The 66,835-nt window shown below is 40.7% G+C and overlaps 3 protein-coding genes across 8 annotated transcripts; 2 read left to right on the forward strand and 1 right to left on the reverse strand.

The window, feature by feature from the left end:
* The first annotated feature begins 667 nt into the window (after window positions 1-667).
* Window positions 668-34,322, forward strand: mcph1 (microcephalin 1). 4 transcript variants are annotated; one of them, XM_067236142.1, is made up of 14 exons: window positions 668-738; window positions 967-1,058; window positions 2,731-2,849; window positions 3,110-3,194; window positions 3,388-3,499; window positions 3,591-3,722; window positions 4,003-4,089; window positions 4,180-5,292; window positions 6,473-6,588; window positions 10,454-10,491; window positions 10,611-10,773; window positions 11,144-11,221; window positions 33,570-33,807; window positions 34,050-34,322. In XM_067236142.1, the coding sequence occupies exons 1-14, from the start codon at window positions 696-698 to the stop codon at window positions 34,100-34,102; spliced, it is 2,469 nt and encodes an 822-aa protein (XP_067092243.1). In that variant the 5' UTR covers window positions 668-695; the 3' UTR covers window positions 34,103-34,322. The 4 variants fall into 4 exon arrangements, with proteins under 4 accessions (XP_067092243.1, XP_067092242.1, XP_067092245.1 ...); XM_067236141.1 differs by having other exon boundaries at window positions 4,003-5,292; XM_067236144.1 differs by lacking the exon at window positions 4,180-5,292.
* Window positions 16,773-27,349, reverse strand: angpt2a (angiopoietin 2a). Its single transcript, XM_067236145.1, has 9 exons — window positions 26,914-27,349; window positions 23,618-23,773; window positions 22,258-22,379; window positions 21,839-22,077; window positions 21,027-21,154; window positions 20,449-20,550; window positions 20,149-20,315; window positions 19,148-19,278; window positions 16,773-17,742 (listed from the first exon to the last, which is right to left on the reverse strand). Exons 1-9 carry the CDS (start codon window positions 27,190-27,192, stop codon window positions 17,582-17,584), a joined length of 1,485 nt encoding a protein of 494 aa, XP_067092246.1. The 5' UTR covers window positions 27,193-27,349; the 3' UTR covers window positions 16,773-17,581.
* A 2,687-nt stretch (window positions 34,323-37,009) lies between the features above and the next one.
* agpat5 (1-acylglycerol-3-phosphate O-acyltransferase 5 (lysophosphatidic acid acyltransferase, epsilon)) lies at window positions 37,010-53,733 on the forward strand. Of its 3 annotated transcripts, XM_067236361.1 has the most exons (9): window positions 37,010-37,049; window positions 37,438-37,779; window positions 39,043-39,112; window positions 39,234-39,349; window positions 39,773-39,862; window positions 40,139-40,229; window positions 46,275-46,436; window positions 51,218-51,341; window positions 51,644-53,733. In XM_067236361.1, exons 2-9 carry the CDS (start codon window positions 37,561-37,563, stop codon window positions 51,867-51,869), a joined length of 1,098 nt encoding a protein of 365 aa, XP_067092462.1. In that variant the 5' UTR covers window positions 37,010-37,049; window positions 37,438-37,560; the 3' UTR covers window positions 51,870-53,733. The 3 variants fall into 3 exon arrangements, with proteins under 3 accessions (XP_067092462.1, XP_067092461.1, XP_067092463.1); XM_067236360.1 differs by having other exon boundaries at window positions 37,011-37,779; XM_067236362.1 differs by lacking the exons at window positions 51,218-51,341; window positions 51,644-53,733 and adding an exon at window positions 46,579-46,777 and having other exon boundaries at window positions 37,011-37,779.
* Window positions 53,734-66,835: the final 13,102 nt, after the last annotated feature.

Raw genomic sequence — 66,835 nt, forward strand, 5'->3', positions numbered from 1 at the left:
TACTCTGCTGCTATCAGCCTAGATAGCTTGGAAGTTCATAACGTCAGTCTGAAGTTTAGATTAAGTTTAGACTAACTTTGTTGATGAATTTAGTTAGCCATAGCCCAGCTACCTAGCATCACCAGTAGAGCCTGCCCAAACAAATATATCAATCTAGCTGTTGCTAGCTAGCCATTTGCAATGTTTATGCTAATATGCTACTACTAGACTACATATATCGGGTACGCCACAGATGGACAGTAACTTTTAAAAATACAATTGACAAGTAAGCAGTCATAGATCAGATTAGTTATAACGTTATTCATCCTCGAATAGTTCTTAAAGCAATAACAAGAACAATATATTTCGTTCGAATTGAAATTGATATTTTGTAAAATAAGAATATATTTTGTTATTACTGAGACCACATGATTAGTCTAGTGCTATAAATTATTGTAGTAGTTAGACTAGATATGTCTAGTAAAGACAAGAAAGCAACCAGTCAAATGGTTATACAGTACTGGTTTTAGATTCTGTCATAACAGGATAGTTATTAGGTAGCTAGTAGTAGAGAAGCAAAGCTTGTCGAGTTAGCTTGTGTTGATAACCAGTGTGCCACATGCTGAACATTTTCTACGGACTAGCTTACTAATGGGTCTAATACTTGCTTTGTTTGGAGTGTAGGTGACGTCCAGAGAAACAACAAGTGGCTAATCATGACCACTAACGTTGACTGTATCCCTACTGCTATATTGAAAGGTAATTGCTGGCTAGCTATCTAACAATGAGTGATTCTGTTTGCAGTTGTATAAGGATTGTAGAGGGTTGGGTGAGCTTCTGGCAGTCATGTTTGTGTACAAAATTATATATCTAGATCTCAGTCCAAGGTTTGGCCACCAGCAGGAATTTACATATCAAAGATAAATATGGTTTTAGTAGATGGAAATTACAGACTTGGGTTAACCAGAGATTTACTTTTGCCTACAGATGTTGTCGCCTATGTTGATGTGTGGTCATCCAGTAAAACGGAGAACTACTCTAAACCATTTATCGAGCTGTTGCAGGAAATGGGAGCTGAAGTGAGACTAGAGCATGCACACACGTGTGCATACACACACATGCACACATACTCTTATTCACACACTCCCTCTACCGTTTTCCTTCCTTCATATACAGTTAGGTCCATAAGTATTTGGACATTGACACAATTTTCATCATTTTGGCTCTGTATACCACCACAATGGATTTGAAATGAAACAATCAAGATGTGCTTTAAGTGCAGACTTTCAGCTTTAATTTCAGGGTATTTACAAATAATTGGACAAACTAACAATCATAAATCTAATTGTCACTTCTAATACTTGGTTGCAAATCCTTTGCAGTCAATGACAGCCTGAAGTCTGGAACCCATAGACATCACCAGACGCTGGGTTTCGTCCCTGGTGATGCTTCAGTTTTGTCTTTAGCAAGTGAAATGCATGCTCAATTGGATTTAGGTCAGGTGATTGACTTGGCCATTGCAGAACATTCCACTTCTTTGCCTTAAAAAAAACTCTTTGGTTGCTTTCGCAGCATGCTTCGGGTCATTGTCCATCTGCACTGTGAAGCGCCGTCCTATGAGTTCTGAAGCATTTGGCTGAATCTGAGCAGATAATATTGCCCGAAACACTTCAGAATTCATCCTACTGCTTTTGTCAGCAGTCACATCATCGATAAATACAAGGGAACCAGTTCCATTGGCAGCCATACATGCCCACGCCATAACACTACCTCCACCATGCTTCACTGATGAGGTGGTATGCTTTGGATCATGAGCAGTTCCTTCCCTTCTCCATACTCTTCTCTTCCCATCATTCTGGTACAAGTTGATCTTGGTCTCATCTGTCCATAGGATGTTGTTCCAGAACTGTACAAGCTCTTTTAGATGTTTTTTTGGCAAACTCTAATCTGGTCTTCCTGTTTTTGAGACTCACCAATGGTTTACATCTTGTGGTGAACCCTCTGTATTTACTCTGGTGAAGTCTTCTCTTAATTGTTGACTTTGACACAGATACGCCTACATCCTGGAGAGTGTTCTTGATCTGGCCAACTGTTGTGAAGGGGTTTTTCTTCACCAGGGAAAGAATTCTTCTGTCATCCACCACAGTTGTTTTCCGTGGTCTTCCGGGTCTTTTGGTGTTGCTGAGCTCACCAGTGCGTTCTTTCTTTTTAAGAATGTACCAAACAGTTGATTTGGCCACACCTAATGTTTTTGCTATCTCTCTGATAGGTTTGTTTTGATTTTTCAGCCTAATGATGGCTTGCTTCACTGATGGTGACAGCTCTTTGGACTTCATATTGAGAGTTGACAGCAACAGATTCCAAACACAAATACCATACTTGAAATGAACTCTAGACCTTTTATCTGCTCCTTGTCAATGAAATAACGAATTCCCTTTATGAGGGAATAACATACACCTGGCCATGGAACAGCTGAGCAGCCAATTGTCCAATTACTTTTGGTCCCTTAAAAAGGGGGAGGCCACATAAAATGTATTGTAATTCCTACACCGTTCACCTGATTTGGATGCAAATACCCTGAAATTAAAGCTGAAAGTCTGCACTTAAAGCACATCTTGATTGTTTCATTTCAAATCCATTGTGGTGGTATACAGAGCGAAAATGATGAAAATTGTGTCAATGTCCAAATACTTATGGACCTAACTGTACATGCTTACTCACAAAATCACTCTCCTTGTGTGATGATAACAGGTCACAAAAAGGTTCAACAAACAAGTTACCCACGTAGTTTTTAAAAATGGCCATCAAGCCACATGGAACAGAGCCAAGAAAACTGGTGTAAGACTGGTGTCCGTGCTCTGGGTGGAAAGGTAAAGTTATTATCCAAAAATAATGATCTACAAATTATTACACTTACAATTTACCATTTACAAGTAGACACTTATACACTAGCTAAATTAAGTGTGGCTGGTTTATTAATTTAACCTTTCTGTTAATCATTTCTACATCAGCAGAAGTAAGTTTCTGCTCAGTTTAATTGCTTACAATTATTGTGTCTGCCACAAGATGGCACTGTTAGTCTAACAGATTGTGACTCACTGGTTTGCGTATCTGGAATCAATTGTGTAAGGTGTAAAGATGAAGGTGAACAGGTGGATGAAGAGTTGTGCCCTGCATTAAATGAGGAAGGCAATCCTGCCTTCAAGAAAAGAACCGTAAGTATTTAACTAAGACTATTGCAACGTTAAGGAGATGCTGTTTAGATAATATTATTGATCAGGGATTGTGTTGCCCAAAAATACACATTTTTTTTATGTCTGTTATTTCAAACGCATACGTTATCTGTAATTAATATGTTGATTCTAAAGCCAAAATTGTTCAACAGTATTTCTTTTTTTTTTTATGTAGCATCGTTGCATGCAGCCTAGAGAGACACCCGAGAAGACCCCTGATGGTGACAAACGCATGAAGAAAAAGCTAGACAAGATGATGAAAGACCTGGTGCCTGCCAAACCTCTCAGTAAGAAACCTTTTTTTACTTTAGGTGACTCCTTCACATAAACATTGTCATGCATTCGTGTTACCTAAATTCAGATGGTCTTTGTCCTTAGTTACAGACGTGTCTCCTTTCATCATTGATGAAGATAATGGGATAGTTTACAGCCCCACTTTAAAAAGGTCGGACTCAATGGCTAAGCGTCTGAAAGTAATGAAAGAGAAGAGGGAAAAACTTTCACCCACAGGTTTGTGTTATAACTAAACTGCATGATGTACAGTATCCAGATTGATCTATGACTATAAACCAATACAATAGCTGAACATGACACAGTAAGTTGAACATGCCACAGAATTATATATTATTTATTTGATTTATATGTTCTACAGGATTAGATATTTTACATATTGAAACATAGATTAATATTAACACATTTCACTACACCACTATCAGTGCATGAACAGCTATTCTAAAGCTTGAAGTACTGTGTTACTGGCCTTATTGTAACTTTATTTCATTTCTTTCAGCTTCACAGTTGGTAGAGTCAGAATTATCCTCTGACTGGAAACCTTCTCTTGGTAGTACACCCACATGTACTTTCCTTCAGGTGCTTGGTACGGAATTACTGGTCAAATCAAAACAAAATTACTTATACTACTTACATTTATTTTGTTCTCATAACAGTATATTGTCACTGCCTGCAGATAATGAATCATATGATGACTTCAGATCATCTTCTGGTGATCTGGTGCGATCTGGCAAGAAACATAAGACACAACAGAAACGCTGGCAGTCGCCTTGCAGTGACGTGCCACCAAAACAGAAATCGTCCATTTATTCTGTTCCTGGTTTGTCAGATGAAGCCAAAGAGTCTAAAGAAAGTAGAAAGCCAAGGAAAACATCCGTCAAAATTGTTCCCGTCAAGGTAGACATGATTTTTAGTTCCCCTGTGAATTGCAGTCCAAAGGGGAGGCATAATGGACAATCAGTGTTAGAATCTGACAGCCTGGGCAACAGAAAACATGGATGTTCATCTAGCGCATCTAAAGAATTGAAAAGTACTTTTTCAAATAGTAGAAGAACAAAGTCCAATGCAAACAAAGAACTTGAGATTGAAAGTATTCCTAGTTGCTCAGCAACATCCACATTCACACCGGAGAGTGGATTGCCTCAAAACATGTCTGGGGACATTTTCCTTCCGTTACTAAAAGAGGGTGAACAAAGATCCAAGCGTACCCGACCTTCTGTTTCTGCCATAGCACAATCCTCTGCAGATCTTGTTGACTCTCCAAGTACTGTTAACACCTCTACCGAGGAGGAGCAGGATGTTTTTGATGATTTCTTCTCTCCAGCTAACCACCCCCAGAGGCAATGTAAAGAACCCCTTTCACGCTGCTTGTCCTTAGGGACCATGGTCCAGATCCCCTTTAAACTTGAGTCTAGCCCTCGGAAGAGGAAGAAACGTAGGAGTGTATCTGCCGGGTCTGCATTGACCCAGGTGAAAAGGAGGAAACAAGATGAGAAGCTGGATACAAACAAACACTCCTGTCAGCCTGCTAATGTCAGCAGTGTCTTAGATCAACAAGTGCCTCTTAGCAAGGCTGCAAAGTGGATTCCAACCTCTACAGACCATAATAATATAACAACGTTGGCTAAAAAACAAATTAGACAGAGCTCATTATCATTCGCTCAGATTAATGAATCATCTACTGGATCTGTTACGACTAAGCCTTCATTGTGTCCTGCTACTTCAAAACCCTGTGTAACTGTGGCTGGAGAAGACTTGGAAGAGCACAGAAGTCCAGACCATCTGGGAAGTATGTGAAAACCAAGCCTGTTGTCATATTTGTTTAATCACAATTGTTACTAATTCATCTTAATTAATAAAGGCCCATTCTTTCAATCTGGGTTTTTATCTTTAAATAACTGTAAGACCAGGGACTATTGGGTTTGACTGGAGTACTGTTTGATATGATAGCTGGGATTACATTTGTTTATGCCCCCAGGAACTACAGTGACATGCATGTTTTATAATAATTGTATGGTAATCTCGATCTGACCTAGGTCAGTGTATTCAGGGTGTGAAAGATATGTACGACGAGAGCCAGTAACTTTAAAAGCTAGATGATACAGTACATTTATAAAAATAGTTCAAAAAAATCTAGCATAAGAACGAAAGAAATCAATACGAAATACGCCTTCATTGTAGCAAATTGTAAAGTTAGTTAAAGTGATGGACAGTAGGCTTACAAGCGCATGGAAGCTTGTATATTACACAAAACTCCAAGTGACTGGTTTATTTAACAACCAACCATAAACACTCAACTATTGTGACCACCCCTCAGAGGTTGTGGGCCAGACATTTTGAAGATATAGAAATGTAGAGCTATATTATTAAAACAGGAGAAGGGATTCCCTCCCCCCATGTTAGCATTATGAATGAAGATGCAATGTCTGGTAGTACATGGCCAGTGAATTGGATACACCCTAACTCAGTCCTACATAAGGAATGCAACTCAGCATTTGTTTAATCTCTGTTTATCTACCATGTACACTTATGGCATATTTAAAGTGAATTGAGGTCATCAGCATGTTACTTTAAATTGATTTGGGGTTGCTTTTAAGTCTTAATTGTATGCCATGTGACTGCCACTGTTGATCTCATGGTTTCACAAACCACATGAATGAGGATTTGATTCTACTTGTGTCCCAATATGTGAAGATATTTCCATAACACTTTTATTAGAGTACCTGGGGGGTGCCTGGAGTAGCAGGGAAAGTTAATTTTGAGTAAAAACCAATTGTTTTAAGAACATATTTCAAAGCAGAATTTATGTTTTTCATTGTAGTGTATGGCATATCGAACACTTAATAAATATAATGTATTATATTCCTTGTAGACCATTTCATTGTCTTATTTGACGCTCAAGTGTTATTGAAGAAAGCTGCACCTGCTGCCGGAGTGGATGGTTGATGTGTTTTTTTTTATGTTTTCAGCTGTTGGCAGAGGAACTGAGTGTGATGCGGCTGATACTGCTGCCATGTCAGAGAGAATATGTGAGCAGAAAAGACAAGTTAATGAGAAGGCCAAGAGAATGGACACAAAAACTAAGGTAAACATGGCCTCACTGAATTATAGTGTGTACATAATGTATTGGGTTTTAGCTACCTCATTTAAGGTTGTGATGCAGACAGTCTGCCAATTTAGTTTTATAATTATGAATTCCTTGAGTTGGTTGTGAAGGAATCTGAAAAGAGAAACTGGTCAACTTTGGTTCCAAGAACCCTTGGTATTAAACAAACTGAACATGTGTAGTGTTTAAATTCCCGATAATCCAGGTGCTCAGAAACTGCTCTTACTCAGGTTGAGGTAGACTCAGCTGCCTACCACAGGGTCTCGGTATACTCCAAGGTTTTCTGTCTCTTACCTCCATGTTGGCAGCACGCAGCTTTGCAGGCCTGTGACATGCATCTGGCTCTCTGTTGTCTTGGTGGTCTCAACCCTGACAGAACCCCAGCTCTTAAGAGTTTATGATGAAAACCCTTTCATCTTTCTGAGGAATCTTGTTAGTGTTGGTTTCTTGTAACCTGTATCATAGAGGGAATGTTTTGTTTCATTCCCTCAGCCCTAGTAGGATGAGATTTGATATTTGAGGTTGTCCTATCAAGAGGTTAGGTTATTGTAAACTGATGCTTTTCATTGAGGTTACAGAGGTAAATTCTCCGGATTGTTCATAGAATACCCTTTGTTCCCTGACCACCAAGTCTTTCTGGTAACTTATCTTCACTTGGTTTAGTGTTTTGAGTTGGAGCATCACAATCTCCTTTGACATGTTGTCCCTGACACACATTAGGGGAGCATCACAATCTCCTTTGACATGTTGTCCCTGACACACATTAGGGGAGGTTAGAGAAGGCACTGTTTGGATTAACCTCCCTCCACACACACACCGCATCTGGACAAAGGTTGTCATACCCAGAGCAAAATTAAGTAATGTGCAAGTGGGCCACAACATGACTGTAAGAGCTGCTTATATTCTCCCTGTTTGTCTACGCTGATAATTACAATAACGTTCTATCATGTGATTTAACAAATCAAGAACCCTAAGAATAAAGACTGAAAGAGTCTTAAGAAGACACTTGTGTAGAGAGTTTTTTTGATGAAGCATGCCATCTGATGTGCCTTGTACCTTAGTTGCAGTAATGTTATTGTTTGTGTACCATTTGATGTTTGTATGTACTCCCTTGATGCTATAAAGATATGTATTTTATATCTGGTTGCGGATTTGAGAGAAAGTCAAGCCAAGTAAGCAGGAGCAGATCCTCTGAAAATGTGATTCTGACTGTATCCAACCGAGGTCTGTGTTTACAGTAGACTAGTGCCTGTGATAAAATATAACAATTTGGATTAGCATTACTACATAAAAAAAAAACAATCCCCATCTTTCATGTGCCTCCACGGGCATCATGGGAACTCATCCCAGCCCCTTCAATTGGTCCTCTGGTCATCCCTCGCCCCATACTTCACTAGTGCGTGAACTAGGAGGCTGTACAATAACTTCAGTGAATTTTGTTTCGTTAATGAAATAATGCAATTATCAAAGGCATTCACAATTAAATTAAACTCAGCGCTTAATGCACTGGAGTTCATAGGATGGAAAATAGGGAAATTCTGTTATTTAGAAGCGAATCTGCCTTTGCAACCGATAATCAGCTGCTATCAAAGCTGTTTGCTGGCTAGCTAACAGAACAACAATATAAAGTGGATGTACTTTCAGAATAAATCTGTGACATAAATTAATGTTTTCTGATGTCAAAACTGCCTGCACATTGCAAATGTACATGCCAGACAATTGAACAAAGAACCAAACTAGTACGGAAGGCCAAAAAGGAGAGAAAATTATGCGTCTTCAAATGAAACCGTATTAGTGTGGACAGGGCCTTAGATGTTCTCCTGCTCCAAACACACCTGATTCAATTGAATGGTCATTATCGGTCTTCTGCAGAGCTTGCTAACAACTTATTTATTTTAATCGGGTGTGTTGGAGCAGGAAAACAACTAAAACAAGCAGGACAGTGGGCCCTGGGGACCAGGGTTGAAGACGACTTGGTAGATGAATTGCAGGTATTAAAGCCTTCAACTGTTGAAGATTAATTAAAATACGACTTTGTATCCATTACCTTCAGACTGTTCAGAAGGCCCCGTCTTTTTCTATTGACAGTTTTTGCAAATTAAGTTAATATTCATTTGTAACAACCCATAATCTGAATTTTGTTCTGTAAAGAGTGCTTTTTTAGGTGATTATTTACCATTACACACTGTCTTACCCCAAATTAAGCAGTAACCAAGCATTTCTCTCTCTTTTTCACTGTATAAATATGATCTGAGTCATTGTAGGAAGCATAGACTGACCATCAAGAGGCTCTTCGTCATACTCTAAAGAATTTCCTTCATTTGTGGAAGGGGTATTGAAATAGAGGACGTGCTACAGTTCACACCAACTCTTTGTCTTGGGTTCATGTTGTGTGTGGACTCTTATTCTTGAGTACTGCCCTATCGTACTGTTGCCAGAACAAGTCCACTGCATGAGATAAGCCCCAAAAAAGAAAGAAAAGCCCCTTAGATGATCCTTCAAAATAGTTGTTGAAATTCCTTGTGTGATGTGCCTCTTTAGTAAAGGAGTTAAAAATGAACAGACTTGCTTGTGCTTTTCAGCTGTACCCTCCACAAAACAGACCCCTGGTCTGGTTTAAAGTCTGAAAAGCATTCAAAAATCACGGTTGGCAGTGGGAAACCTCTTTTTGAGTCAATAGCAGCTGTGTAACTTGCTACAACAATGGCCTTTTTAAATTTCACCTAAACCAGTGTTGGGATAGTGTTAGTTGATATCCATCTGAAAGGAACTTATTTAAGAATCCATTAAGTGAAGGACAATTCCTTGTAATGACAGATGGCCCCTACCATGACAAGTTTACGGAAAGCTAGTCTGAAAACTGCTTTTTCAGACGAGGAAGGGCTGTTTGATGAAGGTGAATGTCAGCAATTCATAGAGATGAATCCTTTTTTTGTATTGACATGAAAATATGGTTTATATATTTTAGCCTCAAGATTTGTGAAATTTGTGAAAAATATTAGTTGAAAATGAAAGAGACAAAGCGTTGAGTTTGGCATATTATCCTTTTTTCTTTCTTTTATTCAGTTGTCACACCTATGTGATGGAAACTCACGTAGAAGTCTGTCCTCATATTTGTAACGTTGTTTTCAATAAAGTTCACTTCTGCCTTTTCCTCTCACCTTTTGCCACAAAAAAGTTTCCATCCTCTCATTTCTGACAGACACTAAACTGTCCTGTTTACTGAACCCTACACCTGGCATTGATGTCACTGCCTGCTACCCTACCCTAAGCAGCAGCTCTCTGCACTGGGCTGTGCGCAGTGGATGGAGATGGGAAGGGAGGGGAGGGGGGGTGATGATGCTGTTTGGGTGTTTTGGCAGCCCTGTGTTCAGAAGACCTTCACTCATAACTTCCTGTTTGGGGGACAGAAGAATATTTCCTGACAGGAAATAGCCTTGTGGCCCTGTTTCTCTGTGTTCTAACTGTTGCTCAGGTGTTCGTTGTTGTAAAAGGGGCTGATTATGTGGAGATGAGCTAGCTCTCAACCACAAGGAACCACCATCCTGAAGGTCAATTATATATGGTTCCCAAACAAGTTTTTGTGTTTTGTGACCTTGGGGTTTCATTTCCGTCTCTCTTCGACAAATATGCAGACATCTGGTATAGGTTAGCTGTTGTGTTGCTGGATTGCAGAGTTGAGGTTGATTGTTCACTTGTCTTATTCAGTGATTGCTTGACCTTACCATTCAGTCTGCCCAGAGATATAAACCAATTAAAATATTCTTAACTTGACTTTTCAACTTTAATAATCCTGTACATGTTTATATCTATAATGTACTAAATGTGTGTACTTGTATTTCAGACGATGAGAACACTGGTCATGACAAGCATGCCAACTGAGTAAGTGCATTTAGCTGCCTATGTATACTGTATCAATACACAGCGCTTGGCATTAATCATTTCTTTATTGTGGGACATGACATGACAACTTTTGTCTCTCTGCTCCTTCTCATCGTCAGGAAGCAACACATTGTGATCCAGGTGGTTAAAAACCTAGGTGGGTTCAGTGTGGTGGAAAGTGTGTGTGAGAGCACCACCCACGTGGTATCAGGAGGACACAAACGCACTCTCAATGTCCTCCTGGGAATTGCCAGGGGCTGCTGGATACTGTCTTTCAAATGGGTGTGTAAACAGTATTGTACTTACTGTCATGGTACGATTTTCTGGACAAAATAGTCTTATTTGCTGGCTGTATCTAGGACATTTGCAGAACAGTTGATCACTATGCATTGCCCTTCTAATTTACAAATCCATGAAAACAGCATCATCATGGACAGGGTCTGTTGTTTTAGCTGTAACTGGCTTTTTGTCGTTTCTGTCAGGTTAACATTTTCATGTATACATTATTTAGAGTAAATCTCTTATCGATTATAAACATTTAGACTTAATGAAATACATAAAATTAATGTTGTTTTTTGGTCACGTCCAAATTATACTTCTGGCAAACCTGACAAATGGGTTATGTTATATTAATGGCGTTGTTCCCTAACAGATTTTGTGGTGTTTGGAACAAAGACAATGGATTCCAGAAGAACCATATGAACTCTCAGACCATTTCCCTGCTGCACCTGTAAGTGTCAGTGTATTTTTACTTTGTACTAACCTTTGAGTACTATTTTATTTCACTAACCCTTTTGAAAGTAATTATAAAAGCCATTTCAAGCAAAGTTGTGTCGTTTATAGCAGAAGTGTCAATGTAAGGGGAAGTCTGCAGGAAACCTGCAATTTCTTTTTGCCATTCATTAATGTTCATGTTGGTTGTTTTGTTCCCGTGGGTCAACTTCCCTGTGTCTATATGGAAGTTGACTTCCTGTAATATTCAATTCATGAATCCTTGTCCTGGCCTGCGTGGTTGAGGGGAAAGAGGTGTGTGTGTGTGTAAGTGAATGTTTCATCACATTTCCTCCTGAAATCACACACAGGCATTTGTTGTGGTCGACCAAATAACCCAGTGAGTCAGTTGGCTGAGCGGTGAGGGAGTCGGGCTAGTAATCCGAAGGTTGCCAGTTCGATTCCCGGTCATGCCAACTGACGTTGTGTCCTTGGGCAAGGCACTTCACCCTACTTGCCTAGGGGGAATGTCCCTGTACTTACTGTAAGTCGCTCTGGATAAGAGCGTCTGCTAAATGTAAATGTAACCCACACCTCGGTCCCACAGGGCCTGTATGAGGCAGCCAGTTTGATTTGAAGGTGTAGTTCAGCATTTTCACTTGTCACTTCACTCTGAGGAGGCCTGTGCTGAGCTGATAGTTTGTCTGAAGGACTGAATGGAGGATGGTGCTGAGGTGACTTACTTCTTTTCTCGGTCTGATGATGACTGACAATCCAATTAAGAAAACCTTTCAAATTTAAAGGGGTGATTAACTGGGTTTTTGGGGTATTTCACACTGTTCCTTAAGGTCTCCGAATAGGGTATGTAACATTGGTTGGGTTGAAAATGGCCCGGATGCTGTTCTATGCCCCCTGATAGATCCTCTGAAATTTTCCCGGGAAAAAACACTAGCTTTTCTCCTTTTATGGTATGCTCATTAATATTTAGATGAGCTGCGCGCTGATTGGTTGGTTTTCAATGAGTGAAGCTGGGGAGCAAAAACGCAACACGGCCAACAGCACTCACTGAAATACCAAAGGTGGAGACTTGAAATAAAAACGCGCAAATAAATCTATTGTGTCTACACAACACTGTTTTCAACAGATTGACTAGATATCATTTGAAATTATAACGTTAGTCGTTTCCACTTCTGTTGGATTGACTTTGGTGGGTAGAACGTTACAGTTTAGCAACCAAACTATATCGTGATTCAACTCAGCTTCAGTTAGATTAGCTCTAGACAATTTGCTGAAAAATAACCTGACAAAGATCTGGACAAACATGCATCGTGATGTTACATAACAACACAGGTTATTTATTTGAATGAAACAGTCAGGAACATGAAACAACGTTAGCCCCATTGCCAATAAACTAGGCTAAATCATCACACATTCTATGCTCTTGCAAGCTAAACTAGTTTAACGTTACATGCCTGTGTTTTCGCTATCTAGCTGTTCTTGCATTCCTTGCAAATCAGCGTTAATAAAAAGCAGATGAGCTAGTCTAGCTAACATTGACTAGACGGGCATGGCTGATGTTTGTCTATACGGTAGCGTAGAAGATCCCTGTGCAGTTCGACCCTCGACACATTTGCGCGAACCATTTCACCAAGGACAGTTTTGAAAACCTGGGACAATGTAGCTAAAGCAGGATTTGCTATGAAGCTGTTGCTGAAAAGAGGTGCGTTCCGACCTTACGTTCATCACAACCGCAAGCTGTAGTATGATTTTGTCGGTAACAGTTAATAGCAATGCTAACGTATCCTGTATCTAGTACCTGCCTTTCTCCAGTTCTTTCAAATAGATAATCTAGACAGGCGTTAGCAATAGGCCAGACTGCTATTTGTTTTCTGGCTATTTTTTCAGAACGTTCCCTTCTAATGCCGACTACAGCTAATCTAGCTAGAGTCATTTGCTAAGTAAAGTATGTTGATGTGTTAAGAAACGTATTTAGCATTCTACCTATGCTAGATACAGGAGACGTTAGCATTGCTAATAACTGTTAGCGACAAAATCATACTGTAGCCTACTTACAGCTTGCGGTTTCGATGAGCGTACGGTCGGAACAGCACATATTTTCAGGTTCAGCTTCATAGCAAATCCTACTTGAAATTGTTCAAGGTTGTCAAAACTGTCTTAGGTGAAATGTTCAGAGCAAATGAATAATTGAGTGCAGGGTTTTTCCTGGGTCAAAATGGGTCTTCGGTGCTCCCAAAAAAAGAGGGTTATCCCCCGCCGAAACTAAACATATATTTCGGAACAGGTAAATGTAATAGTCTAATAGCTGTAATATTGCACATATTTTCGTCCTATTTCCCCTAAAGCAATAAAGTTAGGCTACATAAAGACACCTTACACTCATAAAGTATGCTCTAAATGGCATAAATGCTGCCAATTAATAATTGACGTAACAACTTATTGTAAATGGTCTAGCCTAGCCTATCGATTAAGGTAGGCCACTATGAAGCATGTACACAGCCTGCTTCATTTGATCTTGATAGGCTAAGCATTCTGTAGCAAATAATAACAATAAACCCACTTTTTATTAATTAAAACTACTTCATCATAATAATGCACCTAAAATACAAGCCTGAGCAAGAGCAGTAATCGCTATCGAATCAACAGACTATTTAGCTAGCAAGGGAAGAATACAAACAACGAAAATTACCAGTTAACTTGATTTAAATTTGCAAGAACTATAGGCTTATACAATAACAGGCTTAAATGAACTGACAACATAAATTATACGATTTACAGTTCTTAAGGACGCACACACGCAATCTCAACTGCGGTGTGAAGCGCGTGTCTCCGACAGGCACTCTAACAATCACTCCTGATAGACGGCCTAAGATTTTGTACAGCCTGTTTTCTGATACCGTGGCGGCAGAAATTTTGCCATAGAGGAAAGACTGCAATATATATTATCATTCCAGGTTAAGAATACCAATGGAGGCTGCGTTGGAAATCGGAAATCAAACTTTTGTCAGCATTTTGAGTGGAAATTTCATTTGCATTTGTACAGGTGTATTCGTGCACGTCAGGCTGGCCCTCGCAGCGGAACGACAGTTTACTGGCCGCTCTGTCCATTCGCGCACCTCACAGTTGCGTATTGATCAGACAAGAAGACACGCTTATCAACTTGATTATTATTGATCAAAACAGAACGAGGGTTCGGCTGTAGCCTACTTGAAACATACTATTCAGAACATATTCGCTGACATGCATTGCACGCGTGATGAACACAGCTTTTTTCTTTTCTTCATTGCAGACTTTTTTTGCCTTTGGAACTCGGGATTTGTCATTGGCGCTCGGGAAAACGGATTTGGCGCGCGCCAAAATGTTCTCTATGCAGGAAAAACCCTGATTGAGTGTCGAACTTAGCCGGGATCTTCTCATAAACAAACAGCAGCTATGCCTGTCGAATGTTTGGCTCCTTGGGAAGACTATGAGTGTTAGCCTTCCCTGTACAGCCTGGAACACGACCGTGGTCCATTTTCAATATCCTTGTTATAATTCAATACGTTCTTCTTTGTAATTCCTTAGAAGTAGCCTACACAGAGCAGCGCGCAACTAAACTAGTATCGGAGATCTACGCTACCTCGGACTTGGCAAGAATACCAGTGAGTGGGCTGGTCTGGATGTACATTTTGGGGCGTGACAAAGATACAGACCAGGAGCCGAGTGCACCAGCTGGGCGTAAAAAAGTTGGTCTTAACTCCTACGTCGGTCTTAGCTACGTCCGACTTTGTGATTTGAATTTACACCGAGTGCACCAAGCTTGGCAGGCCACGGTCGTAGCTATGCCTGGTTTTAAGATGCGCGTCCTTGTGAAAATGCGAAAGCGTCGATCGTTGCCAAGCAACACATTTAAGAGCCACCTAGCTAGCCTATCTCCCTTCAAAACAAGCCATGGTTTAAAAAAGAAAAGGAAAATACATTTTACTGATAGAGAAATGAGAAAACCTCTAGAGTTGTTTACTCAGAATAGAAGCGTGCTCACGGGGAAATTTAATAATATCAACACAAACAAACAAACAGCTTGGAAATAGATCACCAATAAAATTAACAGTAGATTTGTGCGATCACGGAAAACTTTTTCTCACCTTAATGCCCTTTCCATATGTTGCCTATAAACAAGACGCGCTGCATGTGCGATCAAACTGTTGTACATTATAATTACCATGGATATTAGTCCGATTTTCCAACTTACGCCTGCTCCCCACTAGGCGTAAAATGTACACCCAGGTGCAGCACATAAAGGGCTTAAGTCTAACTGGTGCACTAGTCGTAACTTTAAGTTAGTCGTAACTTTCAGTTCTACGTCGGACGTAGCGTTACACCCAGGCGTACGCCCAGCTGGTGCACTCGGCTCCTGAGCCAAAAAAGGCGGGCTTTGTTGAAAAGCTACCGTTTCAAAGCCAAATTTTTTCATTTTGAGATTTGCATAGGAAAGAGGTGTCAATGGACTTTGAGGTTCACTGTTCATTTTACCCACCGAACTGTCGTTATTCAACTATGACAAGGTAAAATCGGTTTTGCAATCAATCACCCCTTTTAAATTAACAATTTTTTCTCAGATCGAGGTGACACAGCAAAACTTTGACAGACATATTTAATGTTTTAAATAAACAGCAGAATTACTGAGTAGCAGACAGTGAGGGAAATCTTTTGGTTTGTATTGGTAAATTTGTTAAAGGTCCCATGGCATGAAAATTTCACCTTAGGAGGTTATTTAACATTAATATGAGTTCCCCTAGCCTGCCTTTGGTCCTCCAGTGGCTAGACATTTTGATAGGTGTAAAACAAGCCCTGGGTATTCTTCTCCGCCTTTGAGAAAATGAAAGCTCAAGCTAGTTTGTGCAATAGGCTAGGGCGGGGGGGCTAGTTTGTGCGATAGACTAAGGCGAGGGGGGGGCTAGTTTGTGCGATAGACTAATGCATTCTGCAGAGAAGGGAGACTGGTGTTGGTCACGGTTTGGAATGGAAGGGAGAAAACCGTGACTAGTAGTTAAGGCGGCAGGCGTGTGTTGCTTAGGCGGCCGCCTTAACTGAAAAGTGCTGCAGGAAACCCTGCCTTTCTCTGCTTTGCCCGCACAGAGAATTTGGCCCACCAATGAAAAAATTACCTACGACCGTGCGTGCCCGATATTGGTTTTTCCTCGAGAGACATCATGGCTTGCAAACGACCGAAGCATGGCAGTTAGCCTCGCCTCTCTCCTCCTCATAGCATTTAAAGCTAAAGACACAGAAATGGAATGTCCTAAGGAAAGCTCATTGTGGGACTGCTCGTAGTGGCTGAAATTCTGCACCAAGGCTGAATTTCGCGAAAGAGACTTAAGATACAGTATTAGGGGACCACTAAGGCCTATATAAAAGCATCCAAAAACAGCATGCCATGGGACCTTTAAATTAGCAGTCGTAATTCATTGTTTTTATGACTCCCTAGTAAAATGTTCTTCAACTGTACAGATTTCTTTTAAAAGAAGATGATGGGGTAAGACCGTGAAGATATTTCAATCAAAACAAAGATGAACATATTTCAAGCCAGTTTTTACAAGAGATGTCAAAGCATGTCTTAGTAATTGAACAGCAAGTATCAGTCAGTAGAATCATCATAATGTACATGTTGGCAATTGCATCCCTTAGTGTAAATATTCATCACAGTCGATGAACCATTTATAAATTTAAATTAAATTACATAAGTACATACATAATTCTTTTACTAAGATGAGTAGATTTCTCAGTGGAACCAATGGTTTAATTATGGCAAGAACAGTATATATTGAAATATTGCCTGTTGTACCATAGTTGGTTTTCTTATACTGAAGGAAACTGAGATACGAAATATCATTATTACAAAATTGACTTGGTCAACCTCACAATGTGCTGCACACAGATATTGCCCATATTTGTTCATGTTTACATCCATCTTCATTTGAAGGAGATAAACGGATCTATCTCTACCACAGTTCCAGTTTTCAACAGATGGAATTATCCTATTTACAACTGGTCAAGTCGTTTGACAACCTTTGACCTGTTTGTCTTGGTTGGTGGTGCAGTCCTTTCCCCCCCACAACAATTTATGTGGTACAAAATCAGTAAATGTTTGAGCAGAGAACTGACTGGGAGGACGAAAACAACTGATTGGTTTCATTCCATATAGAGAACTTGTGCGAAAAGTTGCTGCCATGGAGTGCTTTGATCCATCTTGTTTTGTTTTTCCATTGACAGTGTCAGTGCTTTTCTCTCAATGTAGTCTACATTGGGGAATACATGCTATGTTTGTGTAGAGAAGAGTTCTACAACAGAACTCTGCAACTCATGGTTTTAGAAGACAGTCTCAGAAGTCTACAGGTCGTATCATCATAGTAGTGGACTTCAGTGAGTAACCTGAGCCTTTCCAGTAGTACCATTTGATTCCATTGAAGCGATTGGAGTTCTGGCCCTGTTGGAAATATATTCCATTCAAATTGGATGGTCCGCAGGCATCAAACCACCAACCTAAAAATAAAAAAAGATTCAATAAGTTCATATTCAGACTTTATTGTGTAAAGTGTACAGGAATGTTAATTTTTACTTTTAACATGACTTGAATAATAATAAAGTATAAACAGATAAAGTACTGTCAGAAAAGTTAAAGATGTATAAAATGATATTGTGTTCAACATTCCATGTCAGCAGATAACAGAGCCCCCCCAAACAAACTCGAGGCTTTTCTTATTACCCTGGGGGAAGGGTGAGCATTTGTTACTGACAGACTAGAAGACATTGGGAGTCTGTTTGTTTGAAAGGAGATACTGTTCGAGAGGGCTAGATGGAGATGTAAGGTCTGAAGACCATTTGCTTATCAGCTATGTGGAGGAGCTTTTACGACACCAGGACCGGAGATTCTGCTATTGTGTTTCAACCAGGGTTGATGACGCACACACAAACACACACACACACACACATACACACGCACAAGATCTATGTAAAGGAGACAGCCAATGAAAGAAAAGCCATGTAACAGTTGCATTCCTGTGTATGAACCAATTACTGAGGAGAGCGGTTTCGTTTAAATAGTTAGCTAGCACAACATGCTAGAAGACTACTTTGTACCACCATGGCATTTTGGTCTTTTGTCTCCTTGCAGCCGGCCGCAAGCACTAAACTTTCTTAACTTCTTCACCGACTGATTGTGCAATACTTGATAAAGATGAATATTTCTAACACAATAAGAGGAGAAACTGCCTACATCGTTCTTCATTTGAATGGGCAAGGCCTGGTTGTGTGGACTGTGAGCTATCCCTTTATGCACAGCCCTTTGGGGCTGTGTCACTCTAAGTCATAATTATGTTACTATGCAGCTGGTTACCCCCAACAAGTCCCTGAGGTGGAGGGACTCCTCTGTGTGAGAGAGAGGCCTCTTGTGTGGAGAGGAGTGTGACCTCTTTGCTGGCCCTGCCAGCCCCCAAACAGAAGGAGTCCAACTCTTAAACTCTACTCTCAGAGCAGTCAATTCAGAGGCCTATAGAAGAAGGACCACTATTCTAAGCTCCAAGAGTAGGGCAAGGGAGAAAAAAATAAATAAATCTGTTCCCAGACTATTAATGTCAGCCATCGCTGGGACTGAATTCCCAAATGAGCTGATCAGTGATTAACTCGCAGCTAATTTTGCTCAAGAGCCTTGACCCTGTCACAAAAATGCAAGACGCCTTTTAACTTTTGTGCGGATTTCTGGGGGAAGTGCCAAAACTGTTCAGATGGGTGGAGGGTTAAGGAGGGAAAGGGGGGGGGGGTCAAGGCTGAGCCAAGCAATTTTAAGTGTAATGTTTGACAAATAGTTGATTGTCTTTATAAGGACAGGACTGACAGCTGTGAAAACACACAGGTGGTTTATTTTTCTCCACGTGGATCTGTTGCTTACCTCCCGTGGTCAGTTGTGAGCATTTGCAAACGCATTTGTCATTGTCTGCATCCTTCGTACTGAAATCACTTCCTGGCTGACCAAGGCTGCTAACTTTGCCTGCTGTTCCCTCGTAGCCTTTAAGGTGTATCCTGTACAATGAGGAGGGAAGAAATACAATGTGAGAAGGAAGTCCATGATTGCTGATCTTCAAAAGACAAGGCTTAGGTAATGGAGCTGCTGTTTGTACAGTTCTCTCACACTGTAAAAACGCAGGAGGATGTGTAGTTGGCAGCCAAATAAGTGAATTATTCCAGGATTCACAATGTAGAATACTAAACTGTAACCTTTTCTCTGATACCTATGGTGCTCTTTGGGAAGCCAACACCGACCATTTGTGAATGTGCTGAACGGTGACAGCAATGTTTTAGCAGTGTTGGATACCTTTGCATTGTTGTCATACATCCTTAACTGAGTGAATGAGTATAAATGCAGTTACTAACCTTTGCCACTGACAGTTATTGTGTAGACCAAAGTTATTTGGAATAATTGATGTGTCTGAGTCTAGATTATTTTGCTCTGTGAAATTTAACAAGCTGAACAGAAGACTGGAGTTTTAAAAGGTTTGAGACTAAATGTAAGTATCAGTTCTGTCCTTAAAATCTGCTTTTCTTCAGCAAAGAAAATAAAGGTCTGATGGTACAGATTTGATGTTAGGGCATCTGAAGTATGTTCTGTGTCTCCTGTTTCCTAGTTTTTCAAAATCTAAATGATTAACAGATGACAGAATATTTTTTGAATTGGTGACGTGTTTTGAGACGTAGAAACACTACAAGGCTATTAAACGTGGTAAATGCTGCAATTTGCATGTCAAATCAACCGCTCAACATACATTTTGCACCTTTCTAAGAATACAATTTTTTTTGTTGAAACTATGATATTGTGTGTCTACAGTACCATCGTTGCAAAAAACTTTATTCTATCTTTCAGTGGTTTATACAAACATTTTACCATCAATATACCTGTAGTTTTGCGCCTCACTTCCGAGAGAAAACTGGTCATATTGTGAGAATGCTGAGTTTTCCTCCCAGTCTTTGAGCTGTATTCTTAAGGTGTATTGTTGGTGATTTGTCAGTTTTGAGACAAACTCATTCCCAAGCCAGTATTCCTCTGAACTCTCTCCAAAACCCTGTGACGGGGCATGAAACTGAATTAGCCTCCAAACAGTATAACACAGTCTGTTATTCTGCCACAATCAAGTATCTTGTTGCTAATTATATCAAAGCCATTTTTTTGCCCTGGGACCAGCTCATAGCTCTCACCATTTTGTACTCTTTCCACGTACGATGAAAGTCAACGCGACCGTCAAATCGTCTTTGTAGAACCGTCCATCCACCCCCCTCTGTCTCCATGTCACAGAAAGCCTTGGAACAACAGAAAAGGGTTGCTTTCATTGATGTTGCCGATATTAAGCTGAGATTGTTGTTTACATGTAAAAGATCTAAAATTTGGCTGGGAACTTGACAATGAGGCAGCCTGGTTTCAGTTCAAAGGAAAGTCAAGTTAGTGGTTGGATCGCCAGCTTAACTCTCTGAAAAGTATCTAAGGAGATCCCTCTTCAAGCTCAGGTATGCACAAAACCAACCAAAGGCCGGGAACATTTTGGAGTACTAAATTGTAGCAACCCAAAAGAAACCAGTTATTGGACTTATAATTTTATTGGCCTACTGTACGTGGAAGAAAGCAAATAATTACATTTACAGCAGTGTTAGTGTATGATACAAAAAAGGTTGTTTTTTCAGAATTTTTAATCATGCTATGTTAATGCAACCCGTAATTGGGAATAGGGTTCAAGCAGGACTATTTAACACAAGTGTAGAGTAGAGGAATTTATTTATACCTTGATCTCCTGTGTGGTGTTGGGAAGGGTCAAGGAGTAGACTCCACTTTCAGTATTCCCTGATTTGTAGATAGCAGCACAGTCCATGTACATCGAGGGTGTATCCTGCATCATGGTGGGCTTGCTCACTGTGATAGAGGTGGCCAGATTTTTTTCCCCAATTTCATTGAAAACATGGATTTGCACTGTTATAATGATACCCTCCCCTATCCAAAGTTACATACTTCACTACAGTATAGGAAACATTTGCACATAATTCCTTTTTTCCCCCCAAGGCCATGACTGATGAAAACCTGGCACTGCTGTCTGTTAGCCTGAATTGATTAGTTAAGGCTTTCTGGCTGTAGTCACTGGTGCCAAAGAGATGCCAGTCAGTGTGCTCTTTTCTTGCTGCCGTAAAGAGTCTGGATCTTTGATATTGTTTTTCCAAGACCCCAATACATAAATACATTGTAAATACAAAGTATAGGGCCAAAGGCCCACTCTAAACAAAATCCAAACCTTTAGAATTACATTTAGCAGACGCTCTTATCCAGAGCGACTTACAGTAAGTACAGGGACATTCCCCCAAGGCAAGTAGGGCGAAGTGCCTTGCCCAAGGACACAACGTCATTTTGTACGGCCGGGAATCAAACTGGCAACCTTCAGATTACTAGCCCGATTCCCTAACCGCTCAGCCACCTGACTCCCTATCAACCTGCCTATCAAACGCAAACAAAAAACGTATTGAACAATCCTTCCCCTGACCTGGCTCATCCCCAATCTACGCTATTATAACCTACAATGGGTGTGAATGCATTGTGCTCACCCACCTCCATCAGTGGGGACAGAGATGGTGTTGATGAGGTTGTTGACCGTCTCCAGCAACTCCTGTTGCTGCCGCTGCAGGGCAGAGTTGTTGGAGGAGGCACGGAGGAGCTGCTGCTCAAGGTCCTCGATTATGGATGTCTGTCTCTCGATCAGCATCTGGAGCTGCTCCTTCTCCTCTCGCAGGGACTTTAGCTCCACCTGTCTCTGCTCCTCCATCTCGCCCACGCGCTTCTCCAGAAAGCTGCAGAAAGACCACGCAGTAGATAAGTAACTAAAAAGGTGTTTATACTATTCAGACACGAAGGGAAAAACTTTATTATTTCAAGCAGACAGGAATAAAAAGAATACTGTAGGAAGAGTACAGATAAAGCCTTAAGTTGGGTTTTTTTGTGACAAGATGAAATGCCTTCTAATATCTTACCAGTTTTTCTCATTTAGCTTGCTTATTTCATTGGTTTGGACAATTTGTTGTTTTTCCAGCTTGTTAGTAGACAAGGAGTTTTCAAGAAGTTGTCGCTCTAGTCGGGTTGTGTGATTTATTACCTAGAGGGGAAAGAATTTGATTATTAGTATCAAAGATTTAAGTTGAGCTTTTAAATGCTCTGAGCCTCTTTCTAATCAAATTAAGTAAGCACAATGCTGTATTATCATTGATCAAATACTTGGCATGAACTTAGAATAGAATATGTGATCATGAGGGTTTTGGTCTTACATTTAGTCATTTAACAGACGCTCTTATCCAGAGCGACTTACAGTAAGTACAGGGACATTCCCCCCGAGGCAAGTAGGGTGAAGTGCCTTGCCCAAGGACACAGTCATTTGGCACGGCCAGGAATCGAACTAGGAACCTTCGGATTACTAGCCCGATTCCCTAACCGCTCAGCCACCTGATCTTCGGTCTTGTTATCCCACAGAAGTTACTTCTGTAATTTCAGACTTTCAGTGTCAGGATATGTTCAAATTGAATGTTGGCCTTTTCTTACAAAAAATATTTCTAATTATCTGCTGCCTTCTGAAACGTCTCTTTTTTTCCTTTGTGTGATCTGATACACAAACAATTCCTGTTAAAGTTTTGTCCTCACACAATGTTAACTTCAGTGAAGTATACCTCAAGTGTCTTAACATAGGCTTCTCTTTACTCAATCATGGTTATAAGTGCTAACCTAATTTGTATCCCCACTGACCATCCCATGTGGGAAAGCAGCATTTCCAGGCACAAGGAGAAAAGCATTGACAGGTTGGAAAAATCTGTTTCGTGACAGGAAAAAACAGAACAGGCAAATTCTAATAAACCTCAGATATGTTGGAGAGGGGGGTGCAGGGGATGTAGGTAGAGGTAGGGACACAGTGAATAGCCAGCCCCCATAATGTACTGAATGTCTGTTCACAGACAGATATATTGAACTGTAGGGTCAACAACCTTGCCTCTGATTTCCCTGTTTGAGGAACTGAACTCAGCAAAAACCAGGGCCAATATGTTTACGTGAATCCAAACTATGTGTCTACTGGTGGGGCTGGTGTTGATGGCTTTGAACAGACGGATGCCTGATTGTGACAAATTGATATACCCTTTCTGTGGGAATACAATTGCTTTAATAACAGGAAATGCTGTGTGGTTCGGTCACAAAAGGTCGCAGACCTTCCGACAAAACAGCAGTGCTAGACATGCTTTTTAATGTTTTTTTCGTAGCCATTATCATTACATTACATTGACTTGGTTTTATACACAGTATTAAACCGAAACATTCAAACAGTGTGTGGTATACAGTAACTGTCCTCACCTGTGCCTCCACGTTGGTAAGTTTGCGTGTTTGCTCGGCAGTTTGGCTCAGCAGGTTGGATCCTATCTCGATCATGGCAGCTGTGTGGTTGTGAACGACGTTCTGCTGGATCTGGACCATCTCCTGTCTCATGCTCTCTTGAATGTAATTCTCCAACTGTAACAGAAGAGAACAGAGAGGTTTATCAGTGAAACTCTGTTAGTATTAATGTTCTGTACCATGGCAGTGGGCTTTGGCTTTGTTTTGTAAACTTACTTTGATAAGCTCCTCAATTTGTCAGGAAGATGTTGATGATAATGTGACTGCTGTATTCAATTATTCACTGCAGTTTGTCATTTTTCTTCTCGTATTTAGTTAAAATAATAATGTGACTTAAATAGACATAAATGGAAATTGTGCTTTAGTTTTTTGTTGGAATTTTAAACTATATGTCTCACTGTTATAAGCATAGGTATATATAAAGACTAGATGTCTTACGGCGGAGTCTAGAACGTCCGCACATGGCGGCCATCTTGCTACAGTCAACTCGCTCACCCATAACATTGTGTTGATGCTACATGTACTTTTTAAATGACCATAACTTGCTTAATTTTCAACCGATTTTTAAACGGTTTGGTTTGTTATCAACGTCAGAGATGTCGTTATTCCACTTCATACTTATGAATATGTTATTTGTTTTTAAAATGGAATAGAAGTATGCAGTGGCATAACGACATCTCTGACGTTGATAACAAACCAAACCGTTTAAAAATCGGTTGAAAATTGAGCAAGTTATGGTCATTTAAAAAGTACATGTAGCATCAACACAATGTTATGGGTGAGCGAGTTGACTGTAGCAAGATGGCCGCCATGTGCGGACGTTCGACTCCGTTGTCCGGCAACGCGGACGAGACATCTACCCCTTATATATATATATCTATGGTTATAAGTGCATACCCCTCATCTTGTCCTTACCACTTATGACATAAAATCATTTTAGGCATTGCAGTGTTATTGTCATGGCGAGCCCTCTTCCCATGAGCCTGACTCCCAGAAATCTCAGGGGAGGTACAAGTGGGCTGAATTATCCTATGATTGGCCTCATATTTTGAAAGGTGTTTACATTACAAGTTGAGGACTTTGGGGGAAATTGGGGCAGGAAGTTTGGCTTCCTTCTGTTGTTTGTCAAAAAGGGTCAGACATGGATGACTGGCGATTTTTCCCCCAAGTATTCCTTCCTCCTGGTACTGTATTACAAAAAAAGACCATGTCAGGATGATCAACATGGAGTCTTCACTTTCTTATATTCCTGATAAATCAATAAAGAATTGCATATAACTTACAAGTACTGCTTGAACAAGGATAGGGCAATGAAGGCTGCATAAATTAATGTCTGTGCAAGTCTTTTTGTTAATTGATAATCTGCTATATAAGGTGGAAATACCACCTTCTTAATACACCGTACTGCAGTATAATAGTTTTGTACTCTCATACAGGCTCTTTAAATGCTAGTGGCGTTTCCATCTACCTGTCACAATGCCTCTTGCCAGATTTAGAGTCCAATCATGAGATCCTTTCCTGCATTGAGTTCCTGAGTGGCAATCAGGTCTCAAGCACGGTAAACAGGATGGCTGTGCTGAGTGACAAGTTGCATCCTCTTTATGTCTTTATGTGAACAGCAAACGGCGTCAATCGAGTCTCTTTTTGATCTTTGTTTGCATAAACAGTAATTCAGTGGACTTGCAGGTTTACCAACAAGGTTACCTTAAATAGGTTTAGCCTCTCCCCATACTAATGAAGGCCTCAAATCACTGTTGCAATTAGCACTAATTTTGTTTGTCTTCCTTTCCTGGCCACCATCCTGCCAGAGTTTTTACGCAGCACGTGGAAGGTGGAGGAGTGTCATTGGAGCGGGACATTCCATTGACAGCGAGTGATCTAATCAGTTGTTTACTCCACTCCTCCTTCCTCTGTGGAGTCCGCGAGGAAAGCTTGTTTGTGCTTCACGCTCACACGAATGGGAAGCGTGACAGCAAACTGACACTGTTTTACTGGCACGGAAACAACGTACTTTAGCCAGTCCCCTGCTTTATTTTTTTGACTGACGAAGAATGTTGAGGTGACAGTAGGTACTTAGATGTGTCCTTTTTGTCGGGTGTTATACAATGATTTCCTCAGTCCCTGACTAAAGGGTCCTGCTTGGGCCAATTGCACATGTTTTTTCACAAACATTTGAATGTTCAAATTATCATTATATGTAAAACAATTCACCATCTTCACCTTCAAAGTATATTCTATCTTTGCAGATGTCTTACATACAGTATCATAAATTGCAGTTTGTCATCTGTTAATTCAATCTTTTACGTGTGAAAATAATTAAGATAAACAGGCTTCCTCAGACTTCTTTCGTCAGACAGACAACAAACTAATTACAAAGAGATCATCATCACCACCCAGAGCACTTCCACTGTTACTGTGCAATTCCATGGTCATTACAGCTATCATTTGAAGATTTTATTTTCAAAGTTCAGTATTCATCTGTGTTTATGGTTTTGTTTCATGAAACCGGTCTGACCAAAGCTTGAGGGATCTCAAAGCTTCGCACCCACTGACCCAGCCTGTGGTACGGTTCAACGTTTGCTTTATGTTGAGGAGATGGGAGTCGTGTGATCTGGCTGTGAGTTTTTTTCTTGTTTGGTCAGAGCTCCACAGCCTCCATCATTAATCAAAACTCTAAAGAGAGGGAACGAGAGCCTGAGGACTCTGAGTCCTTTCACACAGGCAATGCCTCAGCAGCGCTGAAAAAGAAGCACACATCTCTCATCTGGACACCTGTGTACAGTCTTTGTCACTCATTTGCCCTTCTCACACACTCACTGAGCCTCCACAGCTCTGCCTCTGAGGCACATCTTTGTTTTATAGACTCTTAAAGGCTTCCTCTTCTTCATTCCCCCCAATTCCCTGTCTTACTATTGGAGAGAAAGAGTGTGCTCCACTTTGAAACAAAAAAAATTCACATTTCATCTGGCAGTCAGACCACACAGACCCTAAAACCAAGGGTAGTGCAAACCATGCAAGGCATGGCTACAATTATTCACTAGGCTTATATAAAAAGATCTTTAAATCTATCACAAGATTAGGTCAGTTGGATGATCAGACCGACCCACCAGCTGTGTGGACTATACACTTTGTAATGACTTACAGTTTCTTATCCTTCTTTGTTTCACTTGAGGTAGCAGAAGGTCGCAGCTCCTGACAAATGTATCCCAACCTTGGAAGGGAAAGTGCTTTATATAATCAAAGCTAGACTTGCTTACCTTGAGAAGCCACTGTGTATTGTTCTCCATAATGCTCTCCAGTTGTTCTAGCCTGTGAACAGACTCGTCATACTCTGCTGGGTCATCCTTCTGGACCAGATTGGAATAGGTGCTACTGGAGGTCAGGCAGTTGTCTTGCTCGGGCAGTAGGAAGGTGTAGCTACATGGACCGTTCTGGATCTGGTACTGTCTCTTACCGGTTGTGTCTGAGGTCTTCTTGTACCCTTTCCCCTGGGCAAGACAGCCACTTAAGACCAGTAAGCCAACAATCATCTTCATGTTTCAAGGTTTTTGTAACAGTTGAAAATGAAAGAACATAGATATTTCTCCGGCTCTTTCAGTTCTATATGTGACACATTGAAGCATAAACACACTCCTTTGAAAGTTAATTATATCACCCAGACAGGAGGAGAAGATAGTCAGCAGCTAGCAATGGAGTGTCATTCCTACAGGTTACTGGTCCCAGACTGTGCATTCCCTCTTTACCAAGCCATCATTCTCTCAGTGAAAAAGCAGTTGGACCTCTGATTAGCTGGCTTTGGGATTGTAGACCAGGCCCCTCCCATTGCCCTGCTTTTGGCCAGACTCTGAGAAGAGTCAGAGTCAATGCTGGGAGCAGCTTAACGGAGACTTTCCCCTTAGACCCTCTCACACTCAGGAGCAGATGCACTAATCAAACACATCCCAATGTGGTTTTTTTACGCCTAAGAGAGAGCGAAATGAGAGTGGAAGAGGAATAGAGAGACAGCTAGAAAGATATATACTGATCGAGACAAAGAGCGAAATAATTTCTTGAAGATAAAGTAAAAAAAGATTGAATTGTGTTTTCTTACAAACAGTTATTTGTGCAGGAAGCAGCTGCCTGCTTCAAAAACATAGTCAGCCACAGCAATGTGCATCCCCAACCTATCTGTCTCCACTCCCCTAAACCAGCCTCTCTCCTAATGAGCAATCAAGCATGTGTTTCTGTGATGTTTAGAGAGAAGGTTTCCCTAAAATGTCACTCAACCCATTCAGAATTACTTTCTTTTCTCTTCTCTTCTGAAGACGCATAAGATGTCCCCATTTCCTGTCACTTGTCTTCATCTCTAGCTGAATCTGAACCTTGTTACAGAAACTGGGGAGGGATTCAGTGTGTTTACACAATGCTGGAAGAGTATCTGGCTGTAATTCTGTAGGATATTAATAAAGCTCATCCTTCCCACTTCATGTCATCTTGATAGTACTCTAAATCTCCATTAATGAAACTTAAAAATAGACTTCTTTTGGCTGCTGCTGACCAGAGACCCAGAGAGGATGCAGCTTTGCTTTTGTTTCAGGGGTTTTTGCATGTGGGAATCAAAAAGCTGGGGTGGTTTATCATCTCAAGATGATTGTTATTTAAAAAATTGAAAAAGCCCTGAAATATATTTAGAGAGACATCCCTTCTTAAATATCTAAGATGCCATTGAAGATTAAATATTGATTAGGTTACTGAACAGGGGAAATTTGTCAAACCATTAAAAATGTTTTGTGCTGTTGGCTTTGAATGGGGTCTGCCTGGCTGTCGCCAAAGTATTCCATCTCTCATATTTCCCACCTTTGATATGAGAGGATGTGTCTCGGGTCATTGCTGCGTTCCCTGCATCCTGTCTCGGGTTCCCAGTCTGACACAATGTGTGTGTGTGTGGAGGGGGTGCGGTATCACAAAAAGACTAGTTACACAGCAAGACATTTCATTCCTCACCTCCAAGCCACTGCAGTTGGTTACAATATATGCTGATTAATGGTTGTGTTTTCCAATAATAATTAGGCCTAACTGCCCTGTTTTTGCCCTGAATGACACCAACTTTGCACAGCTTGTTTTTGACAATTCTACAATCTTAACAATTGCATCACATATGCAGTATGAACGTAATGCTTTGTACACTGTTCCTGTAGAAAATGATGTTCAAAGGAAACCCCTTTGAGCATACATGGCTGGTTTACATTAACCTTCGGCATGAATGGATGAGAGATCCAGTCAGGGTGATGGGGAGCTAAGGTCATACGTTAACACTATAAACTTATGATATGACAGGCCATCTGTTCCACAATGCTGCCTCAGTTGAAGGCAACAACAAGGCAATAATGCATTTCCTTTCAAAATGTTTAAAACCAAGAGAGATTATGTAGAGTAAGTTCATTGACCAGCAACATGTTATAATCGAAACCAGGTTGGCTGTATTCGGCTGATGCTTCTTAAATATGTTTGAAAAACTAAAAAAACTTGAGTTGTGATACTTCCGTGTTCATGTCCTTACATGTCCTTGTTTGTTCAGAACAGATTAATCCAGTTGGTATGCGTGTACACTTCCCTCAATACGGGCTCCTTCAGAATGCTGACATCACACAACAGGAAGTACAGGTGTTCTGCATAGGAAGTCTATCCGCCAGCAGGATGTTTTGTCTGAACCCCCAGAGAGAGATCATTCTTGGTAGTCATCTTCCTATGCCTCAACTCTCCATTTGCTTCATTTCCAGTTTACACTAAAGCTAACTTAAGTCACTCACCTTCAGGGGAAAAATGTAATGTTTTACCTTAAAAGCACAGTCAAAATGTCTGTGTTGACCTTTGTCTATTCTTATCTTCCCCAATGCACTTTGGCACTACACAACTGTCAGTGTGCACAGGAAACACAACACTGGGAAGTGATGCAACGGAATGTTAAGGAAATGCAGCACATTTCACGCAGATTACAACAGAGGAAATTCCGTGTCATTCCATCAACAGCCTAAATGTGGAGTAATGTCACTATTCCGGCTTAACAATTAATTTAGATTGTGTAGGCATGTGTTGGTTTTTGTCTATCAGTCCTTTCATGTTTGGAGAAAGATCAGGAGGAAGGAAGTGACACAAACAATGATCTGTTGTGGACATAGGTGACCTCCAAAGACCATTCCATTTCACATCCTTCTGTGTATGTGGCACTGCTGTAGGGGTATTTTCCGTGTCTTTTCCATTTAGACATCACCAAGTTTTTGTAATGCAAAATACTGACTCCATCTTTGTTTTCCGTAAAGCAAGAATACTTAATATCTATACTTAAATTGTTTTATAGATATGCTTTTTAAATTAAATACTAAATGTTTTATGATACAATTAAGCTGTATGCAAAAAAGTAGCCTTACATTTTTGGTGGGCTTTCTCAGGCTTGATTCTCAATAACCAAAATGTGTTTGCTTTTCTTGAATCATGTGCATGTTTTTACTATGTTTTGCCTATGTATTTCATATCCTAAAGCAGTACAGCCAAGTGATAAGTAGGGATGCACCGATCCGACTTTTTCAGTCCTGATACTGATAACTGGGCTTTGTGTATCTGTCGATACCCGATACCGATCCGATACCGTTGTTGAATTAATAATAAACTGTATACCTCCCACCTTATACCTTCCTTCCACCATGTGGAAGAGACTAAAGGCACCAGACTTTCCTAACTAAACATTACTTTCCTAACTAAGACAAAATAACAGATGTAATGTACTGAATTCTTATTTATTTATCATTTAAAAAACACTTCAAAATTCGAAAATAGAATGTAATCAAACGTGTTAAAAAAAAAAAAATGTAGCAGTAGAAAACAAAATAGTGTATTGGTCAAACATACAATAGTAATCAAACAGTTACCAAACATTGTAAACGAAAAAAAAAAAAAAAAAAGATTTCTTTTTTATTTGTTGTCGCTGGTGTGTGAACCATGGAAGTTTTTAGCTTGAAGCATTGCACCGTGCGGTGTAAAACTCGTGTCCAACCAGTGGACAGTTAAACTTAAAAGTAACATGGAGCGAGCCAAAGAGTCGGCTGTGTGGAGATATTTCACTCTTGCCACGCCAACTAGTTTGTCGGCTGTTTGCAATGTCTGCAAAGTAGAGCTAAATGTTTTGAGGGGTGGTGTTAGTACTGCAAAGTACAATACTACCAATTTAATCAAGCACATCCAAAAACACAATGCTAGGAGAACACCGAATTCCTGCAGCTCAACAACTCTACTACTATACTCGCACATATGTGATCGTTCGAATGCGGGTCTCACAGCGTAAAGTCGCATATGCGATTTCGAAAATTCCAACGGAATATTTTCCGATAGACAAAAACTGTGCGACAAATGATGTATGGCTTCAATATGTACTAATGAGAAGGCTAACAGGTATATAGCATGCTAGTGCTACGAGTATTATGCTTGCTGTGGGGGCCGTCGGAAATATTTAGAACTCTCGCATCTAAAGGTTTGGTTAACTCATGCTGCTGAAAAATGACATGTGCTGCGAAAAAACAATTATGTATCGGCCAGTGGATCTGTACATTTTTCTGATCGCCGATCCAGCTATTTTGTCAATATCGGGGCCGATATCCGATCTTAATATCGGATCGGTGCACCCCTAATGATAAGCTTTAGTAAGACAGATCAACCTTCTCATTGTCACCAGTTTGTTCTGCTCTACCCTATTTGCCACACAGCTGTTTTAAATTTTACTAGAGCCTGACCGATAAAGGATTTTTAAGGCCGATACCAATACAAATATTTGGTGATTTAAAAATCCGATATTTCGATACATTGGCCAGAATATTATTATTTTTTTATCTAGAAACGCGTAACAAATATAACTTATGTTAGGGAAATCAGTTTATTTGTAGTTTACATTTAGTCATTTTTAGCAGACGCTCTTATGCAGAACGACTTAAGGCCGAAATATACTACTCCGTTTTCACGGAGACGGACACAGGGAACACCCTCTCCGAGCCCCTCGGAGAGCTCTACGTGCACCTCCTGATTTTCCTGACTATCCGTCCGTCCGTCATTTTACGGATACCCCTTGGCTGTGATTGGTCCGTATTAAGAACCGCTTGCGTCAGGGGCGGGGTTGCCGTGACCAACAAGACAAACAGAATCCTTTGACTGCCATTGCTGTAAGTGTTTCACAATTCATATTTCAGATAAACAGTAGATGTAAATCAGCATCTGAATTAAAATGTGACGAGAAATGGGCAGTGTAATTGCTGAAAATGTGCTTATTTTATTAGTGAAACAGCTAATTTGTAATTTTGCTCCGACTTTTCGATAACCTAGCTAGCATCGCAGTGCAGTGCCACCTACTTTTCTGGCGGTGAATTGATTTCAGCACCCACAGCCTTCGGAGTACTATACATTCAACGAATCCGTCCAACTCCTTCCATCTGTTCCGAGTTCTCACAAAAATAATCTGATAATGCGGTTTAAAAATAAACTTGTTTGTTTTATTGTCACAACAGAACAGAGCAACATCAAAATATATTAAAGTTCTGATAAATAAAATGTATAAAAATACAAACTTAAGATATGAAACCTTAAGATATGAAAGTCCTTTGAACAAAAACACAATAACCACCACCAAAAAAAAACATTTATCGGCCATTATAAATGCCGATACCGATATATCGGTCGGCCTCTAATTTACCTGTGAGACATGCAGTTTTGCTACATTTTCAATTGTTATATTTGTGTTGCAAACTTCTTGGATGTACAGTAGCCTGACTCTTTGCTCCTGAATGCCATTACCAGAAACAAAAAAAGACTAAGTTTGTTGTGAAATCGCATATCCTGCTATGGCATATTGAAAAATGGTCTTGTTCACGTGGAGAGCGACAACAGAGAATTTCGAATGACATAAGCCTGCAATCACCATGAAACAAAAGTTTTGTAATTTAACTCTTGGTTTTCTCTTTCTGAACCATTTGACCAAACCTTGATTATGCTCTCATAAATGACCGCTCCTTTGCAAAGGGAGGGCAGAATGCTTGAAATCCGTTTTTCTGGCACCCTTTCAAAACAGAGCAGATTGGCCCTATTCAGCCTTGCAGCTGACCCATGCTGGACATGGAGCAGTTCTCTAAGCTTCTCTCCACTAGTCCTAGGCATTCTGACATTGTACTCTGTGTACAATGTCAGAATGCTTCATGCATGTTCTCATCGTCTGGGAGAATGGCTAACCCAGACCAAGGCCTAAGGGACTCTATCGAAGCAAAGAGAAGGAGCATTGTGACTATCCTTTGATATAGGCTGTCTCAGAGCAAACTGTGAGCTGTGACAGCCTGTGGAATTAGACCACATTCACCTATCGGAGTTCCCAGTCCAATTGCATTTCTATAATCTATACTCCCAGTAGAAGATGTTTAGCATATACTCATATGGTCTCAAATTATGTCATAATACAAGGCTTGATATGTGACCGACAGCTGCACATGGTAAATGCATGTGGTCTCTGAACTCAAAAGATTGATAAGTGCACCTTGAATTGGGATTAGTCGTGACAGGAAGTTTGATTTATTATAGGATTTGTACTGCCCTCTCCTTGTGAGCTGAGGATACTGCTGTAGTCTATTAATTGGGGTTAGCAAGGTGTGTAAAAAACTATGGATTCATAGACATAAAAAATGGATGAAATATTGAGACGCTTCAAAAGTTTGAATGGCTGCCACAGTGGAAGTACATCTCAAAATATATCTCAGGATAATGATTTATTCATTTTGAATTGCTTTTTGATTCATCATTATTAAACAAACTCCTCCATAAATAAGGAGTGTACAATCACTGTATCCCACTTTGGATAAAAGTGTTTATTAAATGAATAAAGACAAGTTTCCTTCTCTCCCCCCAGATCTGCCGTCTTCAGCAGCACCTGTCTGCAGGGGAACACCAGCAGGATCTCTTCCTCAGCCAGCCAACCATGTTCGTTTCCCAGCTCTCCCAGCCACCCAGACATAGCCTGGCAGAGCTCATCCAGCTGTGCGGGGGCACCGTCTGCAAGACAGTCCGCCAGGCAGGCCTTTGCATTGGGGAGCACAGGGGCAAAAGACCCGAGGGCAGCAAGATCCTGTCGGAACAGTGGGTGCTGGGTAAGATGTTGGCAAATGCTTGTAATTTGTACTTGATTGCACACTAGGTAAGCCAAGAGGCTTGTTGCCTGTTTCATTACTGCAAAGCAATTTGAGCACTTCCTGCACAGGACATTAGCCTATTGCACTTTACTGGTGGAAAATGTGTGTATAATTCTGGTTTTGGTCTGATTTATAACTCTTTTGTGTGGACACTAGGGCAGACTTTGGTCTCATACTGCATCTTCTTATTCATCTTCTAGATTGTATTACATATCTCAAGCAACTTCCATATGACAACTATGAACTGGAGTGAAAAATCCCACTCATTATTTTGGACTGTTACGATATGAACTGTGACGAGGTCATGGAATGTTACATGGACAAAGTCACCTGTGCTGGACCTAAAGACACTCAGAAGGAGAATACAGAGACCCTACCTATGCATTTGTTTACAATAAACTTTTCCATGAATGTAACAACAGGTGTGTTACCATCGTTTTATGTAAATCCAGCTTTCAATGTATTGTGTTGTTGTACCTATCTTAATAAAACAATGTCTGTTTTTACAATCTGACATCACTGTGTCTTTGTAAAACTATAACAGAATCGTGGGTAAACTCATAGACAATTAATTTGATCAATGTATGTTTTTGACACGCACTTTAGGCAGTACTGTCCCTTTTTAAAGTATCATCTCATATGACTTGGGGTTGCAGCACTGGTGCATTACCAAAATTAGACACTGCAGCCTGATAAATTAATTCCAGAACTTCTGATTATGTTATTGTTAGGGTTTTCTCAAAAGTTATGTGGGAGCTTTTCCCCTCTAATTAGGATTCCTCTGTCAGGAGGAAACCTATTGGAATTGTTGGTATTATTAGGGTTCCTCCGGTAGGTATAATCCAATGGAGTGCAGTGGCAATATAGCCAGGTTAGCAGTGCTGACTGCTGGCATATGAATGAGGTGCTTTCAAAGGGTTTATCTATCTAATAATGAATAAAACAAATAATGCCAGGAATCTCTGTGTGTGTGTTTGTGTGTCTCACTTTAGTTTCTCATGATTATCTGGAGAACCGGGCACTCTGCAAAGTTCTATAGGCCATAGTGCTGACTGCTGGCTTAACATTGAATCGGCTGCTTTCAAATGGGTTTTCTGGCTATCTAACAGAACAACAATATAAAGTGGATTTACTTTCAGTATAGATCAGTGAATTTAGTTACATAAATTAGTGTGTTTACTGATGTGTCAAAACTGCCTGCACGTTACAAATGTACATGTAAGCACTGTATGGTCAATTAGGCCTACAATAATGACAACTGTCTCAACCATTGTGCATGTAATTACTTCTGTTATGAACTAAATGTCTAGATGTTTGTGGTGGTAAGACAATTTAACAGAGAACCAATGTAATGTTATATAATGTCATGAATGTAGGCCACAGCATTGGCAATTTGACTAGAATAAATTATGTGGAGGTTGAACAAGTACTTGAGATGACAGAGAATTTCAGTTGTGATCTGAGAAATATAGGTACTAAAACCACTGAAAAGAACTGTCATCACCAGCTGCATCACATGCACTGCACTATCTATAATTGAAAACATCTGTGTGTCATCGACATTAATGTTGTGCATAAGTGACTAGAATAGATATGGAGGTTGAACAAGTAGGCCTACTTCCGAGATGACAGAGAATTTCAATTGTGATCTGAGAAATATACACTTTATTAGGTACACCTCGCTAGTAACGGGTTGGACCCCCTTTGCCTTCAGAACTGCCTTAATTCTTCGTGGCATTCTTTCAACAAGGTGTTGGAAACATTCCTCAGAGATTTTGGTCCATATGGACATGATAGCATCACGCGGTTGCTGCATATTTGTCGGCTGCACATCCTTGATGTGAATCTCCCGTTCCACCACATCCCAAAGGTGCTCTATTGAATTGGGATCTGGTGACTGTGGAGGCCATTGGAGTACAGTGAACTCATTGTCATGTTCAGAAACCAGTTTGAGATGATTTGAGCTTTGTGACATGGTACATTATCCTGCTGGAAGTAGCTATCAGAAGATGGGTACATTGTGGTCATAAAGGGATGGACGAGGTCAGCAACAATACTCAGGTATGCTGTTGCGTTTAAATGATGCTCAATTGGTATTATGGAGCCCAAACCATTTCAACATCACCACCAGCCTAAACCGTTCATACAGGGCAGGATGGATCCATAATTTCATGTCCTTTACGTCAAATTCTGACCATACCATCTGAATGTCGTAGCTGAAATGGAGACTCATCAGACCAGGCAACGTTTTTCCAATCTTCTATTGTCCAATTTCGGTGAGCCTGTGCGAATTGTAGCCTCAGTTTCCTGTTCTTAGCTGACAGGAGTGGCCCCCGTTGTGGTCTGCTGCTGTAGCCCATCTGCTTCAAGGTTCGACGTGTTGTGCGTTCAGAGTTGGTATTCTGCATACCTTGGTTGTAAAGAGTGGCTATTTGAGTTACTGTTTAAAAAAAATGACTAAATGACTAAATGTTAGCTTTCTATCATCTCGAACCAGTCTGCCCATTCTCCTCTGACATCAACAAGGCATTTTTGTCCACACAACTGCCACTCAAGGGCCACTCAAGGGTCACTTAGATCCCCTTTCTTCCCCATTCTGATGCCTGGTTTGAACTTCAGCAAGTTGTCGTAAACACGTCTACATGCATAAATGCATTGAGTTGCTGCCATGTGATTGGCTGATCAGCTATTTGTGTTAACAGGAAATTGAACAGGCGTACCTAATAAAGTGGCCGGTGAGTGTAGGTACCAAAGCCACTGAGAAGAACTGTTTTCACCAGCTGCATCACGGGCACTATCTATAATTCCAGAAATCTGTGTGTGTCACAGACAACATCGTGGGCACTGTGCCCTATCTATAATTTCAGGAATCTGTGTGTGTGTGGCACCAATTTTATCATAGGCACTGTGTACTATCTATAGTTCAGGTAATCTACTGTGTTTTTCACTGACGTCTTAATCACCGACTGCATCACCGGCATTGTGCACTGGTATTGACAATTTTAAAGGTTACTTGACTGGTCTTGCTTCAGCCCCTCCCCTTCAATGAACACCACTTTTACGTTGAGCCAATCGGGTTTAACGACATTGCAAAACGCCTTTACGTCTATTTCCAACATGGAAGCCATGAGAGGAGGCGTGTGTGTGACTTTGGCACTGTGCAGTTCATGTATTTCATGGTAATCAAGAGCGATTTCCTGGTAAATATTGCAAAAGTAATCACAATTGAATACCGTATTTTTGAAAGTTGTTTTGTTAAATATAGTTTTAACTTGTATGCATTAATGCGGCGGGAAACAGTGTTCTAGTTGCAGCCAGCTAGCTAGCCGGCGTTGTCAAATGTACATTGCCTATAAGATAACGTTAGCTAGATGTTAAGTTTGAGGTCGTATGCAAGCTGTAAGATTAATGACATGGAGTGTATAACGTTTAATTTGAGTTTACATGTCTTATTTAATACAATTATTTGAAATAGGACGTTTTATAGTTGGGCAACCAGCTATCTCGTTATAACTTATCTAGTTAGTTGGGTTAGCAAGCCCTCTCTCCCCCCAGGCATCATACAGTACTTTGACTATTCATTCCTAGCTGTGAAGGCGGTGATTGTCAGGGAGGACTCTTCACGTTAACAAGACAAGCGAGTGTTGGCTGTATACTAGCTATACCTTGACTTTGGAACTTTCACAAATAAGTCACAGTGTGCCGAACAAAATGCTCCTGTCGCTGGTTGTGCACACATACTCTTTGCGGTATTGGTTTCCTGCCACGGTGATGCTAGGCACAGCACCGGCTTACCTTCTGTCATGGGGTGCCTGGCGCTTGCTGTCTACCATCTTACCAGCAAGACTATACCACCGGCTAGACGACAATATCTACTCCATCTATCAGAGCATGGTCCTCTTTTTCTTTGAGAACTACACGGGTGTGGAGGTGAGTAATGTTTGTTTCATGTATATTTTACATTTACATGTATTCATTTAGCAGATGCTTTTATCCAAAGCGACTTCCAAGAGAGAGCTTTACAAAAGTGCACAAGTCACTGATCATAACGAGATAGCCCCAAAAACATTGCGGGTAGACAAAACATGAAGCATACATTGTGAAAACAAAATAAGTGCCGATGGGAAGAACCATAAGAGCATAAGAATCATAAGAGCATACAGTTAAACAAGTTACAATTAAACAACATTTTTTGTGTATATTTCTATCACGTAGGGGGGGGTCTCCAAGGTGGATGCTGGGTTTGATGTTGATGTTACAAATAACATGAGACCTCCCAACTTCCTATTTCTCCTTCAACTCTTATGCTGGGTGTAGATTCTGCAAAACTTCGCCAGCCTAACCCTCCTCAGATCACAAATCATTTGCCACAACACAACCTCAAGTTTATTTCCCCTTTGAAGCTGCATCTGCTGGTGCCCATCATGTTTAGGTTACAGGAAGAGAGAAGACAGCTGGGGACTCTTCTAACTAGTATACAGAATGCACAACACTTCCGTTCTCACAATATAGGATGTCAACTGCCATCTCTTAATACTACACAGTTCTGTAATGTAGAGGTTACTGTCAGTTGCTGCACAGGAACTTGTCAAACCAGCTGAATACCAGCCATGACTCAGTTTTTTTTCTGGCCAAGAGTAGAGCCGAGGGTGTGATTAGCTTTAATGTAAATAACGACTGTATAATTGAAGTAAAACTCGATTGCGAAATGTATTCACAGGTTGAAGCATTCGAAGAGTTGCCACTGATGCATTTTGTAACGTGTATTTTATGGCTTTTTATCCACAAAGATGCAAACACACCATATATTTGAATGGACAGCATTTGAATAGGCCTATGTTACATTCCGCACTGTTGAGGTCTAGTGTTGGCCTATAGTACAAGTTTGAGGCCAAGCTACGGTTTATATGAAATGTACAATTAATCTCTTTAGACTCTAGGCAGTGGTCACATTCCATTCGTACCAGTACCTTTGTGTTATTGTCAGTTTTATGAGGCAAGAGTTCACCTTGGGTGTGTATTAATGTGTACCACCCTGAAATAATCTTGATATATTCTTTCTTTAGCTTATCTCTAGGTGTGGTGTTAATTTGTGATATATCATGTAGTTACATTTGTGCCTGTTAAGGTTTTGTGAGGTTCAGCCTAACAATTGATCTTAATGTGAACTTTCCTCTTTGTTTCCTTTTAAAGATTGTTATTTATGGAGATATGCCAAAGAAAAAAGAGAATGTGGTCTACATTTCCAACCATCAGTGTACCGGTGAGCTGTCAAGATTACTTCTAAAACATTGTAGGCTTTCAGTTCGGGCAAGGAAAAATTGTTTCTATGTTTATTTTGAAATGAGTCTCAAACCATGATGTTCCCCTTGTTCTTGTCACAGCGGACTGGATCATTGCTGACATGTTGGCCATCAGGCAGGATTCTATTGGCCATATAAGATACGTTCTTAAAGATGGTCTGAAGTGGCTTCCGCTGTATGGATGGTACTTCTCTCAGGTAACATCTTACATTTAGTCATTTACTAGACGCTCTTATCCAGAGCGACTTGCAGTTAGTACAGGGACATTCCCCCGAGGCAAGTAGGGTGAAGTGCCTTGCCCAAGGACACAACGTCATTTTGCAAGGCCGGGAATCGAACCAGTGACCTTCTGATTACTAGCCCTGCACCTGTCCCCTCCCATCTTACATCTTATATTGCGGTGTGCATGTGTTCCCAGTGTTGCTGCTTTTTCACGTGTCATTTCTAAATGATAAATATTTCTTCTCCAAAATATGTCTAAAATAACTGTGGATTAAACTGGATTATCAGATATGTCCTACACATACATCCTACAATTGTCTTCTGTTTTTGTTCATATGAACTCACTATTTGATTAAATTAGATCTCACTGCATTTTTTATTGATTTATTTTCTTTAAGCACGGAGGTGTCTACGTTAAGCGAAGTGCAAAGTTTGATGAGAAGGCAATGAAAAAAAAACTCCTCTCACAGACAGACCTGGGGACACCGGTAAGTACTTAAAGGGACTGTCCACCCAAAACCTCTGCGTGACCTTTTAGTCTCTTGAGGTTTGTCACCAGAAGACTTTACGATTTGCAAACTACGTTTTATTCCTCAGGACGATAAGCTCAGTCTGGGGACTTGTTAACTTAACTGTACCCTATTAACTGTCTGTGGGCACCAAGTTCAGTTTAAGCAGCAAGATATTTTGAAGTGACAACTATGCTGTAAATACCCAAGAACACATCATGTGTAACAACTTATGTATTATTTTTATCTTTACAGATGTATCTTGTTATTTTCCCTGAGGGAACTCGGTATAACCCAGAGCTCAAGAATGTGATCACAGAAAGTCAAGATTTTGCCTCCAAACAAGGTGCTGCTCATATCAAATTGATCTATATTTATCCAAACATTTTTCCTTACGGCAGATAACCACTGTTTCAGGTTCATGCAGAAATGTATTCAGTTGGTGCTCACTCCAACTGATTTAAAGTTGGTGATTGAAAACCCTACTCAAATATCGCAGTTGACAAGTAGTGTTTGGAAACCACTTTTCAGATTGAAATGTTTAACCCAGTGAAGACTCTAAAGCTAAACTCATTTAGAAACATTGTTTGTGAGATGGAAGATGTTACACTCAACTAACTTTCCCTTTTTTTTTGCTGAAAGGGTTTAGTGGGAAACCTGACAAAAAATTTAAAGAATTTTCATGGAAGGTTATTTATTTTTTCCCTCTCCATTGTTGGTTAAGCGCCAGTAGCTTGGTGGCCATGACAAGTGAGCAGCTTAGATGAAATATCCCAGAGGCTGTGGCTTAAAAACCGGGCAGTAGATTATTTTGTGATTACCAAAGTATGTAACTGCTGTCTGATATGTGATTATCATGTTGCCAATCTGAATTCGCAACATACATTTTTAAAGATTGAAAACCTGGTTCTTGTGTAATGGTAAATGACATAGTTGGATGTTTGGCTAATATAGTAACAAACTGATTCAGTATTCAATGGTTTCATTTTACAAACTTATATTCAGATAGACCAGCCTAGGGGAAATCATGAAATGTGCCTACAATGATTGGTCTGGTACAACATTTGGGGTGATACCAGCTTTATTGTGTAATATGCGTGTCTCACAATCAGAAATGAATATAATTTGCCCCTACAAATCCTTGTAAAGAGCTTGTGAGATTTTGGGCTGTGCCCATTCCATTATCTGCACTTAGTAAGGTTAAGGGTGTTAGAGGAGGAAGAATAGTGCCATGTCTCTTTCACCAATAACTGGACAAGGCAAGGAATTGGATATGAAGCTGTTGGTGACCCAAAAAGTCCTATGGACTTTGGTCGGAGCTCAACCACAGATTTATACTAAGAATAATAGTACCTTTATGTGGGAGGGGAGGGGGAGGAAGTGGTGGTAAATCACAACTTAACCCTTGTGCTGCCTTCGGGTCACATGACCCAAAGGTTTATAACGAACCATTGTTGTGTTTACACAATTTTACCCAATACAAAAACACACCTTCGCAATGTGGGGGCCTTGAGACAGCCCAACAGTTAAAAGAAAATGATTCACTTTGTTTCATTATGCTGTAAAGTGGGTGGGTCACAATGACTGATGGGTCAGAATGACCCGAAGATAACACAAGGGTTAAAACATGTTTTCATAAACATTAAGATTGTTACATGGACATTATAAAAATATATCTTATATTGAAATTAGTATCGGTAGACTCTCCGCCAAGAGACCCGCCCTTCTCTGACTCTGATTGGCCGTCAACCGATCAAAAACGATCAAGCCAACAATGGCAGCGAGTATTACCCAATCAGGGGCAGAATAGGACGAGTCTTCACAGAATTCGGGTGGGATGATTTGCATGGGACGCTGCATTGAAGACAACTCAGAAAATACGGGACAAAACCCGTCCCGTTAAACCGTCATTTATTGTTGAGGGAGTTAGCAAGATTATGATGATGTGAAAAGAATAAAATGGATGGGAAAAAGCCAGGAGGAACTGAAAAAGCCAGTCATTTATTGTTGAGGGAGTTAGCAAGATTAAGATGATGTGAAAAGAATAAAATGGATGGGAAAAAGCCAGGAGGAAATGAAAAAGCCAGTCATTTATTGTTGAGGGAGTTAGCAAGATTATGATGATGTGAAAAGAATAAAATGGATGGGAAAAATCCAGGAGGAACTGAAAAAGCCAGGTAAAAAAAGAAAGATCTGTCACTTTATAAATCTAGGTTCCTGCAAGGGTGGGAAAAATGTTTTTTCTCAAAAGCCGAATCTTTCAGGAAATATAACAATATGAGTTCAACGTAATGTTCATATTACATAAAACCAAAAAAAACAATTTAGCACTGAAATTAATGCTAAAAAATTCGCTTGTGCGCTATGCGTGCTCGCATTAATGTGAATTTCCGATTTCAAATCACATCAACCTAGGTTCGGTTTAAGCCCTGAATGTTCAACGTATGGCTCGGCCCCTGGTGGGGATGAGCTGGTTTGGGCCATTACACTCCTGTGCTGAAAATTGGTCTTGTTTTTGTTTTGTTAAAGCCATTCATCTATAGGGATTCCCACGTACCGTTTACCCATGCCACCCTGCCAAGACCTCTTGCCACCCCTTTTCCACCCCATATAAAATGTTCTAGATCCGCCACTGAGACTGAGGAAGTATAGGCTGTTGTTTTCTTTATTTTAGAAATACATTTTGTGTCCAGTTAGGTTATTTTATTAATTTCGCATTGCCATCTTCAAAAGTGCGGGTGAGAGTGAGCGATTTTGTCCACCAGAATGACTAACCCTTCCGAATGTGTGGCATAAAGAACCACTTAAGTCTCAGGGCTACACGCAAAAGGTGTGAATTAAAGTGGCTGTAAAGCAGAACTGAAAATTAGTTTTATGTTCATCACACCACAGAAGAATGTGTTGTTAACTACCCATGCAAATTCGAATGAAAATAACTGAAAATTATGTTAAATTAGTCTTTGAAATTGTGAGAAAATCAGCAGTCTTCTCTGCTTGATACTGGGGGGGGGGGGGCGTGTCAGCTGAAGCACCGCCCCCTCGAATTTATTGAATTTTGCAACAACAGCAACAACTAGCAAAATCAATTGCAGATATCAGAACAGACCTTCCTGCAGTCTGAGTGTTTTATGTGTTAATTACTTTGTCTTTGCATACCAGCTGAGTAACAGAATCCAGGTTATATAAACCGTCTGTGATCTGACGTAGATAGGTGGCTCTGACGTAGATAGGTTGGGTTTTGCCCCGCCTAAACAAAACCTGAGCCGAAAACGGGTGAGAAACTGTTCAACGGTCTACTCCACATTTCAGTGCAACAAAGTTTTAGAGCTTTGGACATGCTTTCAGCAACTCATTTCACACGTATATAATGTACTGAGAAGCAAATCATGGAATTAGCCTTACAGCACCTTTTTTAAGTGTGAGGAATACTATGAACTTAAAAACATCAGCAGTGCTAGCATAACATTGAATCAGCTGTTTTCAAAGGGTTGCATTTATGGATGAAATGCTGGATCACTAACAGAACGACAAGATAAAGTGGATACTTTCGTATAGATCAGTGAATTTTGTTACATAAATCAATGTGTTTACTGATGTCAGTTTTGACCTGCAAATGTGCACAAAACTCTCGATACCAATTCAACTTTGACATTTTAATCACCGGTGCACATCAAGGACATGGGCACTATTCTTACCACTTTAGCCTCCTTAGTTGTTTTTTTAAGGCATGAATATAGCGACAGGAACAATGTTCGTACGAATTTAGACCCCTCGGTCAGTTGTGTCATATTTATGAGAATGCAATACATGCAAGACTATTTAACATCATTGCATAGCACAAAGGATAAAATACAAACATTAAAACATTTACATTTATGCATTTAGCAGACGCTTTTATCCAAAGCGACTTCCAAGAGAGAGCTTTACAAAAGAGCATAGGTCACTGATCATAACGAGATAGCCCCAAACATTGCAAGCAGTCAAAACATGAAGCATAAATTGTGAAAAACCAAATAAGTGCCAAAGGGAAGACCATAAGAGCATGCAGTAAAACAAGTTACAATTAAACAACATGAAACTCAAAAAGTGCAAGAGTGTACCTGTAGAAAAACAAACAGTAAAATATTTCACAGCGAGTACAAGAATTTAAAACCGTTACAACTAACCAACAAGAGCAACAAGTCTCTCAATCCGAGTCATTGTGATCCTGGAGGAAACTAACATCAGGTCCAGCCGAGCATTCATAAGTGCCGTTGTACTCCCGGAACAAGTGCGTCTTGAGAGGGGAGACAGTCAGTGTCCCTGATGGAGGTGGGGAGTTGATTCCACCATTGGGGGGGTGGGGGGGGTGTAAGGCTGGAGGAGAGACTTGATGTAGTCGGGTGCAGTCCCGTTCACCGCTCGGAAGGTCAGTACCAGAGTCTTGACTCTGATACAGGCCGTGATGGGAAGCCAGTGGAGGGAGATGAGGAGCGGGATAACATGGGAGCGTGGCAGTTTGCGCTATCGGGGAGACCGGCGAGCAGCGAGTTGCAGTAGTCCAACTTTGAGAGGACAAGTGCTTGGACTAGCAGCTGGGTGGAATGCTCAGGCAGGTATCTCCTGATCTTCCGGATGTTGTAGAGGGTGAATCTACGCGACTGGGAGACTGCAGCAATGTGGGCCGTGAGGGAGAGCTCGTCATCCATGGTTACCCCAAGGTTCCTGGCAGAGGATGAAGGGGTCACCGTCGCCGATCCCAGGGTGATTGAGAGATCGTGGGAAATGGAGGGTTTGGCTGGGATGATGAGTTCTGTTTTGGCGAGGTTCAGCTGGAGGTGGTGCTCGGTCATCCAGACGGAGATGTCTGTGAGGCAGGCCTCGATCCTAGCTGAGATCCCCGGATCAGTCGGGGGGAAGGACAGGTACAGCTGCATGTAGTCAGCATAGCAGTGGTAGGAGAAGCCATGGGAGGTTATGATTGGTCCAAGCGAGGTGGTGTAGAGGGAGAAGAGGAGGGGTCCAAGGACGGAGCTCTGTGGGACACCAGTGGAGAGCTGGCGGGGGCCTGACACTTTGCCTCCCCAGGAGACCTGGTAGGATCTTCCCGACAGGTAGGATGAGATCCACTGAAGTCATCAAATGCTGCAGAAAGGTCCAGCAGAATGATGACGGATGACCTCGAAGCCGCTCTGGCAGACAGGAGGGCAGTTTCTGTGGAGTGGCCAGTCTTGAAGCCCGATTGGTTGGGGTCAAGCAGGTTGTTCTGAGGAAGTTTGACAGTTGGTTAGTGCGTTCAATTGTTTTAGAAAAGAAGGGTAGCAGTGATACTGGTCTGTAGTTCTGGAGGACGGCTGGGTTAAGGGAGGGTTTTTTGAGTAGCGGGCTAACTCTGGCCTGTTTGAAGGCAGAGGGGAAAGTGCCAGAAGTAAGAGAAGAGTTAAGGACATGGAGAAGAAAAGTTATGATGGTGGAGAGATGGTTTGAAAGAGAGGGGAGGGGACTGGATCAAGGGGACAGCAGGTGGGGCGATGAGAGAGAATGAGGTCAGAGATCTCTGCCTCGGACAGGGGAGAGACCCATACCCACGAAATGCTAATTTGTGCTATTTTGGGGATAACGACGTAGCCTAATCATATTGCGGGCAGTTCTGCTATACCTGTGTGGGGCACATATACCCAGAGCAAGCTAAAGGTGCAGTCACGGACAGAGATGATTTGATTGTATTGTATTTTAGGCTGCCTAAACAAAGCGTATGTTTAGGGACCATCAACAAATTACACGTTTCAAAAGTCAATAGCTTCTCAACAACATGAACTAGGAGCGTCAAAATAATGTTAAACTGTTGAAGATGTATGCATTCATGCTGCACAGCCTTTATTTTGTTCATTTTCATCTCAAGTTTTAAAAAATTCTTTCTTAATTCAAAATAAATCTTCAAACTTCAATAGCTTTTTGGTCATGTGACCTATAATCCTCAAATTCATTTCAGTGTTCACTGACTATGCATATATATATTCCCCGAGGAGCATGCCCTGGACCCCCCGAGGGGGTTCGGATCATTGTCACCTTTTTCATCCCTGATGAGTTTGCACCCCTGATGAAGACCTGTGTGCTCTTGTTGGGGTGGAAATGTTTTAGGGGCACTGACAGAAAATGTAGGGGCACACACCTTAAATCCACCTGCAACACAATCTTTCAAATTTTCCCAATTTTAAATGCATTACTGATAATGTGCGGTTTTATTTTAGTTCACAGTACTAAGGCATACATTAATCCATCAAAGAAATTGAGCATAAAGTGGCTCGTGCAATTTGTGTTGGAATTGGTAAATTATATAATTATTTTTGTACACACTGGTCTGGTGGTTTAAACTGCCCTGTGTGAATAACATGGATGTGTATCCACACAGGACTGGCTGTTCTAGGCCACACACTGACCCCCAGGATGAAGGCCTCGCACATCGCCGTGGAAACCATGAAGGACCACTTGGAGGCTATTTATGATGTCACAGTGGCATACGAGGGAACAGTTGGTGCCAACGGTGAAAGACGGCCTGCCCCAACAATGCCAGGTAAGGGGTTGTCTGAATGTGTCCACCACAGAGTTAACCACAGTGCTTGTTTGACATCAGATAAAGCAATGAGTGTCATTGTTAGGATGAAATGGTCTGTATTAGGCATAGGGTCTCCATCTTTTACCCTCTTATCTGCAAGCAATGGATACAATCAGACAGGATCAAGAGGGATGTAACCAGACAGGATGTAAACCCTATGAGCAACGTTGCACATCCAATGACCTTTGGATGGACAGTAGAATAGTATCGTCCAGGAATCACTGGATGTGTCATGCTGCTGTTGTGCTGTCGGTTCATCAGTGACGTGACATTGTACTCTTAATCAAAGCAGAGGAAAAAAAGTGATGGAAATGTACATTTCCTGAAGTTTCTTGTAAACAAGCGTGTGTGTTGTTTTTAATTCCCAGTTTTGTGCACAGACCTGTTTTTAAAAGCACTGCTGCAGTGTGATAACATCCTGTTTCTCTCCGGAGTAAACACTTTTGTGTTGCCAGTAAACAGAACAATGAGTGTTTGTTTTTCATTGAACACCTCCATTCTTTTCCCATTCTTGGACATGTTATTGAGGTATTAGTACCCTGAGTGTATTAATGAGTGAGTTATTGGACAAGGGCTCAACATGTACATAAGAACGTCTTTGGTCTCAACCAGACAATAATTAATTATATATACAGTTAGGTCCATAAGTATTTGGACATTGACACCATTTTCATCATTTTGGCTCTGTATACCACCACAATGGATTTGAAATGAAACAATCAATATGTGCTTTAAGTGCAGACTTTCAGCTTTAATTTCAGGGTATTTACATCCAAATCAGGTGAACGGTGTAGGAATTACAATACATTTTATATGTGCCCCCCCCTTTTTAAGGGACCAAAAGTAATTGGACAATTGGCTGCTCAGCTGTTCCATGGCCAGGTGTATGTTATTCCCTCATAAAGGGAGTTTGTTATTTCATTGACAAGGAGCAGATTAAAGGTCTAGAGTTCATTTCAAGTATGGTATTTGTGTTTGGAATCTGTTGCTGTCAACTCTCAATATGAAGTCCAAAGAGCTGTCACCATCAGTGAAGCAAGCCATTGTTAGGCTGAAAAATCAAAACAAACCTATCAGAGAGATAGCAAAAACATTAGGTGTGGTCAAATCAACTGTTTGGTACATTCTTAACCCTCGTTCTGCTTTCGGGTCACATGACCCAAAGGTTCATAACTAACCATCGTTGTGTTTACCCAATTTTACCCAATACAAAAACAAATAAAAATAATTTTCTTTAAACCTTCGCAATGTGGGGGGTCTGAGACAGCCCAACGGTTAAAAGAAAATGCTTCACTTTGTTTTTGTATGCGGTAAAGTTGTCGCAATACGACAGTGGGTCACAATGACTGATGGGTCAGAACGACCCGAAGATAATACAAGGGTTAAAAAGAAAGAACGCACTGGTGAGCTCAGCAACACCAAAAGACCCGGAAGACCACGGAAAACAACTGTGGTGGATGACAGAAGAATTCTTTCCCTGGTGAAGAAAAACCCCTTCACAACAGTTGGCCAGATCAAGAACACTCTCCAGGAGGTAGGCGTATCTGTGTCAAAGTCAACAATTAAGAGAAGACTTCACCAGAGTAAATACAGAGGGTTCACCACAAGATGTAAACCATTGGTGAGTCTCAAAAACAGGAAGACCAGATTAGAGTTTGCCAAAACACATCTAAAAGAGCCTGTACAGTTCTGGAACAACATCCTATGGACAGATGAGACCAAGATCAACTTGTACCAGAATGATGGGAAGAGAAGAGTATGGAGAAGGGAAGGAACTGCTCATGATCCAAAGCATACCACCTCATCAGTGAAGCATGGTGGAGGTAGTGTTATGGCGTGGGCATGTATGGCTGCCAATGGAACTGGTTCCCTTGTATTTATCGATGATGTGACTGCTGACAAAAGCAGTAGGATGAATTCTGAAGTGTTTCGGGCAATATTATCTGCTCAGATTCAGCCAAATGCTTCAGAACTCATAGGACGGCGCTTCACAGTGCAGATGGACAATGACCCGAAGCATGCTGCGAAAGCAACCAAAGAGTTTTTTTTAAGGCAAAGAAGTGGAATGTTCTGCAATGGCCAAGTCAATCACCTGACCTAAATCCAATTGAGCATGCATTTCACTTGCTAAAGACAAAACTGAAGGGAAAATGCCCCAAGAACAAGCAGGAACTGAAGACAGTTGCAGTAGAGGCCTGGCAGAGCATCCCCAGGGACGAAACCCAGCGTCTGGTGATGTCTATGGGTTCCAGACTTCAGGCTGTCATTGACTGCAAAGGATTTGCAACCAAGTATTAAAAGTGACAATTAGATTTATGATTATGTTAGTTTGTCCAATTATTTTTGGTCCCTTAAAAAGGGGGGGGCCACATATAAAATGTGTTGTAATTCCTACACCGTTCACCTGATTTGGATGTAAATACCCTGAAATTAAAGCTGAAAGTCTGCACTTAAAGCACATCTTGATTGTTTCATTTCAAATCCATTGTGGTGGTATACAGAGCCAAAATGATAAATTGTGTCAATGTCCAAATACTTATGGACCTAACTGTATGTCATGTACATTTACATTTTAGTCATTTAGCAGACGCTCTTATCCAGAGCGACTTACAGTAATTACAGGGACATTCCCCCGAGGCAAGTAGGGTGAAGTGCCTTGCCCAAGGACACAACGTCAGTTGGCATGACCAGGAATCGAACTGGCGACCTTCAGATTACTAGCCTGATTCCCTCACCGCTCAGCCACCTGACTCCCATGTAGCTTTTTTTTATTATTATTATTACCCATCGTTCTGTTTGAAAAGACTCATTATAAAAAAAAGAAATTGTGCCACTGCGTCATGCTGACATTGACTATGCCAGCATGCACCTTAGTTTACTTTGGGCTGGGTGGTATGGCCTGAAATGTATATCAGTATAATTTGAAGCACGGAAAGTAAGTGTATATACAGCATAACCAAGCCAAGGTTGGTACCTGTATAGAGATAGCAATCCCCAATCCTCCATACCCAATTACCAAGGGTTGAAGGGGTTGAGTCCAGTAGGTATAATGTCTGCATGCAAATTCGGGAGGCACGCATCTGAAAAATGCAATAGGACAAGAAAAACAGTGCTTCCTGACCTGTGAGGTTCGCAGCCTTAATCAACAGCAAGGAGATCGAACAACTACACCAAGGCACGTCAGGTAGATCTCAAGGCGAATAGCCTAGTCATACCCGGAGTCGGCCATAGTGAAAACATACCCCCCCCTGCGCAGAGGACGGAGAGAGCGAAGGAGGAGGACACGATGTTTAGAAGGTAATAGCGAATAAAAGGTGAAGGCAACAACCAAGATGCTGCTTCACAGATTTCAGCTACAAATACGCCACGAAGGGTGGCTATAGACTAGGCGCATAAATCTCTGACACGCTTTGCGAGGAGCAGGCAAACGCAGCGAGGCATTAGTAAGTGGCTCAAATGGTGGCCTGCTCTGGGAGCCTGCACCTAAATCGTCTGAATGACTGCATCAGGGAGACCTCTGCATACTAGCAGGTCCCTTTCAGAAACCAAGCCATGAGTGGGGCCCCAATCACAGAGGGACTCGCCCCCGGCCTGAGAGAGCGTGTCCTGGAGGGGAGGAAGTGGCCATGGGCTCTTCAAGACCAAGGACATCAGCTCTGGGTACCACAGGGTGGTAGACTGATGAAGTATGCAGTCTTCGTCTGCCCCCAATTTGAGCAGGGTGTAGCTGCGTGAATGCCCACATCCAAATCTTCGTCGCCGAGTGGTGGAGGGATGGGGAACGAACACCTCCCTGACGGTTGACATGGGCCACTGCAACCCTGTTGTCGGCTCAAAGGAGAACATCCTGATCCTTCAACACCGGAGTGAAGTGGAGCAGTGAACGATGCATGGAGCTCTAGCTGGAGCTCCGAGTCCCATGTACCTCCAATCGAGCCCCCCGACAGACATCCCCCCCAGCCGGTCAGGGACATGTCCATATTAAATTGAACTGTCGAGAAGACCACTGGGCACTGTTCTTCCAGTTGACAGCGAAACCCAGCTGGGTGAAGTGATTCACCTGCGAGATCGTGTTATGGATGGCTGCCAAGCCAGGATCAAGAGATCGTTGAAGTATGCATATGCCCCTGCGAAGCTCCAGTCTTCCGAAAGTTTCGTTCACCCACAGAGGAAACCACTGGAGCTCGAGTATCACTTTGAGCACAGTCATGATCTCCTGTTTTAATGTAACAACAAATTCACAACTTGTTTGACAAAATGACAACTTGACTGCTGTTAGAAAATGTTTCCCAGATAATTAGCATCAGTTTTCATGAGTGTCTGTAACTTAACAGTTTTACAGCCTGTTCACTGACAACACCTGCTCAGAACAAGTAGTCTAGGCCAGTGGTTCTCAACCCTGGTCCTCAATTACCCCCTGTCCTGCACGTTTCAGATATTTCCCTGTTCCAACACACTTGATTCAAATGAATGGTCGTTAGCAGGCTTCTGCATAGCTAGATAACGACCCATTCATTTGAATCAGGTGTGTTGGAGCAGGGAAACATGCCAACACGCTGTGCTGGCATGAACCCCGCAATCCCTGATTGAGGCTAACCTTGCACTTATGGGCTCTTATGGGAACATCCCCCCCCCCTTCTTGATACAGTAGCTGATGCTCACTCAACAGGATGTGTTTCTTGGTGGATAGGCTCTTCCGGATGTTGTTTAGTCTTGAATTCATGTTTTTTGTTTGACAGAATTCCTGTGCAAGGAATGCCCCAGAGTCCACATTCACTTTGAACGTGTGGACATGAAGGAAATTCCTCTGGAGCCAGTGTTTTTCCGCAGGTGGCTGCATGAGAGATTTGAGATCAAGGACCAGTGAGTATCCTCTTACCATGTCCCTGTCTAACATCACTGACACATCCACCAGCTTGGGACAAGTTCTCAGTCAATGTAGTCTGTAGAATGTCCTGGCAGTTCAAAGCAGTACTGATCACTGTCAAGTCAACCACATAAAATCTTCAAGAAAACATGAGACTACATATATTTATATGCATATATAGATAGATTTACATATATTTATTATTATTTTGCATTACTTGACTTTTGTAATCTCATGTTCTCTAAAAGAGACGAGAAGGATTTTTAAAATCTAAAGTACATCAACTGTCTTGCTATAGGCTGCTGTCCTCGTTCTACGAGTCGGAGGACCAAAACACAAAATGCAGGTTCCCTGGACAAAGCAAGATATCTCCCCTGAGCTTCACGAAAACATTGCCATCCCTACTATTTTTGGGAGGACTGACACTGCCGATGCTGTTGACTGAGTCAGGCAGAAAACTGTACATCCGAACCTGGCTGTATGGGACTCTGCTGGGCTGGCTCTGGGTGAATGTTAGCCCCTGAGTGGAGGATTGATTACTGCCATCATGACATCCTTGATGGCCATGGACAGACCCTGCCCTTATTCTACACTTATAAAGCAATGAGTGGAGTTTTAAAATACTGGTTCAGATGGAGCTTCAAATAGTTTTGATTTTCATCTGGCTGATTGTCTGACCTTAACTGTAAGAATAATGCTGTGGAAAGGATAGAAAGAAATGTTTCATATACCCTGGACGATTTGACCATGAAAAGGTGGAAGGTCAACAAAGTATGGCTTGTGTCTCCATATGTTGGCCTTATTTGTCCTCTTTGGATTTTTACCTTTACCTCAACCGTAATATATTAACTACAATGAAGTTTCCCTACATTATTAATCCTATTAAATCCAGCCATATAGTATTTTTTTCATGCCCAGTGTCTAGCATCCCTTTTAAACATGATGTAGTCTTTCATTAGTTTGTTTGATTTAACAGTTGCAATAATTGTCATAACAGATCTCATGTCTACCACTCATTACAAACCTATTTTAGTGTTCCAGACATTTAACAGTTCGAGTGACGTGCTCTACTATAAACATTACATATTAATGCAAAGTTCCATGTGTGCTCACTTTGCTTCTTTTGTTGCTGGAAAAAAAAAGGCAGTTGCCAAAACACGAACTGTAATTGCAGACTCCTGAAATGAACAAGCAATGAACAGAAGACTCAGCGGCTTGTTCCTAGTTATCTTAGTCTAGAAACTCAACTTACAAGTACTAAACATCCAAGTTGGTTTTTTCTTACAGTACTTAAGTACATTTGTTGCGAGACCTTTTGATTGAGGTACATTTTTGTAAGTAAATGCTGCTATTTACGCAATGTTACAGACAACAGAATGGATATTGCTTGCGATATGTTGACAGCCATCTTGAGGTGTATTAAAATGTAAATATTTTTGAATGTATGCTCCTACAGAGCCAACTCTATTATAAACACCTTTATTCCCCCCACTGTTGCCACTTTACAAATTATCTTTCAATTACTGAAGTTGTCTACATAGGGTTGGCCCATTGTTTCTATGTCACTCCAATAGGCTTGCATATCCTTTCTTCATACTGTTCAGTGGCAAAATGAGAACAGTTAACCAAGATTTTCTCCTGTTTAAATTCATTTTCAAGAGGGCAGTGTGTATTCCCAGAAGATTAAAGAAGACACAATTGTAGTGCCAATAGTTCTTTGAAATGTGTCTTGCGAAAGGGCAGTCAGTCTGCAAACGTAATCTAAAAAGGACTGTCCCCTCTGACAAGTGCTGGCATGTCCTCTACTGGACAGCACTTGAACTGTGGAGCACTATACTCATTTTCAATGTTAATTTTTGGCATATTTTATGATGTTGTAAGGATGGTAACTGTGACGATGAGAAATGATGTATATGCAGATGAGCCATTAAAAAAGTTGTTTTATTTTTCACATTTGTTAAAAGTTTAATTGTGTTGTCAAATGAAGAGGAGAGACAATGCCCATGTTGACATTTGGTTCTCTACTGTTAATGTAAACATATTGTTTCTATGTTGATGTACTCAAAGGTAGCAGTAATTCTCGTCAGCCTTGTTTTCCTCGAATGTGGGACACCAGGGTATAGTTTTTGTTTTAACATAGCATAAGCACTGTCAATATTTCATATGACTGCTTTACACTCCAATAAAAGCCCATACGTGTGCCACTTATGCCTATCCTTTGATACTTGTCAAGGCAGTGCAGCCAAAGAGCCATACACATTCACTTTCTGGTGTGAAGCACATTTGAAAATGATTGACTGCAGCTTACATCAAACATGGTCAGAAACCTTGTAGTGCACAATGACTCAATTGTACTTGTGTTAATTTCATTTTTTGAGAATAAAGACATGTCCTTACAAATGTAGACATGTTTCTTTAACAATCATCTCTCACCTTTAATGTCATGTCAATTAGAATGTCAATTAGAATGTGATATTTACACTGGCACAACAAATAGATAAGGTTGTGGTGTAGTCTGGTACAGCTACGTTCACACTGCGGATTTATTAGTCAGATCAAATTATTTTTTGTTTGGTTATCATCATACTATAATGCCAGGCATCTGCGTGTGTGTCTGTCTCTGTGGCGTGATTATCTGGCAAACAGGGAATTGTATGAAGTTGAAATTTGGTGTGTGTATGGCTTAGGACCCAAGGATGTGCAGTGAAGTGGGTGAAATTATTGTGAAATATAAATGGGCCTATAAATGTGACCGCGTCTCACCAAGGGATGTAGCCATCGATCTATGGACTTTTTTGGACCTTTTAAATGGTAATGCATTTTGCAATTGGCAGGCCACTCAATTTTATTTATTCATATTGCATTTCATATTGCCAAGGTTTTTTTGCAATTGACAATGCATTTTTGCAATTGGAAATTCAATGTGCAATTTGAAAATGCATTTTGCAATCAGCAATTCAATGTGTCAATGCAATCCTCAATTCACTTTGAATTATTTTGAATACAAATGTAAATGAAAGCTCAATCAATTGCATATATTGCCACCTTTTTCTGGGACTCATTCAAATGGAAATGCATTTTCAATTCGCAATAGAATGTGCAAAGTGACAATGCTTCCTCAATTTAGTTTGAATTATTTTGAATTAAAATTTAAATGAAAGTTAAATCAATAGCATTCCATATTGTGAAGGTTTTTTGGACTTTTTTGGAAGTATATTTTTTTGCATTTGTGGCAGCGAAACAGCCCCCCAGTGCATTAACATTTCCTGTAACCATGCACTTTTGGTCTCAAAATCCAAATGAAATGAAATCTCATGACATGTTAGTTTTGATGTGTTTGTTTATTATAAAAAATGCTCAAAGTAATATAAACACAATTTATGTGATCAGGGGTCACATAAATTGCTTGGGGTTAGAGAGGGTCATTCAGTAATTGCAACAGTGGTGGTTCAATCCCTGACTCCTCCTGGCCAGGTGACAGAAGTTGAGCAAGACACTGAACCACAAGTTTCTCCTGATGGGCAGGTGAGTGCCTTGCAGGGGTGGAATTAACAAATGACAACTAATCACGTTACTGTAATTACGTTTTTCTGGTACTTTTATGAGTATATTTTTAAGTCTGTAATTGTATTTGTACTTACGTACAAATTAAACTAAGTAATAGACTTTGGTACTTTTAAAATCACAATGCGTTACTGAGTTGCAACACTTCCATAGACTTCCTTTGTAATCGAAGAATGCGGAAGTAAAGCGTCATGTGTGACCTATAGTTCCAAACGTTGTATATTTCCAACGTTCAATCCCATTCATTTTCAGTGTTTCCGAAGCAAGTTAGCTGGTAAATTGATAAAATTACTGCATTTTTTCATATTTCAACACATTAGTGGACCTCTTATCAATTGTCATTAGTAGTATTTTATATAGCCAGTTTTATTTAAAGTTTATCGTAAGATAATAGCTTGTTAGATTCTAAATGCAGTTAGAGCTAGACTGTAGGTCTTGTATCTAACGTAAGCAACTTTTACTGTAGCTAGCTAGAGAACACTAGCCTGACGTTGTCATACTCATAATTCTAGTCAGAATATGAGTACGCTTCGTTGGGCTGTGAGTATGGGCCGTGTTTCAACCGAACCCGGAAAAAAATGCCTCTTCACTCTAGACTTACAACCAATCAGAGCAACGTAGTATGTTGTTTGTTGAAAACAAATTCAACCCAAGCGCTCTTTGGTGATATGGTTGATTACGTTACTGTTGATCATCTGTCCATCATCGTATAAAGCCCGCCCTGACAATTTGGTCCGAACAGCTCTTATTCGGACATAGTTTTTCCCCAACCGAGCGACCCCAGACCCAACTTCCAGACCAAATATTTTTGTGGCCGGGCTAAGTATGGCTGGCACCCCCACTCAGTCGACTAGTCGATTTTCTGGTCGATATGCTCTTGGTCGACTAAGATTGTTTTAGTCGAGCTGCCGTATGGCAGTGTGAGATCTGATTCCCGCTTGTGTCATCATTGCTGAATTAACGAAATGTTCTACAGAAATTGTAGATTATATTATTTAAGACAAATAAAGCAACTCTAAAAATATAATATAGCTGCAAGCAGCGATGCGGGTTCCTCCGCAAAATGGCAAAATATTATAAACATGTACACTGTTGAAGATGGAGAGTTGGACAACAAGAGAGAAAAACTACTTCAAGTTTGGCCAACAACAATAGGCTGAACGGGGATTTGAACTCATGAGCATAAGGTCCCAAGTCAGTCTCTCTATCCTCTCTGCTACACACGAACTGTTGAGATTGTATGAGTAGAAAGGGCACAGTATGAGCTTTGGTCAGCTTTGGGACAAAGGTTAAAGGGGCGATTGACTGCAAAACCGATTTTACCTTGTCATAGTTGAAAAATGACAGTTTGGTGTGTAAAATAGACATACAGTGAAACTCAAAGTCCATTGAGGCCTCTTTCCTATATAAATCTCTCAATTTGTAACTGCTGCTGTGAAACATAGCTTTCAAAAACATTCCCCGCTGTGACGTCCCAACGGGGCTCCTCCTTTTTTGGCTCTTTGTCACGCCCCAACATTTACCTTCAGACCAGCCCACCGGTGTTCTGGCCCAGGAACATTACTGGAGCTCACGTAGATCTCAGACACTAGTTTATCAGCGCGCTGCTCTGTAGCCTACTTCCACGGGATTTGAAAGAAGAAACTTTTTCTAAGGATATTGAAAATGGACCACGGTCGTAAATGCAGTGTTCCAGGCTGTACAGGGAATGCTGACAGTCATAGTCTTCCCACGGAACCAAACTCTCGACGGGCATGGATGATGTTTGTCTACGAGAAGATCCCTGTGAAGTTCGACCCTTGGTTCTTCATTTGCTCGAACCATTTCACCAACGACAGTTTTGAAAACCTAGGATAATTTAAAGAAGGATTTGCTAAGCCGCTGTTGCTGAAAAGAGGTGCTTTTCCAACCGTATGCTCATCACAAACGCAAGCTGTAGGCTAAGTATGATTTTATCGCTAACAGTTAGCCTGCAATGCTAACGTCTCCTGTATCTAGCATAGGTAGAATGCTAAATACGTTTTCTAAACACATCAACATACCTTACTTAGCAAATGACTCTAGCTAGACTAACTGTAGTCGGCATTGGAAGGGAAGCTTCCGAAAACGAATAGGCAGAAAACGAATAGCAGTCTATCCTATTGCTAACGCTTGTCTACAGGGGCGGCGCCAGAATAATTTTTATGCAGGTGCTGAGGGGGTGCTAGATCGTTGACAGGGGGAGCTGCGCAATTATATATATATTTATTTATTTTGGTGAGCAGTCTCACGAGCCCTACTTACCCGGCGTCATGGAGCCGACCAGCTAAATCGTTAACTAGCGTTGTTAGCTGTAGCTGTGTTTGCGCTGTTGCTCAGCAAGCAAACTATCATCCCGTGGTGTAGGAGGGCCGATCTACAGGCGCATCATGCATACATTTAAGAAATGTAAGACTTGAATGTACAGTACGTAATGTCACGTTAAATAATGTATTTGAACTCAAGCTTGTGTGATGCGTTGCTGTATCATTGCACGGTTTATCACAGCCTGGAAACATACCGATCTACAACCGATGCAAGCACTCCGTATTTTAAATTAAAGTTTTAATTAAACAAGCACAACATTCAGCATTCAATCAAATATCAAAAAGCACCCAGATCACTGGGGAATCAGTATTCACCATATTGGTGATAATTATCACTTAGTAACAGTCTCAAATATTCTTAAATATTTTTGCATATTGACATTCATTGCACAACATTTTAGACTTTAGTCAAGGGCAACATTATGCCATCAAAAAGCACCCAGATCACTGGGGAATCAGTATTCACCATATTGGTGACAATTATCACTTAGTAACAGTCTCAAATATTCTTAAAGATTTTTGCATATTGACATTCATTGCACAACATTTTAGACTTTCAGTCAAGGGCAACATTATGCCATCAAAAAGCACCCAGATCACTGGGGAATCAGTATTCACCATATTGGTGACAATTATCACTTACTAACAGTCTCAACCCAGGGCGACGGTTGTTGTGATTGACGGAAAATGCATCAATGATGCGCTGAACATCCAGAGCCTTCGCTCTTCGTGTATTGATGGCCAAAATTGCCAAGTTGCTGTTTGGTTCCATAAGTAACAGCAATTCAGTAGTGTTTTTAAACGAGTGTCCTTGTTTTGTTTTTCTTTCAAGCAAACGCCGGACTTGGTGCATCTCTGCGTTTAGATTTTCTTCAGTGATGCCATAAAACTGTGCCATGGGCAATAGACACTTCTTGTCTAAGAAGGACTTGTGTTGTGGGCTGAGAGCTGAGACCCCCATCATCACATCGTCGGCATCTTTAGAGAAGCGTCTCGTCAATTCACTGAACAGTCTGTCAACAACTTGATAGAAGGAGTCTGTGCGCAGATCATCAGAGTTGCGAGCGCGGTGTATAGGAGCCTCAACGATAAAGTCCTTCAGTCGCTGGCTTTGTGGTCGGGCATCTCTCCTTTGTGGTGATATGCTCCCCGATGCTAGGCCAACCTTGGCACACAGTTCATTTGCACGGTTTTGTATATCGCTCCAATATTCCTCAGAACGTTTTTCAGAGAGTGCTGTGACGACAGATTGGATCAGATCACTTGCTGATGAGATGTCGAGGTTGGGTGACTGCAGCTGGTCTGAAGCAAATTTGGTGATCCGGAAAATGTCCTCAAATAAAATGAGGCGCAAAACAAACTTTTGGTCGATAAGACCCTGCATTGCCCTGGCATCTATTTTTCGCCTCGCATTTGTTTGTACTCGAACATCCTGCAAAGTGTCCAGAATGGCAGGGAGTGATTTTTTAATTGCCCACAATGCAGAGTGCTGACATGCCCAACGTGTTTCACTAAGTTTCTTCAACTCGACTGGCTGTTCAAATGGTTCAAGCTCCTTCTGTTTTTTATTGAAAATGTCATGGACCACTGAACCAGAATTTTTTTTGTGAAAATTCGGCAGCAGGCTGGATATTTCGACGTACACAGTCTACTAGAACAAGATTAAGTCTATGGCATGACAGTGCACGTATAATGCTTGAGGCACCTCTTTTCGGAACTTTTCCTGCACCCCGTTGTTGCACCCCGACATCACCGCAGCTCCATCATAGCATTGGCCAATGCAGGCGTTGACATCAATGTTGCATTGACTGAGAGTTGTTTTAATAGACCGTAGAAGTGAATCCGCGTCCAATACCTCAGCTGGCGTAAAGTTTAAAAACTCCTCCATCACATTCCCAACATGTAGGTAGCGGACTACTACAGAAATCTGCTCTTTTTTGCTAATGTCTTTACTTTCGTCGACAATTAATGCAAAATAACCAGCATCTCCCACTTCATCGCTGATCTGTTTTCTTATCATATCAGCCATTATAGCGATTATCTCATTTTGCACTTCGTGGTGTGTGTATTTTGCGTTTGACGGACTTTCAGCTATCTTTTTCGCAACAGTTTTGTTAACATTGAGGAGTTCGACAGTTTCCCCTGTTCGCGGAGTGCTCATCCTCTCTGTGGCCACGCTGAGCAATGCATTGACATGCCGTGTAGCGCAAACTCTCCACCACAGCCTTCATATAGCGACGATTTTCTTCGACCACTTAACTATGTCCCTTATTAATAATGTTAAGTATTTTTGAGCCATCTTTCACCCTCTGCTTAAATTCACACCATGCCTCCATGGAAAACTTGTGTGCAGCACTAGCATTATGGGCTTTAAAACTCTGCTGTGCTTTAGGCCAGTTCTGGAATCCAGAATTTGTGAAGGATGGCTCTAGACGGAGACCATGGCCACCAACCGCTGCTGCAAAATGCCTGCATGAAAAGCAAAATGCTGCATCCTTTTCAACAGAATACTCTAGCCAGTCAAAATGGTCAAACCATCTAGACTGGAAGCTTCTTTGCTGGTTTCCAAACATCTGGGCTGGGTATTTACGGATAGGGCGTCTTGGTCCTTCATCTGGTTTCTGGCTTAAATCCATGATAGGCCCATTAATACTTGAACTTGTGATGCTAATGTTAATGGAACTGGCCGTTGTGCTAACTGCAGTCCCTGCATCCCCGGCAAACGTATCAGCGGCCTGCTCCGTGTCAGACTCAATACGATTAACATCTGAACTGTTGTCAACCTCGGGTTGAGGTAGATGTATGCTCTCAGTTTCATTAGCTCCAACTAAATCAGAATTTCGAGATCGCTTACTTGGCACTGGCAGAAGGAACCGCCCCATCTTTATGCTTTATGAATTAAAAGCGTGGCAGCGTGGTTAGAATTCACGTGACGTCAGACGTCTCATACAAGTTTATGACAATCAAAATCGAAATAACGAAAAGTTTTTTTGTTTTCTTCACCATGCTGTTCAGGGCTTCCATAGAATTCAGCCTGAATATAATTGATTCCAAAAAATATTTATGGGGGTGCTATGGGGGTGCTTTGGTCATTCTTGGGGGTGCTGAAGCCCTGGCGCCGCCCATGCAGATTAGGAGCTACAGCAGCAGTTGGAAGTCCTCAAACTTCGCCAGCGCTTTGGGATAGAGCGCCTGTCTGCATCAGACGAGGACGTGCGCTTTTATACTAGGTTTGCGTCCTACAGGAGTTTCATGGCATTTTGGACATTAATCGAACCTGCTGTGATCCACAAGATGGTGCGCATAACCAGCACCAAGACAGCCTCTGCCAGCATCAGCACAGTCCATCACCCAACAACGGTAGGTAACATGACGTGCATAGAGTTGTAGGCCTAATGTAACTCTTAAATTAGAAACAAAATGTTTTATTTCGTAATTGCCCCTGTTGGTTTGTGGAGTTAACTACATCTAACTAAAAAGTAAAAGCCAACCAGCTGATGTTGGCATTATTTTCTAAATGTATACTTTGTAATAACAATGTCAAGGTAACTAAACAGAGGCTTTTGTTTTTATATCTCAACAGAAACTGAGACCCATTGACGAGTTTCTGTTGTCAGTGGGTTTTCCTCTCAGGGACCTTGCAGAGAGGTTCAGCATTCACCGCACTACTGCAAGTCGGATCATCTCCACATGGACTCATTTCCTGTACTGCCTGCTGGGAAGCCAGCGCTTTTGGATTCCTCCAGAGATAGTGAGAGCTCACCTGCCAGCTGAGTTTGCAGCTTTTCCTGATACACAGGTGATCCTTGATTGTACAGAGATATTCTGTCAGACGCCATCCTCTCTGCTCCTTCAGAGTGAGTTTTTCTCTACCTACAAATCGCACACTACATTCAAGGCCATGATTGGCATGGCACCCCACGGTGCTGTCACCTTTGTGTCTGGACTGTATGCAGGCTCTATGAGTGATCGCGAGATCTTCAAGCTGTCTGGGATTGTCAAGCTGCTGAAGCCAGGTATGGCGATCATGGTGGGAGTCAGGTGGCAGAGCGGTTAGGGAATCAGAAGGTTGCCAGTTCGATTCCTGGTCGTGCCAGATGACGTTGTGTCCTTGGGAAAGGCACTTCACCCTACTTGCCTCGGGGGAATGTCCCTGTACTTACTGTAAGTCGCTCTGGATAAGAGCGTCTGCTAAATGACTAAATGTAAATGTGCATAAGGAGAGTGAAAGAGAACAAACTGTTCGACAAGGACATACCACTGTCTACATGCGGGAACATTGATGAATTGTTCAGTGTGGCCTGCTTCCTGGTCAATTATCAGAATGGGCCGTTAGTGAAGGCATGGGCAACTCAGCGATGAATTAAACATCTATCTTGCTTCTTAAAAACTAATATTTGTGTCATTATCATCATTACATTAGCTTTGGGTTTTTACTGACTTGAAATTAAAATGCACCAGAGATTACATTTGAACATGTAGAATTGAATAAGGAACTAGAAAGTGCATTTCCTGCAGAAAATGCGTTGGAATGCTGAAAGATGAATTATTTGTTTTTAAATTGCTGAAAATAGGCTACAGAATTAGAAAATACCCGCAAGCTGAAAGCTGAAATTAATTTCAAAAATGTGTGAGTCACACAAAAGAGGCAGTGTGGAAGCTAAACTGCATCATCTAACAAAGCTAAGTGCTTAAATACAATGCGGGAGAATAAGTTTGAACGTTGTGAAGCAATCGAAGAAATAGTAGAATTTCAAGAGCGAAATGAAGTTAGTTTCATATTCGACATTCGTCTCACATTCGGAAAACGCTACTTTGCAGCGTCGAGTTAGGGACCGGGTGAAAAATACCCATACAATTTTGAAAAATGATTACTTTTATAATATTTTTATGGATATAAAAACCAAACTGTCACCAGATTATTCTAATAATGTCTGGCCTACTTCCACACCCTTTATTTTTTCAATAAAGTTTTGAATAAAATTCCAATTAATCGTTAATCTATGAAAATGGCATGAAATCCTCGCTAATCTCAATATATTTTTCAAATTTGTGTCAAAAAATCTCAAATATACACCAGATCATTCTAATAATGTCTGGCCTACTTCCACACCCTTTACTTTTTTAATAAAACTTTTTTTAAATGATAGAAAATTGCTAATCTCTGAAAATAGCATGAAATCCTTGCTAATCTCAATATCTTTTTCAAACTTGTTTCAAAAAATCTCAAATACACACCAGATTATTCTAATAATGTCTGGCCTACTTCCACACCCTTTACTTTTTCAATTATGTTTTTAAAAGAGTGATAGAAAATCGCTAATCTCTGAAAATAGCATGAAATCTTCACTAATCTGAATAATTTTTCCAGACTTGTGTCTAAAAATCTCAAATATACACCAGATTATTCTAATAATGTCTGGCCTACATCCACAGCCTTTACTTTTTCAATAATGTTTTAAAAATAATGATATAAAATCGCTAATCTCTGAAAATAGCATGAAATCGTTGCTAATATCAATATCCTTTTCAAATTTGTGTCAAAAAATATCAAATATACACCAGATTATTTTAATAATGTCTGGCCTACTTCCACACCCTTTACTTTTCCAATAACGTTTTGAATAAAATTCCAATTAATCGCTAATCTATGAAAATAGCATGAAATCCTCGCTAATCTCAATATATTTTTCAAATTTGTTTCAAAAAATCTCAAATACACACCAGATTATTCTAATAATGTCTGGCCTACTTCCACACCCTTTACTTTTTCAATAATGTTTTTAAAAGAATGATAGAAAATCGCTAATCTCTGAAAATAGCATGAAATCTTCACTAATCTCAATAATTTTTCCAGACTTGTGTCTAAAAATCTCAAATATACACCATATTTTTCTAATAATGTATGGCCTACTTCCACACCCTTTACTTTTTTAATAAAACTTTTTAAAAAATGAAAGAAAATCGCTAATCTCTGAAAATAGTATGAAATCTTTGCTAATCTCTATCTTTTTCAAATTTGTGTCAAAAAATCTCAAATATACACCAGATTATTCTAATAATGCCTGGCCTACTTCCACACCCTTTACTTTTTCAATAATAAAATAATACAATTCCAATTAATCGCTAATCTATGAAAATAGCATGAAATCCTCTCTAATTTTATAGAAGACGAGTAATCATTTCATACAATAAGACAGGATCACATCCACCACAACGGTTCCATTGAGTCTCAGCTGTCAAGTCTTAGGTAAAACACTTTATATGTAAGGAATATTTTGAATCCAGTCGATACTGAAAGAGAGAGAGAGAGAGAGAGAGGTGTATGTGTAAGATTACTCTGATGTAACCCCTCGACACACCCCATCACATGGAGTGTCTGCCTGTCAGAAAAATTGAAGATGTAACTTTTTTATTCTGTATAAAATGATACTGTGTTCAGCATTCCTTGTGTGCAAAGAGAGGCCTACCCCCAAATCTGAACTCTGGGTACACACACAAGACCCTTATCTTGGGGCTGAGGACGAAGGGGGGGTTTGTTTGTTTTAAAGAGATACTGTTTGACAAGGGCTAGATGGAGACGCAAACTCTGGTGACCATTTGCTTGACACCTATATGGTTGAGTTTTTACGACACCTGAACCAGAGATTCAACTTGGGTTGATGACGCAAACACACACACGCGCGCGCCAGGTCTATGCAAGGGAGCCAATGAAAGAAGAGTGTGGAAGAAATTGTCAAGGGAGTCAAGTGGCTGAGCGGTTAGGGAATCGGGCTAGTAATCAGAATGTTGCTGGTTCGATTCCTGGCTGTGCCAAATGACGTTGTGTCCTTGGGCAAGGCACTACACTCTACTTGCCTTGGGGGAATGTCCCTGTACTCACTGTAAGTCGCTCTGGATAAGAGCGTCTGCTAAATGAATAAATGTATGTCTCCACTGGCACTGCATGACTATTAGTTTAGTCTAGAAATGTGTAACTACAAAGCAACCAGATGATTGGAGAGTCTCTACATACTTTAAAAACAATAAAGACCAGGCTAAACATACAGTGATAATGGCAACATATCTCCCTCTGGCATGAAGGTCAGACTACAGTATTACAAATTGCATAGTCCCTTGCATAGCTTGTAATGAGAAAGTATAACTAGTCTTTTGAAATTGGATGATGTTAACCCATTGCTATATCTTAAACAGTTTTTATTCAGTGAATAGTGTTTGGAATAATCCTTTGACGTCTGAATGAACAACAATTGCTACTCTCATTAATACTCTTCTACTTGACATTATATAGATTGCATGCTCTGAATGCATGAGGTGGTATCATGCAGAGTGCTTGGACATGACCCACAGAGAGTTCAACGCCGCAAGAAAAGAAACAGACTGGAAATGCCTTGCCTGCAACAGACGGAGAGTCTGAAAATGTCCTGCACTAAAAATAATGTCTTTGTTTTAATAAATGACTAATACTACAGTAATAAAGACTTGTTATGATGTTTAGCGTGGATTTCATGCTATTTTCAGAGATTAGCGATTTTCTATCTTTTTTTTAAAAGTTTTATTGAAAAAGTAAAAGGTGTGGAAGTAGGCCAGACATTATTAGAATAATCTGGTGTATATTTGAGATTTTTAGACACAAATTTGAAAAAGATATTGAGATTAGCAACAATTTCATGCTATTTTCAGAGATTAGCGATTTTCTATCATTATTTTAAAAACATTATTGAAAAAGTAAAGAATGTGGATGTAGGCCAGACATTATTAGAATAATATGGTGTGTATTTGAGATTTTTTGAAACAAGTTTGAAAAAGATATTGAGATTAGCAAGGATTTCATGCTATTTTCAGAGATTAGCGATTTTCTATCATTCTTTTAAAAAATATATTGAAAAATTGCTGTGGAAGTATACCAGACATTGTTGGAATACTCTTCTGTTTGTTTGAGGTTTTATAGTCATAAAATCATTAGAAAAGTCATCATTTTTCAAAATTGTATGGGTAAATTTCACCCGGTCCCTAACTCGACGCTGCAAAGTAGCGTCTTCTGAATGTGAGACGAATGTCGAATATGAAACTAACTTCACCTCGATAATTTCAAGAGGCAGTGTGGAAGCTGAACTGCATCATCTAACAAAGCTAAGAGCTTAAATAGCCTACAATGCGGGAGAAGCTGAAAGCTGAACTGTTAAACTGTAGAAGTAGTAGAAGTAGTATATTCGTTTTAGTAGCTGAAATTATAGTGCTCTTGGTCTTTTAATGAGACGAGTGGACTGAATAGCTCTGTCTTGTGACTCCACTAATCAGCTAATACAAATCACCTGTGTGAGAGACTGAGTGGTGCGTGTCTGTCGTTGCCACGGTGATGGTGCAGCTATGATTGCTAACGCGCTGAGGGCAGAGAATAACAGAAATGTAGCTAGAATCCACACCTCAAACAAGTTAACCTAGACGCAAAACTATACGTCCAATCCAAAAAATAAGGATATTTTCCGAGACCCAAGACTCTGCGGAAACCAGAGATGTCCTTTATATGTCTGTGCGAAATACGACTCTACCGGCAGTTTTAAAAACGCCTACTTTCTGCTTTCTCTGACGAATTTGTCCCAACATTTGCATTTATCTCTATGGGGCTTGAGACAGACTTTGTCTCACTCTCGGGCTCCTCACGCAAAAAGTAAATAACTGTGGGTTTCCATACCAATGAGTCCGACCAGCACAAGCACGGCATCTTTTTGATCCAAAATGAAGCTTGAAAAGTTAATATTGTGGCCGTGAGGGCAAAAGTGCCATTTAAAAAAAAAACGGTTTCGGACTCTGCTGTCACTCTGAATTTGCGCAACATTCCAATGCCTCACTCTAGCTCTCTACATAGAAACCCATTTAAATCTCAGAAACGGTTTGAAAAACTGATGAAACATAGACATAGATATCAAAAAGATGAATTTTTAAAAAATAGTTTAGGGTTTTGTCAAAATGTTAAAGTTTAAATGGTGGCTCCAGCTGAAAGATTGAGGAAGAAGAAGGATTTGGAAGTTGAAGTTTTAAGAAGTTTGAGAGGATTTGAAAGAAAACTCCATTGGAAAACCATGTTAAAAATATTATGAATATTGATTTATATTAATTCAAGCATAAGAGGTACAAAGCTGAAAAGTCATAGCACCCATGGCCTGAAACTGCTGAATCCCACTTCATGCGAGCTGGCAAATGTTTTTATTTTCTCAGCCTACATTTATTTTGTCGTGAATGACTGTAATGTAGTGCTCACTTATACCTTGGTGTAAGCTGCAGCAGATGAGATGCAACTGCGAAATCGACAGTAATATGTTTGTGAATTTGTGACGAATTTGGTGAAAGAAGCAGACCGCAACTGATGAGGTTAGGTGAACGCACATGCAGCTGGCATGCTGACGGAAACCAGTTGGGGGATAACACCGGCATCTTCACTTGTTTGTCTTCACGTAGCCTACTGAAGACCGTCTCAAAACGGCAACAAATCCAACCAATCAGCACAAAATAATAATCGCTCCCGACACCCCAACATTTCTCCCGTACACCCACTGTCTCCCTACGGACCCCTTTCAGAA

The sequence above is a fragment of the Osmerus mordax genome, chromosome 5 (assembly GCF_038355195.1).
Source record: "Osmerus mordax isolate fOsmMor3 chromosome 5, fOsmMor3.pri, whole genome shotgun sequence".
Taxonomy (NCBI): domain Eukaryota; kingdom Metazoa; phylum Chordata; class Actinopteri; order Osmeriformes; family Osmeridae; genus Osmerus; species Osmerus mordax.

Bases quoted from the DNA above. Each gene is read 5' to 3' on its own strand.
- mcph1 (XM_067236141.1), top strand. From the start codon at position 696: ATGACCACTAACGTTGACTGTATCCCTACTGCTATATTGAAAG. The intron at 2,850-3,109 runs GTAAAGTTATTA...CAATTGTGTAAG, and splicing joins TCCGTGCTCTGGGTGGAAAG to GTGTAAAGATGAAGGTGAAC. The intron at 3,500-3,590 runs GTAAGAAACCTT...CTTTGTCCTTAG, and splicing joins GGTGCCTGCCAAACCTCTCA to TTACAGACGTGTCTCCTTTC.
- angpt2a (XM_067236145.1), bottom strand. From the start codon at position 27,192: ATGAAGATGATTGTTGGCTTACTGGTCTTAAGTGGCTGTCTTGCCCAG. The intron at 22,380-23,617 runs GTGAGGACAGTT...TTTCCCCTCTAG, and splicing joins TTACCAACGTGGAGGCACAG to GTAATAAATCACACAACCCG. The intron at 20,316-20,448 runs GTGAGAGCTATG...GCCCCGTCACAG, and splicing joins CGTGGAAAGAGTACAAAATG to GGTTTTGGAGAGAGTTCAGA.
- agpat5 (XM_067236361.1), top strand. From the start codon at position 37,561: ATGCTCCTGTCGCTGGTTGTGCACACATACTCTTTGCGGTATTGGTTT. The intron at 39,113-39,233 runs GTGAGCTGTCAA...TTCTTGTCACAG, and splicing joins TTCCAACCATCAGTGTACCG to CGGACTGGATCATTGCTGAC. The intron at 51,342-51,643 runs GTGAGTATCCTC...GTCTTGCTATAG, and splicing joins AGATTTGAGATCAAGGACCA to GCTGCTGTCCTCGTTCTACG.